This window comes from Rhodamnia argentea, chromosome 4 (assembly GCF_020921035.1).
Source record: "Rhodamnia argentea isolate NSW1041297 chromosome 4, ASM2092103v1, whole genome shotgun sequence".
Taxonomy (NCBI): domain Eukaryota; kingdom Viridiplantae; phylum Streptophyta; class Magnoliopsida; order Myrtales; family Myrtaceae; genus Rhodamnia; species Rhodamnia argentea.
The window spans coordinates 12981087-13050783 of NC_063153.1; the positions used below are offsets into that span (position 1 = coordinate 12981087).

Genomic DNA, 69697 nt, shown 5'->3' on the forward strand with positions numbered 1-69697 from the left:
TAATGTTTTGTAACATAAATGTTCCATTTGTTTCGCGAAAATGAATGATTTGAATAAGTAATTTTTTGAAAATGATCAATTGTATCACTTACAAAAATGAATAACCAGAAAAATATTTCATCGTCCACAAAAATATTCAGAAATAAATTGTTATTGGCAATAAAAATATTTTTCATTAATTGATTATTTCAAGCGATATAAGCTATTATTTTTGTGAATACATACATACCATCTTTTCCACGTGTAAAAAGGTTTTAGTTCACCGGTCGGCTCCATTTCGCCTATGAGTTTGGATATTGTGAAATTGGAAATCTAGTAGCACGTGGAAAAAAAAATGATAATTCATTAGCACTAAGCTTTATCAAGGTTTATTAACACAAAATAAACTGTAATATGTAGATAACAATAAGAGTAGTAGCCGGATCTCTTCGTTCTTATCTCAAAATTATGGAAAATTAAAATAAAACAAAGTGTCATGTCTACTTTTATGTATTTTCATAGGAGATTCTCACAAAAGTTGTGATCCTTACATGTTTGCCTTTATTACATTCATCTGTGCATGATATGAACGATTTTTTTTTTTTCCCTTTTGCATAAGCGAGCATATGGTGTCCAGGTCCGATTCACGCGATTTGACCAGTCCACCTCACCGGCGATCTTAGGAGTGTACTACAATATAACCGTCTAGTGCATTCAAAATTTTACCCCGAAAACACTCCGGGCAAAACTATATTCTCGAAATACTATATGATATCACGGCATTAAACATTTTTGGGCGGAGGTTCATGGTTATATGCCATTTATGCAGCTACTATCTGCTCACACATCTTATGCTTGTCGAAATTGTCTATTCAAAGCTTTTTTTGGACAGATTTCAATAGTCAATTCAAATGGACTAATCTACTGGGGCCATGTCCTGTCGCTCTTAGGGGACATCGTGGGTCCTACGTAGGCACACTTCTCCATCAACGACTAGCAGCTTTATTTTATTTGAATAAAACCCCTAGATTTCTAGCCCCTTTTTTTTTAATAATTAATACCATTATCAACACTCGTCAGTCAAAAGCTGAGCAAGAGTTCTATACTCACATTCAAAATTTTTATAACCTCTCTAGAAGGAACGCGACTCCGTGCAAATGGGCTTGTAATATAATAATGACTACCAGGATTTGACTTAGGACAATATTTAATCCAATAACATTTAAATCTACACCTAATAATTTTTTTGAAATACGGATAATATAATGTTCTAGATGTCTAAATTTGTTTATTTGAATGATTTCACATGCTTGCCGATTGAAAGTCCGAACAATTTAGGCTGAATGTAAGTGGGTGAGCTTGATTTGAATCTCCACAAGACCTGTGCTGTCTTCCCTTCTCCTGGCTCATCACCCCATATGCTTTTTCCTCGAGCTGAGGCTCAAGTTCGAATCTTTACTGCGGAATGAAAGAGCCCACTATCGGTTTTTTCGGTTCTTGCTTCTTTTCGTTGTGTTTTCCTTTCTGGGTTTGTAGGATCAATTAATTTGATAAACCAATTTCGTCTCAAAATCAGAGCTTGATTCGTAAAACCACCCACCCCAGAACAGAACAGTCATCTCTCTCTCTCTCTCTTCCTATCATACGCACACTATCTCTCTCTCTTACGCAGCTTTCACGTGTCGTCTGAGGTACGATCATCGTGCTTTCCGCTTTTTCCTCCTGCACTGAGAAGAAGAAAAAATAAACGCAAACGCAGACGCATTCACATCACATTTCAGAGCGAGGGAGAGAGAGGGGGAGAGAGCGTTCTTCTTGGTTCTTTCCTCACAGTTTCATTTAGTTTCTTTATTTGAAAACAAGAACTGTCAACTCTTCCTCAGAGGAAAGAAAAAAGAGAAAATGGCGCCGTACACACGCTTGGGTTTGCAGGCCTTTTTCACAGCCGTCTTTACTACTACTGATTTACTGCAACTCCTACTTCTTCTTCTCCAGAACCACTGTCATTACCATTATTAAAAGCAAGGGAAGGGTAAAAAAAAAATGGGGGGGAAAAAAGAAAACAGAACCCAGTTTCTCCGGTTGTTTTGTCTACAGAAAGATCCGATCTTTCTCCATTTTTCGGGGGCTAATCGGTTAAAATTGATCGAAAGAACTGTTTGTCAAGAACCCCATTTTGCGTTTTATTAAATTTTGTAGGAGCACAGAGAGAAAGTTGAAAAATTTCACAACGCAATGCAGTGCGAGTGAAGTGATTTGCATTCATTTATTTTTTGGCACTTTGCATTAAAACACTGCCGCTTTCAGCCCCTGCCATGTCCTGCTGCTTCCGCAGAGATCTTTTCGGGCTGCGGGTCGTATTTGTCCCCGTCAGATCCCGCTAATTACCTCCCCTGCCACTGACCTTTTGTATGCCCCCATTGCCATTGCCATTGCACTCATTCAATTTCTCTCACCAAACGTTTATTTCCTCATCTTCTTCTGGTTTGTCACCCTACTGTTCACAGCATTATTGTTCACTTGGTGTTTCGAGTGTTGTCATTGTCATTTCTTTCTTATATTTTTCTTTTCGTTATCGTGGTTGTTGTGATCTTGTGTATTGTTTGAGTGTGTGTTTTTGGGCTTACAGAATCTTCCATCGGTTTGATTTTGATTCAAGTTGAAAGTGCGGACGTTGGATGGCTGCTCGGCCAGGCTGCTCGTCGTCGGTGCCGTCGCTGCCGCCGCCGTGCCCAAAGTCGCCGCCGGAGTATCCGGACTTGTATGGGAGGCGCCGGGAGGCTGCGAAGGTGCAAATGCTGGAGAGAGAGATTGGTTTCCTTGAGGTGGGTCCTCCCCTTTTCAAGTTTTTGGCTTGGTTCTTGTTTTTCGTTTTACTTTACTCTTTCAGTTTTGCTGTTTGGAGTTTCTTATTTGAGCATGGCTTACTTTTTGTGTCATAAAAAAGAACAAAGAAAAGAGGAAACATTTTGTGATTTGGGGAAATGGATTTGTTGCTTGCTGTGATTTGTGTGTACAAGTATAAGAGAGCTGAGACAGATCCTTGGGAAGCAAATTGTGGTGGAGAAGTTTTAATTGTATATTAACCATTGTGCCGGATCATCTTCACTTGTTCTTTCTCTGTTTTTCCCCTATATTTTCAGTAATTTTTCCTGGAAAACTCCATGGTTATGTAATCTTAACAATTGGGTGGAATCTCTGCTTGGAGCAGGAGGAATTAAAGTCACTTGATGGACTTCAACCAGCTTCTAGATGCTGCAAAGAGTATGCCTAATTCGCAATTCCTTGTAGCGTACCTGACATAGACAGTTAATTACAATGTTGATTGGAAAGCTCGCTCCATGTCCATCAGCTTACTCTTTCGTCTGTTTGAATGTGGTGGCCTTGCAGGGTTGCCGATTTCGTTGTGGCAAACTCTGAACCTCTCGTACCGACGTAAGATAGTTGGATTATGGAACCTGTGATAGAATTGAGATGGTATTTTTATCCTTTTTGGTTCAATTTTATGCAGACACCAGAGGGGAAATAAATCCTGCCGCTTTTGGAAGTGGCTCTGGTAGGATTTTCTTTTTTGTATCGTTGTTCTTCAATATCCTTGTCGATGGCCTTGGTGCTTTTTTCTTTTGTGCGTGAATTGCTTATTTTAATCTATACTCAGATGCTTCACAAGAATCAGAGTGCATTTGATTTTCCCATATTCTATTGACATGTTGACGTGATATTAGATTCACAGCATTTGGACAGCTTCGATTGAGTTGAATTTATGTTTCGTAGTGTCATTTGGTTGCAAACAGAAGATACATTTTTTGTACTTGCCATACCGTTCTATACAATTAAAAAATATATAGAAGATTGATCACTGTAGAATGCTGCATAAATTTGCCTGTATATTATGCTAAACTGTTGCGTCGTTTTGGTAGCCTATTCAACCCGTCTCCCTGTAAAAGTGCATAACAATAACCTCTCGAATCTTTCAGTTTTAGTTCTCATAAGTGATCCTTTCGCGAACTGTCTTCATCCAAGGTTGCGTTATCTTCAGATATTACATGCTGAACTCTGTTAGCTGTTTTTGTTATTTCCTATCATTTTATCATGACAACAATCATTTAAAAACTAGGGGAAGAAGCTCATCTGGTCATAAATACTTTTTTACGGAGAATATTATCTGCAGTCGCCTTTTTTGTGAATGTTGGTCCTTAATATACGACCTTGAGGACATAATTCAAATGCTCATTGGGAAGGACAAGACGACTTCTTTTTTCCAATAGAAGTTGAACTGTCAACTTACGATAGTTCCTGACATACTGAGGTTTTGCTCCTCGGCTTTGCAGCGGAATGTCGTGTTTTAGCCTCTCCTGGGTTTGCTGCTGCTGCTGCTGCTGCTATTCTGCGTGCCCGGTTCATTTAGAATTGCCCTGCAGCTGCAATTGCAACTCATGCAGCCCATGTAAATGTTGCTCGTGCCCACGTTGCTCAGTACGCAAGTGTCGGTGTTTCTCGTGTCCCAAATCTGATTGCTGCAGAGGCATCTCTTGCTGTAGTAGGTGCTGTACCTTTTCCTTTCCTTCTTGCCCTAGTTGCTCTTGCTGTTCCTGGCCTAGTTGCTCTTGCTCTTGCTGTTCCTGCTGTTCCTGGCCTAGTTGCTCTTGCTCTTGCTGTTCCTGGCCCAGATCCTCTTGCTGTTCCTGGCCTAGTTCCTCCTGCCTTAAGTGCCCAAAGGTAAGCGGTTGTTTCAGTTGTAACTGTAAAGATATATGTTGTGACCCTTGCTATTTATGTTACTAGCACAGAGTTTTATATGAATATTCTCGGTCTTGTTCCTCCTCAAGCCATATTTGAGTCGTTCCTAAGAGAATGTGGAAAGGTCTGATGAAGATATCAAAATAGTTGAATTGGCAAAGTGTCCATTGGCTAATTTGTGCTATCATGGATGGAGTCCATCCATGATAGCACAGAGCAACCCCGGGTGGCAGATTCATACTGAACTACCTATCTGGTTACTAACATGAATCTGAGAAACAGGGGAGTTAGTTAAGCACCTTCACGGCTTTGAAGGCATAGGCGAAATTCCAACACGTCACTGAGCTGATTTGTGCGCTTGTTTTCATTGGTTAAGGCTTAACCGGTAGCTTGCCTGGTCACAGTTATTGTTTCCCCGAGATTGTCGTGGCGATCGCGAGCTAACAGATTACTCATTCGAGCTGCTTGACCGTGGCATGTTGCTCTGCTTCTTGAGCCTACTCACACTCGAATGGTTATCTGCGATAGCGTATTTAAGTAACGTTTGCAGTTCGGCGCAAATAGAAAAGACGGGACCGAAATTTCCAGACAAACTTTGAGGATTCAAACTAAACAGAGGACAAAGGGCAACTTGGCTTCTCATATGTTGGGATAAGGTCAGGGCCTGGACCGATTTTCAGGTGGGGTACAAGTCTAGTGAAATTATGGTACGACCCAGATGATTATTTTTTTTTTTTTCATATTTTTGGACAATTTCATGCTGATTCGTATCTGAACAAAGAAAAAAACATATATACATTTGAAGTGAGAGTATGTCATTCTGATATAAACGCTCATGAGTCACTTTAGTACTTGCAGGATTGAACTAAGATAATAAAAATAATCAGACAGGTGGTGTCGTTCTCGATACCTAGGAATTTGCACAAAAAAAAAAAAACACGTTCTCATGGTCCTTTCCTTCCCCAGAGCACAAGGCAGAACGGTACATCGTGCCTGGCTTAGAGCCATTGGAACATTTAACGATAGCCTCCAAGCAAATAAGCACACAAGTAAACACAATACTATGAGGTGCTTCCGGAAAAGGAAAACTTCCTTATCGGTCCCAGAGTTTCCTTGTTTTGAGGTTTGTTAAAAAAAACAAAGACCTCAGGTCTCACGCTTCTGTTGCATCAAAGTACAAATTTCACTCTTCCTTCCCCCCTTCAATCCTAGACTACATATGGAATTTGCTAGTTCAATGGCAACACGGCACGGCATGGCGTCGCATTGATTCCGCCCTAGTCGGTTGAGAAAAAAGCTACTTTCAGTCATTAGTAGCAGCAGAGCTCGTAACTGAGCCAGTCGAGGGGAAAGTCGAATCGCCGCTCCGGAAAGCCCTGAAAAACATCTAACTGCACTCAGCTCACCAACTTGGTCCAAGCATAGGCCACCGGACTCCTAACTTGGTTCTGGGCATTGCTCCAAACAATGCTGCCGAACTCCGACCTTGTCATCGGGTTCGTGCCCTTCTTCGAGACGAAGGTGACAGTGTAACTCCTCCTGTCCCCAACGTTCGGGAAGACGAGCTTCATCGGCTTCACCATCACCCCAACCGTCGACGGGCCCGTGACCGACACTTCGTATGTAGACCCTGCGGGCCCCACGTTGGTCAGCTCGCGAGTGTACCTCACGACCCTCTTGTCCTCGAACACCACCGAGAACGACGGGTAGTTGAGCTCGCCAGGGTCGGAGAATTTACGGGAGCAGGTGACGTTGGGGCGCTTGACGATGGCTTTCACATGGTCGATGGTGTAGTCTAGGGAGCAGAGAAAGGCGATGTAGTCTTCCGCTGCAAGGTCGTACACGAGGCCGGGAGAGAGGGCCTTCTGCGGGTCCACATGGCCCGAGCCATGAGCCCAGGGAGTGGAGAACGCGCCCCCGGCGGCGTCCCGGAGAGGAGACCTGGTGTTGTCCAGGACGTAGGCGGAGGTCATGAGAGCCGACTTGATCGCGCTCGGGCTCCAATTCGGATGGGCGGATTTGAGCAGCGCCGCGACTCCGCTTATGTGCGGGCACGACATGGATGTACCTTAAAAAAAAAAAAAAAAAAAAAACGGTGAAGCGTCAATTCGGTTCATCAAATTGGGACCACCCTTCTCCCTTATTTATAGACTTTTGAGAAAGATAAGCCACTATCATCCATTGAAGGTGGTACCTCTTAGCCGGTCTACGTGCAAGCCACAACCTAGCCTTTTTAATGCTCAAGCAGACTCAATACATTAAAGTAAATAAATAGAGTACACCCAACTACAATTTTTCTTCACATGTCGAAGTCACGTTGCGACAGTGGTGTCAAACAAATGAATTGGATCGAGTTTGGGTTAAATCGAATATGGTTTGACTTATATCGACCTATTGAACCCGTTTTGGACCATTTTCATATTATACAAATCTGGCAACCCTTCGACCCAAAAAAATAAAAAATTTCTAATGATCCATATCCGATCCGACTCATATCCGACCCGATGTATATTGTTAAAACACTTCAATATTAAAATCCAGTTTAGTAAAAATTGTTACTTACACATTTTTAAAGGTATATGCAATGCTAATTTTTTTTTTATATAATTTACTTAGCTAATCCATTTATGACATTTTTAAAACACATTTAGAGCCTATTAAGTTTCTAAATAATACATTTATGACTCACTTTTAAAAACTATAGTAATCCATTTACGACCCACCACCGAGAAATTCTAGACCCATTTTGCCAGAAATGTGAGAAACTTCATTAATGAAAGATCTAGCCGTTAGGCTGCCATACCTGACATTATGTTGAACAGGGTCTTCCGCTTATCGGACTCCAGCCCGGTGGGCCCCACCGCCTCCGAGTAAGCGGCTAATATGTTAACCCCGGGCCCAATCACGTCCGGCTTCAGTATCTGCGGTGTCACCACGTTGGGCCCCCGGGAGCTGAATGCTGCCACCACTGGCGACGGCCTGACGTTCACCACCGTCCCTCTGAAGCTGAGCACCGCCGTCGGACTAGCGTCGCTCTTCACGTACTCCCTTATCACATCCCCCATTTTCCTCCCCACTGCGACGGCCGGGATCAGGTGGCTGTCGGCCACCAGTTCCTCCCCGTTCGCAGCCGTGTTCGCAAGTATCATCCCCAACCCGCCCGCTTCCCGCACCACCTCGCCTTTCTCAACTCGGGCATTCACCCCCCGGTCGCACAACACCACCTTCCCACGCGTGAGGGCTGGGTTGAGCGACCCAGGCAAGCACAGGTTGCTCGAGCTATTAGACCCTCTGTTATAAATCACCGCCACGGGATTATGCCCCATCCTAGGCCCTGAATAGAGCGACACTCCGGCATAGCGCTTGCCGTTGCCTAGCAGGGCATATGCCGGAAAATCACGATCAATTGTTCCGGCGCCGACGGTCATGATCCAAGGTGCTGTATTGGCGAGTGAAGCCCTCGCCGGCCCGCTGTTTCCAGCCGAGCAAGAGACAAAAATTCCCCTCTCCATGGCAGTGAACGCGCCGATGGCGATCGTGTCGCGGTAATACGGGGCGGACCCGCCACCGAGGGAGAGCGAGAGGACGTCAACACCATCGAGGATGGCTCGGTCCATCCCCGCGAGGATGTCCGACCCGAAGCAGCCAGAGCTCCAGCAGACCTTGTAGGCGGCCACGCGTGCGCGCGCGGCCATCCCGCGCGCCCTCCCGCTGGCGTACCCGAGGAGGCTGGCGTTGGACACCGGCGACCCAGCCGCGGTGCTCGCCGTGTGGGTCCCGTGCCCGTCCTGGTCTCTCGGCGACTCCACTTCCTTAGGCTTCTTCACGATATTCGCACCTTCAATTTACCAAAACGAAACGAAAAATGATCACCCAGAGACTCAAGAATCGTCCGATTATCATTCAATCAAGCAATTTTCTGAGAGAACCAATTCCATGATCATTTGATTTTCTGCAGATCACCCATTCCAAACACGAACGACATCCTTTCAATTAGAATCCGGTTCGTTCTTACTAAAAATTGAACCGCACTACAGTAATTTCTTACTTACCTCGGCACAAATAAACAAAGAAAAAGAGAAAATTAAAGCCAAAAAAAATGATTAATCGTGAAATTAATGATTAATTACCAGAAGCCATGTGATACCCCCTGGAGAAGAACCGAGCTCCGATTAGCTTCTTGTTACACGACTTCGGGCTAAAGTCCGGGCCCGGTTCACACACGCCCTTCCAACGGGCCGGCACTTCGGGCATGCCGGAATCGTCGAAGCTCTTCGACTCCGGCCAAACCCCCGTGTCCAGGACCCCGACGATGACGTCACCGAAGGCGCGCCGCTTCCCGCTCGGGCCTTCCTGCGGATCCGACAGGCCGAGGTCGTTGGAGATGCCGAGGAACTCCGGCGTCCGGGTGGTGTGGAGGTCGTAGACGGTGTCCTCGTACACGCCGAGGACGGAGGCGGACGCCCGGAGCGAGTCGGCCTCGTCCGGGTCGAGGGAGGCGGCGAAGCCGTGGAATGCGGCGTCGTAGGTGTAGAGGAGGGGGTCGGAGGAGGAGGTGGCGGCTTCGTCGTCAGAGGAGGAGGAGAGGGAGTGAAGGTTGGACGCGTACCAGTCGCGGCGAGTGGCGAAGGAAGGGGGCATCTGGTGGTGGTTCATGTGGACGATGTACGTCTTCTTCGCCGCGACTGAGAACAGGAGCACTGCCAGGCATTGCAGAGAAACAAGCGAGTAGACGCGGAGGTTGGCCATGGACGCCATGGCTGAGAGAGTGAAGACGCAGTGGCTAAGAAGGGGACAACGTCAGAGAAAGAGGAAGATGATGGGAAATTAGGAAGGAAGGAAGGAAAGAGAAAGAAAGAGAAACGCTCGTGTCGGGGTTATATGTCCAGACCGTTGAGAGAAGGGGCTTGGATTTTCATCTTATTACGCATATGCCATTGTAGCCTAAAAGCATGACCCGTCCCATGACCTTATTTACAAGTCCTGACTATGTATGGTACATTTTTAAGTCACGGTAGGTAAAGTTTATATTTACATAAAGCGATCCATTGACATGATGACTAATTTGATGAGGATCTTTCTAGAATGATTTTTCACCCTTCCTAAATTCAGCATTTAGTTTTTTTTTCAGTCGCGAAATTTGATACTTCATTTTGCAATGTCTCGGGGTTTCTATAATTCCCGATAGTGTCTTAGGCTTTTAACCGGGACAGGTTACTTTTATTTTTACTGCGTGATGGTAATTTTTTAAAAATGAATGAATAAATTCATGTCGATGAAGTTTGTTTTTGTAAGATTTTTATAATTAAGGAAAATTATTAAAAAAGTCTTAAACTTATTGCATTTGTGTCAATTCACTTCCAAATCTTTCAATTGTACCAATTTCGTCAAAATCCTTTAGATGATTTGGTAATGTAATTCATTCGGCCAATTTTAACAGAAAATTACTAACGTGGGTGCCGACAATCCTATATGACACAGCCAAGACCGAAGCGGACAAAATTTATTAATATTTAATTAAAATTATTATTATTTTTCTTTTTTTTCCTTTATCTACCGGTTGTTGGCCCTCGCCGAAGGCCAACGACCTCAAGATAGGTCGCCCTCGCCGAGCTCGACGAGGGGGGGACCTCGTGAGCCCTCGCTTGAGGCTAGCAGTTGCCCTTGGCTGGTCACCGGCAATTGCCAAGATTCGGTGACCAGCGAAGGAAGAAAAAAAAAAAAGAAAAGATATATATAAATATAAAAAATTTATTGAATTTTGTCTACATCAACCCTGGTCGTACCATATAGGACTTCCACATTAAGGATCTTCGATCAAAATTGATCGGATCGGATGGAGTACATTGGTAAAATATGAAAATATTTAGTTGGCATAATTATTTTATTTAGGACTGAATTGATACAAGTGAATTTTTTTGGGTAATTAACGCACGAGTAACTTTTTCATCTCAATGACTCTATAGAAAATTTTGACAAAATGAAGGGGCAAAATGGGGAACTGGAGAATGGCACCGTACAGGGCGGAGGAAGGGGCATGATGTTGTCGTGTAGCGCGTGGGGACGAGATCACGGCAATTCAGGGGTTAACGGCTACCTCCTTTCCTTCTTTCTTCTTTTTTTTTGTTGTCTTCTTTCGGCTCCGAGTCAACAGTTTTGACCGGAACGGCCCAATCCAAGTGCGGCTGTACCCGCCCCCCAATCCCTCACAGGCTCAGCTCGTGCATGCCCTGCGCTTGCCACTGTCCACCACGCGCATTTGGCGCGTGATTTTCCCCCACCCGCCCCCCAGGGGGTTACATTATTCTCGCGTGTTCCAAAGCTTGGCTTTTATTACGAGAACTTGTTGACGGTTGTTTCGAGATCACTCTACAGTTTACGAAAATTGTACAGTTTAATGCATTATTAATGTCTCGAGGGTTGCACTATTAGCTCATAAATAACACTTGTATTGTTATTCTATCGTGTCCCGACTTTTTATTCATTATAATCTTCTCTTTCCCCTATTATCTTGAAATTAGTTGCAACATCACTCCGCGCACCAATTTCGACCAATTTCCAACCAAAGACATGCCCGGTGCAACTCAAGCTAAGGTGAATTTACTTAACTTGAGTCGATCTCACATGGAAAAACAGCTCGGGCGAATCCACACTCTCTTGGGTTGTGCGGTCTCGATTGAGGAAGGATTCACCCTTGTCCGGATCGCACGATATCCAAGTCCAACTAAGGCAAACTAGACCTCATCGGGAGAGCTCTCTTTCTCCAAATATACAAACGGAGAAATAGACGTGAGAGCGCCACCATCGAAAACAGTCTTGTTGAACCACATCATGGCGACCTTGCTAGCGGTGGCCCACGGCCATTTGCATAAGTCGATTGCCTTTCCCCGACCTCTAAGTTTCTCCTTCTCAACATATGGACCAAAAAGGCTTCGAAACTTTAGCTAAGGTGGAATTTTGGGAGCGAAATCAAGTTCAACATTCGACTTGGTATGATCATTAGGCGCGTGCTGCTCACTGACCAAGCGAGGTGAGTGGCAGGAAGAGAGAGTCAAAAGAAGGTTGAAGAAAGGAAAAGAAAAGTGAAAAACAAAAACAAAATCGATCATTTCACGTGGGGTGGGGCGGGACGGGAAGGGCGAGTAGAGAAACAATAACCGCGAATGGTGGCGAGGATGGAGGCCATTTTGGCATTTGAGAGGCGCCCCTTTTCTACTTTCACTGACTCCTACTCCCTCCAGCCGACATCCATATTCATTTCAATGAAACATAATAACCACACACACAAAAAAAAAAAAGGTTAAAAAAAAACCAGCAAGGTTGACTTGTAATATAAAATGAAAAATCAAGAAATGCTGTATAATCGCATCGATAAAATGATCGAACGTGACCGACTTATTCAAAACTTTTAATGTGTCCAATGCGATCCATAAATTTTGAATATGTGTCCAGTTTAGTGCCCGGATCAAATAAAAATGTCCAATGCCGTCGACCCATTAATTCAACTTCAATGACAATACCGAGCATTTTCATATGATTCGGGGACTAGGTTGAATATATATAAAAAGTTTAGGGATCGCATAGAACGCGTTAAAAGTTCGGGGGCCAAATCGCATATCGAGCTAAAGCCTAAGGACCACGTGAATAAATCAAAAGTTCATGGACTATATTGCATATTATGACAAAGTTTGGACACCATTTTGCATAAGTACCCCCTTTCTTTATGGTTAAATTTATCCTGTAAAGTGATCAAAGACCTAACTTTTAAAGGGTCTCTATTAAGTTTTCATAACGAGGATGTTCATGTATCGCGATGTGGCGGTGACGAGAGTGTTAGGATTCGGCGCATAATCACGGCAAAGTAAAGCGTAAAACAGCAAGAAAGAAAAATCGAGACACGAGGTTTTATCCCGGTTCACCCTTAAACTAGAGTTATGTCCAACGGAGGATTCCACTATAATTAGCATCTCGCACCTCTCGTTACATCCCTCAATTACAAGAGAAAAAAGAATATATATATTTAGTATCAACTATTCATGAGTTCAAGCACAAACTATTAATGAAAAAATACGGGTTTAAATCGTAAAAACCCTTTGGTGTCCATGGGGCGTTGTCCCCTTGATCTCCGATCCGCTCAACGTGAAACAGGACTCATGTGTTTTTATATCGTTGGTGAGTGTGAATTACACTCCAACAGAGAGAGGCCGCTCGAATACTATTGGATGTCCTCATGAGGAGAGGCCCAACCTCCACCGCCTTCATCCACAACCTAATTTTAACACCACCCCACGCGAGAAAAGCATCACTAATTAACTATCATAAGGGGACCTCGAGTGTGTAAAGGCTACATTGTGTCCGTCCTTCACGGTTCACATGCTATATAGAATATCAATGGTGCATGATCACCAACTACATCACCTACTAGTATTTGGAACATCACGGGATGGTCATTTTATGTCTAACTTGGGATGCGCACTTGGAAAGAGAGGTGGCCCTTGCCAAATCACTTGTAATTGCAAATTAATTATATGGTCCGTCCTAACTTTGGATCGAATTTTACGGCACATAAGACAGATGTATAGTTGGTTGCCATGGTCAGCTCCCCAAAAGGTTCTCATTTACCCTAAAAAAGAGTTGGCGTGGGGAGATATCGTATGGTTATTATTTTTCTTTCCCTTTCCAAAACTACCTCACTAGTTTTTCGATTTTGCCCTATTCATCGGTTTTGCCAATAATAACCCGGACGTGCAAGTCACGTGCAAAATATATGTATGAACAAACTCTTATTCTTAAGTCGTGACATGGATCAAGGATCACTTCGTGAGTTTGAAATAGCGCGTGAGAAGAGAATCAAATAAATTAAGTGATTGATAAGCATGAGAGTACACATCTAAAGTGACGATAATGACAAGAAAAATTACATTAGTATTGCATTTTTGCGCGTGTCGTGTGGACCTAGCGACCACATGGCCCTTGATGGGGCATGGCGCATAAGCAATGATCAAAATTTTAAAGATCGGCGTTCGTTTTCATTTAACGGTCGACGACATTGGTGTGCCAGAAAATTAAATTAAATATATTTAATGTCAGCATGTGTTATCCAATCGTCGCTTTGGCCGAGTGGTTAAGGCGTGTGCCTGCTAAGTACATGGGGTTTCCCCGCGAGAGTTCGAATCTCTCAGGCGACGTCTCTCTCTCTCTTTTTCTCTATTTTCCTTTTGTAGTTTTGTCTCTCACTTCCCCTGTTTTCTGTCCTCAATTCAATCTCGTTTTGTTCAACTTTCTCCATACGACATGTTTGGAGTCGAAGCGGACTTTCAAGTCTAGCATTGGGGACCACATGATAATGCACAGCCTTTGTCAACTCGCAAAGTTTCTCGAGGAACCATCGGTTCCCTCTAGTGATGACCGGTTCGACGGAACCGGCGGTTCCGGTTCCAAAAAAAGGTGGAACCGGAACCAGCCCTTGAAGAGCCGGTTCCGGTTCCGGGTTTGGAACCGCCGGTTCCGGGCCTGTTTCGGTTCCGGTTCGGAACCATCGGTTCCAAAGCCCAAGTGCTCTTTTCACTCAACTTACTTCCTTTTTTTTTTTATTTATAAAACCGGGTTGGAACCGTGGGCCCGGTCAACGGGCCGGTTCCGGCCCACGGGTCCATTTGGCCACCTCTAGTTCCCTCCCTTCCAGGACATAATGGAAGGTTACAAGACTTCAAGCTGTCAACTACGGCACCCGCATTTCCGCAGATTTGTCAGTTCGCTTTCTATGATGACTGGAATTCGATAGTATATACATGACACCGAAGAGCAGCATCAGGAACTCGAGGGTAACAAAGAGAGCACCGATGCTCATTCATGATAGGTTTCATGCCTCAATAGAAGGAGCATAGTGGCTTCATTTGTTTTTCAAGGAAAGACGAACCATTTAAAAAACATTTTCCTAATAATAATCACTTTTATCACTTAAAATAATTAATCACTTAAAAATATTTTCATTATCAATAACAATTTATATCTAAATATTTTTGAATATGATATTTATTTTTTGGGTAAAGATCGAATATGATATTTTTTGTTCATACTTTTTTGAACGAAGAGATAAAAGCGATCATTTTTAGAAATTTTTTTTTTGAATTGTTTTTTTTTAGGGTAAAGAGAATATTTGCTGAATTGTTCATTTTCCACAAAACAAATAAAGCCTAAAAAGCACCAAATCTCAGCCCAACATCTAAAGTAAGATCATGTAACATAAGTAGAACCCCGACAAAGCAGCACGTAGGAGAGAGAGAGAAAGAGCGAGAGAGATATTCACATTAATCGCAAACCATGTTTTCTGATCACTCTCCATCCAAAGAAACTCCAACAGGGGGAGGGGGGAAGGTCACAGGGCTGAGACTAAAATGTTTCGCCAGATCAATATATTGTTCCTTCTGACTTCAGTGCAGAATCTAAATAGCAGCATAACGATGTCGAATGGAAGGCCCTAATGACCATACTTCTGAAATTCCCACTCGCTATTATCTGTAGAATGCAAAGGCACAATGAAAGATCAGACCAGATACCTAAACAATTCAGCAATGTGTAATTGAAGAGAGACGGAGAACCCAGCTTGAAACATACCCAATGGACACACTTGACGAGTCTTGAGCCATCGGCTGATGCAGTGAAAATGAAATGCGTGGTTGCACACTCCTATATCATCAGGTAGAGAGATCTGATGAGCCAAGGAAACGGTACCAGAGATAACTAAAGAATAATGGACCTTTCTTTTGCTCTTCGAAAGAACAATCGATCTTAAATAATTACAATCATCCAACTATCATATGATGGTAGAAACCTAGATAGACTAGAATTGAACAATAGAATCATCTTCATGGTAATCAAGTTTCATAAAACAGGATGAGAAGCTTGTCCATGTAAGTGTGCCTTCGATGATTGAGATTTTACAACTATAACTAAAGAGCAAAAAGGGTACCATCAGATGATCACTCTCAAAAGACAACATACCGTAATGTAGTACTTCCCAGTTAGAATACTAAGCGATTGACCCCCAAGCACCCAGAAGTTTTTTCTCTTTTGTTGGTCAGAGAACCCAGGAGTAATGGTTCATAATAAATGTTGCAAACTAACTCTTACTGATGGTGCAGTACGGGACATCTTAGATAAGGAAATGGATGGTGCCCTCACATGGAAAATTTCAGCAAAGGAAAGTAGCCAATATGCCAATATAAACTACAAACACATGCAGTAATGAAAAAAAAGAACTGATCGCAACGAACTCTTACTCTTCTGAGAGCAAAAAGTGCGCCTTTTATTTCTAATTTCCATTCTGCTTATATCAATCATGGTGAGTGTTATTCTTGTGAGGCGAAGTGGACTGTTGGTAAACATCAATTTAATTGGGTACACACCTTCTTAAAAAGCTAAAATTTCCAAAAGGGGGAATATGAAAAGGAAAATAAGCCCAGAATGATGGGTATCAAAACCTTCAAAGACGTTCATTCTGCCGCGTCGAACCCTATACAGAAGGACGGATCTAATTACTAAGTCTTCCGTTGATAAGGGATTGAAACAAAGACCGAAGCAAATAGACACAGAAATCTTCACAATTAGGAAGGATAGCATTTTCAATCACAGAAATCTTCACACCAGAAACTGCACTTTAGTATAACAACAGACCTTTTATAACTTCCCAATGAAACACGATAATGACTGTGTTCAAATAGGAATCTAGATTACACTCAAAGAACACCAGTATGCTCATATGCTAAACAGTAATTGATATAACCCTCTACATGATTCGATTCGAGAACATCGGTCAAAACGACTACACTTAATTATAATCTCGATGCTCCAACCTTCACTGCTCATCATCATCAATTAAATTCCAAGTTTTGGCATTAGCGCAATCCGCTAATTCCATCGCTAAACAGTAAACATCTAACGACCGCAGCACAAGATCCTGGCGCCCAAACGGACATAGAATTGCGAAATCAACGCTTACCCCAAGCAACCGTGCACTCCTCACTAGTAGCGCTCGCTTGATTGGCTTGGCACTCAATGCCTGATGACAAGGAGCAAAACACAGCCTTAGAAATCACAAACAATCTAAAGAGCTTCAAAAGCACGTCACCGAGGTAGCCGCCAAGAACTCACATAGATCCATGATGTGGTTCCTGCAGATAGCGCAGTTGTCCACGACGATATCTGTGACCATCAGCAGAGGGGGAGAGGGAGAGATAGATTCAATACCCAATGCTCATAAAGCGATAAGAAGCAGAGGGAATAGGGTTAGGGTTTGAGGGAAGTACCCCAGGCCCAGAGCGAGACGGCGTTCCACTTCTTGATCTCGAACCGCTTCGGTTTTCTCGATGACGACGACGACAACGACGACGGAGGAGGAGGGGCGGCGCTGCTCGACGCCTCGCCGACGGGACTCATCGGCTCGTCGGAGTCCAGAGTCGCCATGGTCTTTAACAGATTCAGAATGACGGAGAGTGAGACAGAGTCTTGAGACTTGAGAGATTCGGAGAGTAACGCGGGCCTGGGGCAATTTATAGGAGTTGGCCAATGGCCCCGACCCCGAGGCCTTGTTGGACTTTGTATAAAGATGGAGTCATCCTTACCACATAACCATCCCTCCCACTACTTCATTAGTTCACGATGCAGCCATCATGACAAAGGGATCCCATCTTCCCTTAAATTCCGTTTGTTTCACGAAGGATAAACGCTTTAAAAAATATTTAGGGAAAATTTCAATTAAGGTCCTCAAGTGCCCCGATTTTTTCAAATAGGGGTCCGAAGTTGATTTTGTTACAAATAAGGGCCCGAAGTCCTTTATTTGTATCAAAGAAGGAGCCTGATTTTTGTCTTTTTCTCTTTTTTGCAATTTTGTCTTTCTTTTTCTTCTTTCCTTTGCTTTTCATTTTTTTCTTTCCCTTTTTTTTTCTTTTTCCCCTCCCCTCCCCTCCCCCAGCGGCAACTGTCCACCATTGACGTCTGCTTCTCTCTCTCTCTCTCCCTCTCTCTGCTCGTCCACACACTCTCTCTCTCCAGTCTGATCTCCAGCATAACCGGCATGTGAAGCGGAGCAAGATATTGCAAGAATGCATTTGCATACTCTGCATTGGATTAGTCTTTCTGCTGGGTACACTTAAAATTCTCTCCATTTTTGTTCTTCGTTTCACCGATTTCCTGATTTCTCCTTCTCGGTCATCGAATGTTCAAGGACTTAGTCATCCTTAGGCTTGAGAGTCCCTCTTCTCTCCCACCGACCCGACCCGTCTCCTTCCCTTTGCTCCAGCAACCTCCCGACCTCCCCCTCACCCGCCTGCGCCGCCACCTTCTTCTGCGCCTCCTTCGCCTTGAGCGCCTGCAGCTTCGAGTGGTTGTAGTACGCAACGCGAGCTCGTACTCAAACAGGTTCACCGGCGTCACCGTGTCATTGATCACCGACCACGAGAAGGCGATCAGCAGCTAGTCTTTCACCACGCCCGCCACGTTCATCGTCAGCGCCGAGGTCTTCCCAACGAGTAGGAACACTGCCAGGTTGAGCGCGAACGCGCAGAGCGAGTTGGTCCCGAAGACCAAGAGGTCGGGCCGGAAGCTCAAGGACTTGACAAGCACCAAGTGCTCCATGAAGACCCACGACACGAGCAGGAAGACGAAGCAACACAGCACAACGTAGTATAGCGATGTGATGGGGTTTAACTGAATCCCCTTGGAGGTGAGTAGGATCTGGATCAGGACCAACCTCGTGGCCTCGAAGGCGATGGCGCCGAGCTGGAGGGTCACGCCCCAGGCGTCGAATTGGCTTCGCTGTAGGCGGCTACGCTGAGCGAGATCGACGCCACATTCAGCATGGTCTGGGACTTGAAGGTCTCTCTCTTAAGCAAGACGCCGATGGGGTGGACGGCGACGGGCATGAGGGCCTTGAGCATCTGGATGAAGGAGACGGTCCACCATTGACGTCTGACCTCCGGACGCCACTGAGGTCAAAAACGACAACAACCGCAGTCTCAAGTTTCTGTTTCCTCCAAATATTCTTACTCTCAGCGATGACGTGAACATGATCAGCGTCTGGCTATCGTACTTGCAGTACTGGTTGGTTGTTGCGTCCTCCATCTTCTTCCTGTACACCGACGGGAAGAACTTCTTCAGGAGCGACGGCCGGCGTGTCTGCTTTTTTTTCTCTCTCGCTCTCTCTCTCCTTCTTTGCTGGTTTTCTTTGAATCTCAAACAGGTGAAAATGAAGAGATAGAGACTTGCAAGAGATCAGACTGGAGAGAGAGAGTGTGGACGACTAGAGGGAGAGAGAGAGAAGCATACATCAAGGGTGAACCGTGGCTGGGGACGGGGAGGGGAGGGGAAAAAGAAAAAGAACAAGAAAAAGGGAAAGGAAAAAATGAAAAGGAAAGCAGAAAAAGAAAGATAAAATTGCAAAAAAAAAAAAGAAAAAGACAAAAACCAGGCCCTTCTTTGAAACAAATAAGGCATTTCGAGCCCTTATTTGAAATGACGTGCACTTTGGACCCTTATTCGAAAGAATGAAGGCACTTGAGGCCCTTAATTGGAATTTTCCCAAATATTTATTTAAAAATGATTGATTATATCGTATAAAATAGCAAATTAAAGAAAAATATTTTCATTGCCGATGACGTTTTGGCTCCATCCGTTCTGCGAAAAACGATCACCAGAAAAATGTTTTCTAAATTTTTTGGATGAAAAATACATGATTTAAGGAAAATTTTTCCATTAATGAAAAAAAAAAAAACACCATCAAAAGTGAAGAAAATGATTTCTTATTTTTGAAAACCATTTTCCCTATCTTTCCTTGCTCCGCTTCTTCATCTTCCTTTTCTCTTTAGTTATTTTAATAAAACATTGTTTTTTTCCTTTTCTTTTTAATTTTTTTTATTTCTTTTTTTTCCTTTTTCCTCGGCCTACGAGCCTCGAGCTCGCCGGATCCCGCAGGCTTGGGCTCTCTAGTGACCGTTGCCGGCCGTTGTGGTGGAGGAAGGAAGAAAAAGAAAAGGAAAGTGGAAAGAGAAAAATAAAAAAAAATAATTAAAATTTCTACTTTTTTAAAAAAATAAAAAATAAAATATTAAAATGGGTGCACGAAAGGAAAATCAAATTCAATTTTTCATACTAAATGACGAAAATATTTTCCAGTTAATTTTTAGGATTCAGTCGAACACCGAAGAATATTATCATTTTCTTGGAAAATGACTTCGATTGAGCCCTTCACGAATAAATATTTTCATGAACGATGAAAATGCTCATCATTCGTTTATTTGTTAGAACAGCACAAGCGATCGTCTTTTAAAAAAAATGTATTTTTAAAAATATATATTTTTCGAGTAACGAATGCACTCTCGTATCGTCCGGCTCCTAAATTTTCAAACTCGTCCACCACGGGAGAGCGCCGCGACGCAAAACTACAAGAATTTGGAGGACGAGCTCCCCTTCGTGGCCCAGCTCTTTCACTTGCTCCGGCGTGTTTTCCCCTCTGCCTTGCCAACCCTGATTAAACCTTCGTCTTCCTAAGAAGGCGGTTCGGATGTTGAATGCATCCATCCCCGTAAAACAACTTCACCCCTTTCTTTTGTCGCTTTCACGTTTTTGTCGATTAGGCCCGTCCGGCTAATTTTGGCCTGGAATCGCTGACATGAAGCCGGCCGTCCTTCGCGACAAGGTCGACGCCGACCGGAAAATCTTTAATAATGTTTTAAAATTCTTTCAATTTTTTATATTAATTTATTTTTTTTACATTTTCACTTTTTTATTCTTCCTTTATTCTTTTGCTCTTTTCCTTCCTTTTTTTATATTCTTTACTACGGTCGGCGAGGGTCGCGGCGCTCTCTAATGACAATAAGAAAAAGAAAAATAACTAAATATTTCGTAAAAAATATTTAAAAATTAAAAGATTGTCTACGTCAACGCGGAGCGTGTCACATAGAATGGCCAGCGTCCGTGTCGGCTATACCCGGCCTAAATCAGCCGTATGGACTCAATTGGTAAAAAGTAAAAAAGGTTTAGGATTCAATTGTCACGATTAGAAGGTTGAAGGCAACATTGACAAATGTGTAATAAATTTAAAACGCACGAATATGATGATCCAAAAACTTAGACATTGCTCGTATGCAAAGCTTTATTGTACTTTAATGCATATTCTTATGTAAAAGGACACTATTTGCCTACTTAAGTACATTTTGAACTTAAGAATGTATACGTAAATCGTCAGTGCAATTGGTAATGGGCTTTTGGCAAAAAATGTGAAGGAGGGTACACAATAATGGATGTCATTATTATGTGCGTGCGCTTTCTAGTAGGCCTAAGAGCATCGAATCATTGTGTGGACTATCTCATTACAGATCTTCAGCGGGTCCAGAGGACAATTGGGCTGGACTTGTTCATAATGCTTAATCTTTGCGACTCGAGAAACCAAAAATCATGATTCAAGTGAAGAATCACAATAGTTTATGCTGATTACCTAGTTTTTTTTTTAAATCTGGTCCTATCCTATTCTATTTTAATCCTTCTTCCTCCTCACGTGTTCTCACTCCAACTCCCTCTAAAGGTGGGGATTTGAACCCTCGACCTCCCCCTTCCAAGTGAGAAGAGTGGTTACTGGCGCAAACCCTTAATGATTTGATTAGCTAATTAAACTGTATCTTCACGATGAATATACATCCTTTGGTTATGGCTTCTTTCGCCATCGTTTTTCGTTCTAAGTTTCTAGTAAGAACGAGATAGAATCGTGCTGATTACTCCCCGACCTCTCCCTTCTCAAGTGAGAAAAGTGGCCACGGGGACAAACCACTAGTGGGTTGATTAACTAGTTTAAACTGTATCTTCACGGTGAATATACGTCCCTTGGTTATGGCTTCTTTCACCATCATCTTTCATTTTAAGTTTCTAGTAAGAGAGAGCGAGAGAGAATCAAGCTGGTTTTACCAACGAACATCACTTGCGAAACAGGAACCTCAAAAAAAGTAAGCGGCAATGATCAATGTTTGACATTCTTTTTGAACTGAAAAAAAGGACAAGAAAGCAACTAGTACAAGATAGGATCTAGCTCCATGCACCCCATTATTTTCAACCCTACGAGCACGCCCATATTTGTCAATACGTCCAAGTCCGAGGCCTCTTATAAGATTCTTCTTTGACCCCAGACGGATCAAGTGCGTACCTCGGATGGCGATTGAGACTTGGCGACGATGGGCGGTCCGGGCGTTCGAGGGTGTATGGAGATAGATCCTCTCTCGATCACAATCGATCATCACGGGGTTCGGATCGGGTTATTCGCTGGCAAAGCCTAATAGGTTAAGGAGAAAGTACATGCACAGAGCCATGGCGACCACGAAGAGGAGGAACAAACAAAGACGGACGGCGACCGCGTCTTCTTCCACGTCTTCCTCGAGGTGGCGCCGGCCACGTCGCGGACGTCGCCGCCGCCTTCCGAGCGCTATGTCCACGCGCAAGTCCCCTTGCATCTCTTTCACTTCCTCTAATTCAAACCCTGAAAAACCCAGAAAGGAGAGAAATCAAAAGGACGCCGAAGCATGTTCAAGAAATGGCTTTAAGACAAAATCATGGCGGATTGTTCGAGAATTATTGCTCTTAAATAGAGAAGAAAGTCAGGATCTCTTCTACGGCATGAGGAGAATTGGGTCGCTTGCACACTATTTCTGCGTAACTTCGAGGAAGTAAAAGGGAGAGTGCGATTTGGTTCCGAGCAATCTTAGGATTGAACAAGAGTCTTTACGCGGTGAACGTGTATGAAATTGCCTTGCTACGACGATGAAACAAGACAAAAGAAAAGGTCTTTTGGAGGCATCCTTGGCAAGTATCGAGTGGCATTTTGGTGAAGTAAGCTTGCTTGAATTTCAAGCAAACCCCCATGGCGCATGGTGGTCAAGGTCAAATGCGAGCTCAATAGTATTTAAGGATGGAAGCTGCTAGCCCGACAGATCAGTTAGTTATTACTGACCATACAATCTCTCAATTAATGAGTGTTTTATGCAAAATATGCGGGAATGGTGTGTGAGTTTACAGATTGTACCGTCTTTGACAATCTTGTCAAGGAAGCATTTTCTTTAGGGATTAGCTTATTCTAAAGTTAGCATCTTCCAAAATCCGGGTAGGAGAATTATCAAAAAAGTCTTAAATTTATTAAAATTGTGCAATTCAATCCTAATTTTTTTTTTTTTGCAAATTTAGTTCATTTGAAAATTTTTGACTAACCGGCTGATGTGGAATTTTTTGTATAATATTTTAATAATTATTTGAATTTTTTTTATCGTTTTATCATTTTTTTTTTCTTTAGTTTTTTCCCCTCCACTTAGTGCCAGCAAGGGCGTCTTGGCCCTCGTCGTTAGGGCCAGGGCACACGTCCCCTAGCCCAAACCAGGTGAGGGCCATGACTGCCTCACCAAGTGCTAGTGAGGGCGTCTTGTTCCTTCCCGGCCCTAAGTCCATGAATAAAAAAGAAAAATATTAGAAATTAAAAAAAAAATTCAAAATACTATTAAAGAAGTTATTTATATTAGTGCACTTTGGTGCCAATCGGCCAAAATTTGCTCGATGGATATAATTGGTACAAATGCAAAACGTTCAAGATTGAATTGGCACAATTGCAATACGTTTAAGATTTTTTTTTTTTGTTTGTAATTCTACCGAAAACCCCGCTTTGGCCTCCGAAGAAAGAAGACGACCAAACCCGCAACCACAGCTCGCATGATGTCACCTGCCCCGTCCTCGCCGGTGCGACTCGTTGCCCTTGCCGGTCCCGATCGCACGAGCATGACCCTTTCCCAATCTCCCCTGTTCTGCGATTCTTGGGAGGTCTCGAGTCTTCACGCGGTGGACGTGTATTGAGATTTGTCCTTACCAAATAGTCTTTGCGTGCAGCGACGATGAAAGAGAATCGACCGTGGGGATTTGGAAGCTTTCTTGGCAATTATCAAGTGGCATTCTAGTGAATTAGGCTTGTTTAAGTTTATACGTCTCTTTAAACAAAGTTCCGACGCTGGCCACCATGCGAGGTTGGACGATCTATTTATTTAAGGAAAATTTTCAAATAAGGATCTAGAGTGGAGTTGTTTTCTCGAAGGAGTACCAAAAGTGAATTGTGCCTCGAATAAGGACTTGAAGTGGTTAATCGACTCTCAAAGAAGGATTCAAAGTGGCTAATTAAGTCTCAAAGAGGGATCCAACTCCAAATCTTATTCATAGCTGGCCCAAGGGCATTTTTGTCCAAGGCTATGTTTTCATTATTTTTCTTTTTCTTTCTTCATTTTCAATTCCTTTTTGTTTTGTTCTTATTTTTTTCTTCATCTTCTTCATGCCTCCATCTTTGCACTGCATCATCAGCCTCTCCACCAGCGAGCTCGGGAGCTTCCCGTCGTCAGCAATGGGTTGAAGGAAGAGGGGAAGAATAAAAGTAAAAATAAATAAAAATTGAGTAAATATTATTAGAAATTGCCACATCGGTGCTGACCGACAAAAGTGATCGGATGGACTGAATTGACACAACTGCAAAATGTTTATGACCGAATTGGTAAAAAAAAGAAAAGAATAAGGCTTATAATAGAATTGGACCGATTACAATAAGTTGAGGATTTTTTGGTAATTTTCCCGTATAAAGCAATATTCTAAGCAAGAACCTTTGAATTGTATGAAGTCCCATTTTACATACGACATCTTTTTGATCACGGTGGCCATGGTATTTATCGGGCACATCACATTGGCATCGCCTCGGTGCCGGAAGCCATGAACACCAAGACGACGATCATGACGAACTTGAAGGCAGATTTTTTTCGTAGTCTCCATTAGTTTCCTTACATAGTTAGGTGGTACAGAACTCACGAAATTGATGAAAGAGAAGTTGGTAACTTGATGAATTGCGATTCCCAAAATTGACTAGACTTGTAAATTGCCTCTCGAGTGAAGATATTATTTTGCCTAATCAAGCTCAAATCTGTCCTTATCAGGTACGCTATGTCGATTATAGCAAACTCATAAGTTTGATAAACTCTTTTATTGCAATCGTCTTTGCAGAAATTTAAGCATCGATTATTAGATGGTTGAATGGACCTATTAGAGATATTTAGGATACTTTCTCGATTGATATATTACTTGATGTGTACTCTTTTCTAGAACACTTCGAAATTTACAGAAATTGCACGACGCGGTCTCATATCTTGATATCACAGCTAGACGATCTTGAGGTGCCCCCTGTGCAAGCCAAAGGTGCACCTTTTCATCCTTGTGTCTTTTCTCTTTTTCATGACTCCTAACATCCCTGTCTCAATGCCAATCATCGACGCTGTCCGTCTCGTTCGATAGCCACGTTTTCTATTGTCGTGTAATATGCACAGTAATCGCAACAGCCTCCTGTAATGACTATAGCCTCCTGACCGATTGCAGTTCCCTACCGTCATGGCAAACCTCCTACGCAGAGGCATGCCTCCTGTTGTTAGCTTGCACGACAGCCCGCGGCAACACACAACAGCTACGTCAATGTCGACCCCGTTCTATCTTCAGCACACCAAACTGCTTCGACAATCCATCAAGGTGTTTTATCGGACCTTATCCAAACTCAAGTCGACTTCTTCCGAATCGTCCAGACATTCAGGATATGTCTCTTGAATTTATTTATTTTTTCGTATTTTTTTTATTGTGTATATCCTTGATAATATGTTGTTACCTAGATAGTCGTCTAGCAAATATTACAAATAAGTTAGTGTATTTTTTTTATTAGAATTTATCGAATTATCAGGAATTTAAACAATTTTCTTTGAAAGAAAAAGAAGGCATAGAAAGTGAGTCCTATCATTCCGCGTTTGTTTGCTTTCGAGATTTTTAAATAAAAACATGTTTGGCTAATTCAACCATCATATCTATTCACTCGACCAATTAGTCCTTCTTTGCTAAATTTGCAAATTAATCTTTTTTATCATGTTTGAGATCACTAATTTTTCTGACACGATAAAGAAAATTTAACTTTGAATTTCGTTTTAATGGTAAGAAACCAAAAGCCCTCTGAATTACTAGATTGTGCAAAGAACACACATGGCTGAGATTCCTTGTTGCGAAAAATAAGCAATCGAACAATTAATATATAAGAAAAAGGAAATAGATTGGAAACCGAATATATGTGATTCGGTCAATGGCATCTACTTCACGTGAGCGTAGCGCAGGATTTCACTATAAATCAAGCGATACAATGAAGATTACAATTACAGAATTACTCAAACACTTGGTGTTTCCTAGCCCCTATCACATCCAATAAGTGATGTAGTGTTTAGCCCTCCAAGATCTCGCAAAATAATCTCTCAATCTCATACAGAAATTCACAGACCTTACCACAAGATTTATTGGCTTGGACGCAGAAAGCTCCTCTTGGATGCGATTCACGAAAAAGACTCACTCCTTATTTATAAAAGATTTGCATACAAAGAAACCCGCTTTAAGGAAACCTACTTGGATGGGATTTCATTCACGTGCTCAAACTCAAGACATATTTTCAACAATCTCCGTTTTGACTCGACGTTGGAGTTAAGTCACAATTACATCCTTGGAATCTGATCACCACTACTCTCCCACAAGCCGGCCCTTGTGAGTTCAACCACCGCAAACATTTTTCACGTTTAAAACGCGCTTGAACTTCGCCATAACGGTGGACCTTAGAAAGATACTCAATCTACTTGCATCTTTAATTACTCCACAAGAAATTTCTAACACAACCTCCTCAACCACAAATAAAACAAAACCATCATTGCTTACATATAGGGATAACAACCATTGGCTCTATATACTCCACCTCTCTACAACCACTATCTATGTCGCTCACCACGTAAGAACCTTCTACTCGAGTAGTTTTTGGTTTCAAACCCACCTTAAGTTGAACATCAACTAGATTTGTATAAACACTGCAATAATCACTCCTACCTAGAATTATTGAGGCATCATCAAATGTAACTTTCCTATTAAAACCATGTGAATTTCATTCAATGCAATACATTCAATAGCCTCGCTCTTCTCGCGATGCATTTTCTTACCTTTCCATTGAGCTTATTATTATTACTCGAATATAACATGACCAACAAACTATTATAAGGATAGGAAGAGTCAACAATGTTACGTGACCATAGTCCTTGGGATTCGCACATCCAATCGCTGCCGATGATGATCTATTCATCTGGTAGTTCGTTGTAGCAGGCGCATGCTGCTAGGAATTTCCTAATCATACTAGCATTATATAACACTTTATGAGTCATCTCCAATAGTGTTCAATTCGTCATCTCTTCAACTTGTTGTGGTCACTGGCAATAGTGCGATATCTCATTATGCTTCTTTATTCATAACTCGTTTAACATCTCAGAGTAGAACACTATGTTGTTCCTAAATTTGCATTCTCAACTCAACTACTTAACTCTAACAGCATCATCAAATTTGCGATCCAACATAAACAATTTTTTTTTCCATTCGTGTCTTATAGAAAGCGAGTCCTATTATTCCGCGCTTATCAGGTTTCGAAGAATTGAAATTATAAAAAAAAAAAAAAAACATGTCGGCTACTTCGACCATCACATCTATCCCGTCGACCAATTGGTCTTGCCTTTGGCTAAATTTGCATGATAATCTTCTTATCAAGTTTGAGATGGCTAATTTTACTCCACACAACAAAAAAAAAAAAAAAAAAAATCTTGATCGAGACAGAGAACCAGAAAAGGCCCTTGAATTATTGGTCTATGCATAGGAACACTCATGGGCTAAGATTCCTCGATCGATTCCTCCATGATCGTGAGAGCCTGAGAGGTTTTCAGTTTGACTTTTAGACTGGTTTCTGCAGCATATTCTTTCCTCGTAATCATCCTGCTCCTTACATGATGATCTCAGCATGGACGTGTAGATTCTTAGGGAACAGTACGATGAAGAATCTTTCTTAACATGAAGTAGTCCCACCCCATATCACTTCACACAAAAAAAAAAATTATTTATGTGACCAAGACTGAGATGATAATAATAATATTAATTCAGAAAAGGGGAGGAGGCGGTTTGTCTCTTGTAAAAAAATTCTCACAACACGTGTTCAACTTGCTTAGCTGTTTTTTTTTTTTTTGACAATCTTCAGCGTTTTCAAATTTTTTTAAGGTACATAAAGTCGGTGGTTACCCAACTTTGAACGAGTCTTTTGTTTCATTAAATTAAAGTTAGGTTCAATAATTACATGAAATTCAATTGGCATTATCCGTGGACATATAAGTCAAGTTATATGTTCCCCCTCGCGTACCAAAATCATATTAAAAAAGGGCGGTAAAAAGAAAAAGTGATTCTGAAAAAAATAGCATCTTTTACATTTTCGAAATACAATAGTGTTCCGTAGATACTCGTCAATTGTCCCAAAGACAAAAGGAAAAGACAAAAGCAGGCTCCTTGTCCTAGCTTTCAACGGTTATACCTTGCACTTGAACCCTATAATGTACACTATTTGGCAAATCTATTCCCAACCGCAATGGATTTGTTTTCTTATCTACTTTGAACTTTCAACAGTTTCTCAAGGGGTAATTCAGTCCATTCCTGTGGTTGTGACCGCTATGAGCAGAATCGGAGTGAACTGGAGACTTGTTTGGGGACCTAACATCTTGGTGATGGTGTTTATGGCCATGGCGAAGTTGATGGCTACGGTGACGGTGCCCGTTCCTTCTCTTCCCCTCCTTCTCTTTCCCTTCTTCCTTCTGCAATGGATCGATCTCCATTGGGACTGTGTACACAAATGGCCCAATTGGGATGTCATCAAAGTCCTTGAGTGGCTCCAAGGTCTTGACCACTGTGCTCATGGTTGGCCTCATCTTGGGCCTGTGGCTCAGGCACCGGTAGGCCAGCGCGGCCGCCTTCCGCGCCCCGCTCTCGGAGTACTGCCCCTCGAGCCTTGGGTCCATCACACGGGCAAGCTTCTTGGGGTCGTTCAGCATGGGCCGGGCCCACTCCGCAAGGTTCTGCTCCCGGTGCGGGCGGCTCTTGTCCACGGACTTCCTTCCGGTCAGGAGTTCCAGGAGTACCACACCGAAGCTATAGACATCGCTCAACGCTGTCAAATGGCCTAGAAGGCAAATGGACACAAATTTGACTTTAGTGATAATTTATTTTTTATTTACTTAAAAGAGTGCGAAGGTGATCAAAGCAACTGTCCCTTTTGGATATGATCATAAGGGTCATGTCCCCACTACGGTATGTTTGGTTTAAACCCAACTACTGAGACTACAGGTATATAAACTCGTCATTGTAGCGCTATCAATGTGCCGGAAATCATGAATTCCCTCTATATGAATTAGCAAATGCTCATTATATGGCTCGAAGTTATGACATAATGAAAGATAGTGTGACCCTTTTACGAATGAGCTACCTCGCTCGACAGTAGATTTGACTTTATTTAGTAGATAATAATGTGCTTATAGGCAAAAAGCATTGAACTTTTTTTGGGTGATCTTAGAGAAGGAAAAAAAAAAGGTACCAGTCATGATGTATTCAGGGGCAGCATAGCCTTGTGTCCCCATCACTCTGGTTGAGACGTGAGTGTCATCACCTTCCGGACCATCTTTTGCCAGTCCAAAATCTGAGAGCTTTGCTGTATAATCCTGCGTAAAATTTGGAAAAGTCAATAAGAGAACAAAGCGACAATATCATTCAATTGCAATGAAACACACAAGTTGGGGGATAAGAAGACAAATAGGACATTGAATAGATGCTCACAGAGTCTAACAATATGTTTGATGCCTTGAAATCTCTGTAGATGACCGGATTCTCTGCCTCGTGCAGGAATGCCAAGCCCTTTGCCGCGCCGAGCGCTATTTTCATTCTCGCGGACCACGGTAACGTCGCTGAGTACCCTGATAACCGATACCGGTGCATTAGTTTCCTTATAAAGCCACAAGTGACGGATAATATTGTTTTGACTCTGTGGGTCGATCAAATACGTACTTCTGAATAATTGGCTTTCTAAGCTCCCTCTAGGCATGTATTCATAGACCAGAAGTCTATGTTCATCTTCACAGCAATAACCAATCAGCTTCACCAGATGAGGATGCCTCAATTGGCCAAGAAAGATCACTTCTGCCTGTGAATAAGAAAGAATCAAAATCATTAAAATTCACATCATTTGCAAGGAAAACATCTCCAGTTTTTTGTCAGGATGACAGTATGGTCTTTGGACATACCAACCACTCCCTATGACCCTGCATCCCTTCCAAATCCAAGAGCTTGACCGCCACTGGCTGCGCCTTCAGCCCGGGCCTCAGCTTGTCGTCGATAAACCCCTTGTGCACGGGCCCGAACCCGCCTTCCCCGAGGAAGTTGCTCGACGAGAAACTCTGCGTGATCAGCTTCAGCTCCTGGAGGGTGAACACGCAGAGGTTCGATCCCGCGAGCGATATCGAGAGGTCCTCCGAGAGTGTAGTCGAACTGGGGTTGCTCAAATCCATGAGAGAGAGCCTCTGGAACGAGATCTGCTTCGTCACATCCTTCTTGGGCCTGCACTCCTCAGTTTCTTCCTTTGTTATGCAACAGCTCGTGACAATACACCTCCATGAGATCTTCTTCACTGCCATTTGCAGAAAGAGCTTCTGATTGAACTGATCCAGGAACTTCAGAACTTGCACTCCTTGGATGTAAACACTAGGCAACCATCATAATCTTTCTTGTCAAGAAATGGAAAAACTGACAAAGAATGAGAGGCCAGAGGGTGTTGCAGATCACAAAATGGTTGGTGGGACTTTTTGAAGGCAGAGACAAATTGGGTTGCTAATGATTTTCAAATCATCACCTGCTCTCTGATCCAATTGCAGACATAAAAGTTCAAGAAGAAGAAGAAGAAGAAGAAGAGGAGGGGGAGGTTACAACTTGGCTTTTGGCAAAATGAATGGGTTTTACATTTATAGTCTCAATGTCTGTGCACACAACATGGAATTCTTCCACTGTACTGCATATGTTTATATAGGAGAGTGGTCTTATTTTAATTTGTCCGTACTTTAAAAAAAATGTGTTTTTTTCCAACAAACTAAAAAGAATATGTTTATTGTTGTATGAAAGAGTGATTGGTGAGAAGTCCACATAGTTGGTTCAAGAAGGGAAAAGACAGTGCTGCCCTCCCTTGACTTTATGTGGAGTATCTACCAAAATCTGGATCAAAAGCTTGGTATTGGTAGTTCTTTCTGACCGGCAGCACATTCAAAGACTAGTGCCTAAGAATTGCTGGAGACTAAGTATTAGAACGAGTCAAATTAGTGTGGGGTTTACATAATTTTTTTTGTTGCTTCTAGCTCATCATGTTAGTATGAATAAATCCAACATGTCATTACCATGGATAAATAAGAATGTAGACAAATAGAGGAGGGATCGGTTCTAGCATGAATAGGTTGGTCAATCCCTGTCACGGTTGGTTCGTAATTTCCGAAACCGGTCGACCATCGAACCGAGCCGACTGGTGTTCTAGGTCATCTGAAAGTTGGTCTAGTTTTTTACGTTTTTGACTGCTATATTTGATATATTAATTTTGCAAAAGCTCTCTATTAGGACACTGCAATGGCATGATTATATTGGAACTTACTCTCTCTCTCTCTCTCTCTCAATTAAGAGACTCATAGGAGGGTTTGGTTTTGAACCGTTTTTACCCTAGAATCATCCTTGGAACCAGTTTAAAATTGGTTCCCAATTTTTTTGTCTGGGAAACAATCTCGGTTCAGCTCTTAGATTGAATCGGCCCAATTGTTCATCCGTAGACAAATATACATCACTTGACGACAAGAATTGTGCTGTTGAAGGTTCTCGCTGAATATAATTCAAGCCAGTAAATTCCTAGTTTCTCTCATATCATTGAAATCTAATTAAATTAGGGTTTGTGCACACGGGCCACGGAGACAAAGGTTCTTAACGAAAGGTGATGACCACTGATCACCATGGACATAGACATAATAAAATCATTTGTAAAACCTATCCTTGTCTTTAGTGACGAGACATAATGATTAATTATAGTTTGGATTGACACATTTGTTAATTTTCCTCCGAATTTGGTACGTCCGCCTGCCTGCGGTAATTAGCTTCTAGAAGTTCAATAAAATAATGAAAAAGAGAACAATGTCTTGAATGAGTACTCGGGATCACATTTTACATGTTAGCATAAATAAATCCGACAGTCATTCCCATAAATAAATTAAGGGTTATAAGAGGTAGACAAATATAGGAGAGATTGATTTTAGGGTGGCTAGGTTTCCAGACCCTGTCAAAGCTGGCTCTCGATTTTTGAATTCGATAATTGAACCAATTGATCTTGGAACTAAACCGACTGGTGTTCTGGATCATTTGGGAAATGGTCTACTTTTTTATGTTTCATTTTCGTATTTAATTGCTCTATCTCATATAATTTTTTTTTTTTTTTGTAAATTCTCTATTAGGACACCATAATGACATGCTCATGTTGGAATGCTCAATCTCTTTTTTTTTTTGGGGGTGGGAGGGGGGGGGGGCAAAATTCTCAATTAAGAGACCGGCTTAGTTTTGAACAAGTTTTACCCTAGAATTGGACTCGAAATCGGTTCAAGGCCAAAAATCTCGAACCGAAACGGTTCCTAAATATTTTTGCCTAGGAACCGATCTCGGTTCGAGGGAATCGGCCCAATTGTTCATGCTTAGACACAAATACATCACTTGAAGGTGAGAGTTACGCGGTTCAAGGCTCTCACTGCGGATAATTCAAGTCAATAAATTCCTAAGTTTCCCTCATATCGTTGAAATCCAATTGAATTAGGGTTTGCGCAAAACCAACCACGGAGGCAAAGGTTCTTAACCAAAAGTGACAAACCAACGATCACCATGGGCATGGACATAACCAAAAGTTTTTTTTTTATTTATAAAATCTATCCTTGTCCTTCAAATGACGAGACCCATTGATTCACTATAATTTTGATCGGCACATTTGTTTAATTTCCTTATGAATTTGATATGTACGTCCGCTGTGCTTAGCTTCTAGAAGTTTCATAAAATAATGAGAAATTAAAGAGAGCAATGTCTTGAATGAGTACATGGTATCACATTTTGCATTTTAGCCAAAAAAAAAAGCTGTTGACTAGATCAATCATTCTCGACCGTCCGATGGGTGGAAAATCCCATGCCCGGATACGCATACCGTTGACCGTACGTATAGTGAGCGGGAGCATACGCTGGAGAAGGTTTTAGTAGACGTCGCCGATTGGACTAGAGGGGCGTTTTGGTCCATCCGGGAGTAGGTGAGGCGGGCCAGCTTTCCGGTGAAGTCTGCGTCAACTTTAGGAAGTCAAGGGGTAGTTTCGTCTTTTCATTGGGGAAGATTTAGCCGCGTTCCGACCGTCCCCCACAGTCCTCATGGGCCTCTTCTTTCTTTCTTTTCTTCGTGCTTCTTGAGGTGAAGTGTCGTCTTGTCTCGTCAAAGGGAAAGACCACGAGAAAAGGTTGGGGGGGAGGACAAAAGTTATAGGAGAAGACAGATAACATTTGAGGTAATGAATAGATGATTCGAGAAGGACCAGCAAACTGGAAATTAGATTGCAATAATCCACATACATGGACATGTGTGTGGGGGTTCCCGAGGCCAAACTTTCTCGGCCGAGGACAAGACCGTGCAATGCGTAACGATTCGAAACATCAAGCTAGCCTATCCTTCCTATGGTACGTCAAATCGCATCTCCATCACCGACCGTACCACGCCTAATTTAGCTTTGCTATCCGGTTCCTCGAGTAAATCGTACATATTAGTTCAGTACGGCAACTGGTTTCAGCTTGTTGCCGTGGTCGTTCGTTTCTCGAGAAAAAGCATTAGCTCTCGATTGGTTTGCACGCTGAAGGGCAATTCTGCATTCAAAATTCCCTGAAATGACAATCATTCAAATGATAATCGTCTAGTCCCCGGGTTTCTAACACAAAAGCCCATATGACATTTCCACAAACAAGTTGGATGAACCCTTATGCATCTCTTGCACTGCGCCTAGATGCCACAAAGCTCGACTTTTCAGCCCACATAAATATGGGAGAAATCGGACCTTGATATGTGAATATGTGCTAGCCAGCTAAGTAAGGAACAAGAAAGCCCTTAGAATTGCTTTTGAAAGTATTATCTACTATCGAGATTAGTAGAAAAGATTGATATATCAACCGACATGCGACTCACCACATAAAAAATTTAGACAGGTGGATTGAATTGAATGACTAATAAATATAATCTATAAGTATATCGATTTTGTAATTCAATCTCACCAGACAAAATATTACTCCTTGTGAAGAATATTAGTTTCATTTCACATGCTCATGAAATTACACGTCTATATTACAAGTCTATCTACAGTAGAAAGATTTTCTGCATTTAAACTTGGGTAAAAGATGGGGCAACAAAAACGGTGTGTTTTAGTAGTTGGAGGAATTGTTCAATTAATTAAAAATGATGGGGTTTAGGCCCCCCCAAAAGAAAATTTCCACATCCATATGTAAACTTAAATATGATACCAACCTTAAAATGTCCACGTCCCTTCACAATTTTATGTCACAATTTTTATGGAAGACTTAGATGTCTAGATGCTCAACAGTCGACATGCATCTTTCGAGCTACACTTTTTACTTTCAAATATTAAATAAAGTCAATATTTGTATACGGCGGTCACTTTAGTATTAATTTTTTTTAGATCATTTAAGTGCCAATTTTTAACGATTATTTCGGTGCCAACTCCAGTGAGCTTCGCCGGAAAGCGGACGTGGCATCTACATGACTCGCCGGAGGATTTTAGTTAGAAAAAAGTTTAAAACTAAATAAAAAATCACGTATTATTAAAAAAAAACTAAAAAACAAAAATGCAGTTGCGAGAGCGAGGGCTACCGCCCCACCATCGCGGGTCGGGCCGTGGCCGGCCAAGGCCTCGCTTAGCGACGACTACGCCAAGCCTTCATTGGGCGGCCGGCCTCGCAGAGCTACGGCGAGGCTCGACCTAGCCCAGATTTAGGCGAGGTCGACCTCCCCCCCCTGGGGAGGTCGACCTCACCATGGGGTTTGCGAGGCGCCGGCCAGCCATGGCCAAGCCTCATCGACCCGTTGGTCGACACCTTGCACGGACTTGGCGGGGGTCGCCGGGGCTCGGCACCCCCTTGGGCACTCCCCCACCCATCGCCGGCAAGGTTATGGTGGGGCGGCGATGGCGAGGGCTAGCCCTCGCTACTGTAGCTTCAGCCTTTTTTTTTTCATTTTTTTAAAAATTTTTAGGTAATTTTCTGTGTGTTTTCAATTTTAAAATTTTTTTACTTATTTTTAATTTTAAAAGCGGACGTGGAGTCCACTTGGCTTGATTTAAAAAAAAAAAAATTCACGTGTATTGTTTGGCTAGAATTGGCACTTAAGTGATGGTTTTTTTTTTTTTGATTTGGCGCTTAAGTGATAAAAAAAAAATTAGCACCAAAGTGAGTGCCGTACACAAATATTGAAACTCTAGATGTCCTTTTTTCATTAAATAAAAGAAAAATCTTGTATGGACACGCCTTGTAATATAACTCTGTTTTTTTTAGCCACAGTAATATGAATATGGTTAAAAGCACAGCTTCATCTATAGGTTGTTGCGATCATAACTTGATCAGACCCTTTTAAGACGGGCGCAGTTAATTGGGAGATTATCATTCGAGAACCAAAGATTACCGGTTTGGAACGCACCAACCGTGCAAACTATTATAGGCCAGGGCCACATGCCCATACCCTAGGTCCGAACTTAAATGGTTCACCTTTTATGTAGACGGGTCTCCATACTATTCTTTTGGATTACAAAATAATACAACTCAATCATAGTAGGAAATTTAATGATAATTGAATTTGCAAAATTTATCCTCTTTTTTTTCCGCATCAATCAGGGCGATTTTCTTCTCACCAACTAATTCATTTCCCAAGTTGCCAATTTCCCTAGTTGGAATCTCGTCAAAGATATTTCTTGTTAGGATGTCGTTTCTTGGTTTTTTTTTTTTTTGTTTTTGTTTTTGTCATACATATCGTTCTCTTGCGTGGTCAAATTAGGATTGACAAATCAATCCATCCACAACCACCTTACCTTCTCCATGGAATTTCACCAACCATGACCACGAACAGTAGAAAATAAATGTAGAATGATACATTTCATTTTCTAACTTGACCACCTAAAATCTCGTTTCAAGACATCGGCGTAATTTCGGTAGTTGGTGTCGCTCCGATCGCGTACTTTAGTCTAATTAATCTCACTTCAAATTGCCCTTTTTATAATTAGCGCCGCCGCAGATCGTTGAAGATTTTTCTTTCTGCAAGCGCTTTCATCGTCTAAGTTGCAACATATAAGTCTTATGCGTGTAGAAAAATAAATGTAGAATGATACATTTCATTTTCTAACTTGACCACCTAAAATCTCGTTTCTCGACATCGACGTAATTTCGGTAGTTGGTGTCGCTCCGATCGCGTACTTTAGTCCGATTAATCTCACTTCAAATTGCCCTTTTTATAATTAGCGCCGTCGCAGATCGTTGAAGATTTTTCTTTCTGCAAGCGCTTTCATCATCTAAGTTGCAACATATAAGTCTTATGCGTGAACCCGAACCGAGGGCGGTGTTAATATATCGTGTGAGTTAAAATGCGACTAAATGTCAATTGAAAAGATCGTGCAGTCTTGATTAGAGTCCTCACCTACTTCCATGTTCTGTTTATATCAAAGTGATTAGATGATGAACAGTAATCGGATTATGTGGCCCTTTACATGCTTTTCAATGGGTTATTTATATTTTATTCCAAACGAACTTTTATTTATCTATTTACACTTTTGCCCTTTCTTTGTACCTAACCCCAAAACTACAATTTGCATGCAATATCAAATTTCCAGATAAATGAATGGAATAGAAACCCTGAGTGTTGATGACGTTTTCTGGAGGACTTCTAACGATGTTAATTATCTTCCAAACTCACATTTTAATTTTAATTTTTAGTTTTATAGATTCTTACTTTACGGATGAGCTCAAATTAAAGGAAGTTAAAAAGAGAGAGAGAGAGTATATAGTAACTCGAGAATTTCTTAATTAGATGTTTAGTTTTCTCAAAATCCAACACTTAATTTTTTGTTTCACTTTCACTTCTAAGTTAACCTTAGTTTTCCTTCTAACCTTATGGCAGCACTTAGGAAATGGCATCATAAATAGAGAATTCAACCGATTAAGCGTGCATAACGATCAATTAATGCGAGTGAATTCGAAATGTCGCCATGGTTATTGCAGTTTATTAACCTCAACATCGGCGAAACAAAATCCCATGTCACCCAAGTAGACCATATAGTTTATGTTTATAATGACTTCTGTGTACCTCGTGATGCTCCGTATCATTTTTTTTTTTTTTTTGAATTCTTTTTGTATCTTGCTAGCTGTTTTTTATCCTTTTTCTAGTAAATTTTAATACTAAAGGTACTGACGAGTAAAACTGGATTGGTCCCGTGCCGGCAGGTCTATGTTCCAGCAGTAATTTAATTCATGGCGATTGACAAAGTTAAAAAAAAAAAAAAAAACAAGACTACCTAATCTCTCATTCCGTTTTGCTCATAATCAACGCAACAACTTCTAGTAAGACCACATTACTTCTCATGGGACGTCATCGGGACTGTTTTCAGCTCAACCACCGAAGACAAAACCATGACCGGTTCGATCTCCTACGTGGGTTTCTCACACGTGTAATAGAATCACATTCTTAATTTGCACGAAAGAAAATCGCACTAAATTTTTTTGTTTCCCGCGAATCGTTAGGCAAGTGAGTCTGAAGTACACGCGCGCAGCATCGTAAGGAGCGCCCTCCTAACGCCGGGAAAGAGACGATGCGAAGAAGAAGAAGAAGAAGAGTAGTACAGTGAGGAAATTGCCAGCTAGGGTTCAGACGATTGGGGCAACGGTCAACGTCAATCAATTTGGCTAATTTCGATCTGACAGATTGGAGGTTTGATTGTGTCCGAGAATCTCTGCAAAGCGTGGAGCCGCGTCCGCCCCGTGTCAGCATGTGAGCAGCCCCATTCGCTTTAAAAAGTCCAGTTCCATCTGATTCGATCCTGCTACGATCCGAATTTCGAACCTGTTCAGACACTTGATCCCGGCCGTGCTTGACCTATGACCTTATGCTCGATCGACGATTTTGGCTTTCTATCAATGTCGTCTTTTTAATTGATGTCTAAGGTAATTATAAAGTTCATTTTCCTTTGAGCAAAGCTTAATCGGATCATGCGTTGCGTAACTCACGATTGGAAAGAGATGTTAATATAGCTTTTACATCATTTTCGAAACTCGAATGATTTGGCGTGCATACTTTGTGATCATTGTGAAATGCAATTAACTATCGAAGCATGACACTTGCTGGCTTGATAAACACCGGAAAATCCATCTCACTAACTCGTCTTTGTCCCAAAAAAAAAAAAAAATCGTCTTGAAAGCATTGATAACAAGAGAAGACAACCAAAACTTGATCTTTTAATTTCTCAATCACTTGGATGTCCAAACTTAGTCTCACTACTTCGCATACATCTCCAAGTTAAACTTCTAGTGCTTGTTTGCCTTACACGACGCCAACATAATGTCAATCGAGTTTTTTTTTTTTTTTTTTGGGTCAAAATGTTGATCTAGTTGAAAAATGGCTCTCTTAACACTTATAATTATCGAGATATTCTAACTTCTCAACCTAAATAATCCTTTTCTATTAATGCACAAATACGACTTGAACTTTAGACTCAACCTTTTGACTCGCCTTACAATCATCGGACGGTGGATGGCGGCCGGCAACGGGGATGAGAGAGAGAGGGTGAGGGTGAGGGTGAGGGTGAGGGTGAGGGTGAGGGTGAGTGAGCGATGATAAGGATTCTTATTTTCGCTTCCATTCGATAAATAGAAACAAAATAGAAAAATTTCTACCTCTCATTTATGTTTCAAATCTATTTTCGAGCAAAAAATTTATCCCGAAAATAGAAAAATTATTTTTATTAAATGAATTTCTATTCTGAACCTATTCTCGAGAAGAGAAAAATAGAAAAACGAAATGATTATTATTCGCGCCCATACTAGGGGTGATCGATCCTTGGTCCAATTCCCCTAAAAAATCAAGAACCGAACGGATGGTCCGATTCCCATTTTTCGGAATTGTAGAGTGGACCGGCCACCCTAGGAATTGGGAACCCGACCGATGGTCCGGCTTGGTTCTCGAACAGTTCCAAGGAACTTGTGTTCGTGAAAATTTTTCGCACTTGTAATTATCTTCTCAATCTTGCATCAACTTGACATCTTTCCTCTTCTGTGTTTTGTCGGTGGCCTTCTGCGGGTTAATCTTTGGTACATGCTCGCCATGTGCTCTTGAACTTTTTACAGAGAGGTTGTGCATTGTTCCTTGGCTTTCCATGAAAAACACCGAGTAAGAACAATGGGTGAGGCACAGAGACGATCGGGATCTGCTGCTAGGACTTGCGGGAGAAGTGGAGAGGCAAAAAAAGAAGGGTTGTGAAGTGAAGCAAAGCAAATCCTAAACAAGTAAACATCGGGTTTACTTTTAAAAAAATTTTAAAAAAATTGACCGATCTAGTCCGGGCGATTCGATCGGGTCCTATGTTCCTAGAATCGGGAACTAGACCGTCCGGTCACCTGTTTCAATTTTAGAAATCGGGAACCGGACCGGACCCTTCTAGAACGGGAAACCGGACCATCGGTCCCGGTGCGGTCCGAGCTATCCCGATCTGGGCGATCCGATTTGCTCACCCCTAGCCCTTACTATCTTAGAGATGCAACCGCCTTCATCATGGGGGATGCTCGGATTTCGATGGCATTCGGCCTGCGATTGCAGGATCATGGGCTTAACGAAGGACGATAAATTAAGTTTACGGCCTCCAAACATGAGACGCATCGTTTTCCATTTGGGCCGTTTTCGAAGCTTCAAGCCATGGAAGATGACGAAATGGCAGAAAAAAAATGGGCAAGAGAAAGGTAAAAAACTCTCTCTCTCTCTCTCGCCCTCTCGCGCTCCTGTTGAGTGTCACGCCAGAAGAAAATGATCGCAGTGACTTTCACTTTCGCAGTCCAATCGCGTGAAATTTTCTCGTTAGCTCGAATGACAATTCGCAACTCGTACGGATGATTTTCACTGTACCCGCACTCTTCTTCTTCTTCTTCTGGAAATTCATCGACACGGCCCTCTGCTGAGAACTGGGTAGCGAGGATCTAGTCTACGGGGATGGCCACGGAGAGACACTCCTCGGTGGCGGCAACGTCTCCTGACGACAACGCGCTGTGAGTATCGACGGCGGACTGAAATTTTAAATATTGTCTTTTGGCTTCGATGCGTTGCTTCGGATAACTTCGATTGACTCGGAGACTTGAGGGGCGATTAGCTTGTTTGGCTTGAATTGTTTCGAACGGAACTTCTTTCTGCCGAGAAAACATTTAGCGTTGATGCGCGATTTCGGGTGGTTGTGCGTGATTTGGGTCTTGCAGGTTCTTGGATATACTGCACGAAGCGCCTTTGTTTGGTCACCGGAAGCGCACGCGGATTTACGGCAGCATTGCGTACTGTTTCTTGTTGGCAAGTACATTGCATATGATTAAGCGAGAGTTATGAAATGCGTGGATGTTCATGTGGTTTTGCTACGAATTGGTCGCTGAATGTCTCTTTTTTTTAGGTCGGTTATGCCGTTTTGGCTATTGCGGCTCCGTGGATCTTTGAATCTATAGGACCGCTGATCCCACCTTTGCTTTGCAGTTGTAATGTCGCCTTAATGATCGTCACAGGTAGTCACTTTGAATCTTTCCCTTTTCAGAAGAGAATATTTAATGTGGTTCTGTGGGTTCTGGCACTTATGCTGAATTTCCTGCTATCTTTCCCTCTCTGTCCATGTGATAGAGCAACTAACTTCAGGTATACACACGCGATTTTTTCTGATATATCCTTTTATGTTGATATAGTGATTGCCGATCAGCATTGGGAAAGAGTGATGGGAAGATGGATGGAATTATCCAGGGGAGAGATGGAGTCTAAGTTATCTAGTCTAAGTGGGTCAAAGACGGAATCTAGGGGGTGCAATTCTAGTAAATTAAGATCTTTGAACTGTTAGAATTGAAAAGGAAGTAGCAAAGAGTGGTCAATTTCGGTACAGTGACTTCACTTAACAAAAAGGCTGGAGATTGTATGGATAAACTGTAGAAAGGACATTTGATTCCTTCAGCATGCAGAATGCGACAAAAGTGTAAGAGCAAAATGTGTGCAGCCATACTAATACTGATGATGCCTTTCAAAGACAAGTTTGAGAGTCAAAGTACCAAAATGCATACAAATGACTAGCAGAAATGAGAAACGATGATGTGTTCATATGAAAGATGATAAAACTGGAAATGAATTATGGGAGAGTTGCCCTTTTCTTATGACATGGAAGAAATTTTTTGTGGATTAGTTTGAGCAAGTGACATGAGGGCATTGAAATGCTTTGGTAGGAACTTTGACTCTCAGATAGAAGAGTGGATCAGAAGGGGGAAGACCTGAGAAGTAATGGGTGAAAAATTTTTGGAAGGACCTTGAGTATCTGCAAGATATTAAACGTATGACAAGAAAATGAGAGAGTATATATAGCTAAACCCATCTACTGAGAAATGTTTGATTGCCGTTATTATCATATCAGGCAACATTTGTATTTTAATCAGCTTGTGGGGTCTTTTTCAAAATAAGACTTGATTTAGGCTTTGACAATTTAGCTAGAGTATGATGTATCTCACTTTTCAGTCGTTCTGAAAAATAACTATAGATGTGCTGGCCACAAAGCATTTTTTGCCTACAGCCTAATATTTGGAAGATCATCCTTGCTGAATTTAAGATGATACTATTCATTACAAGTGCTATATATTGATCCTATACTTTCCCTGATTGGCATATCGAAAGTTGTTAGCGGTCAATCTGAAGTTCCTTTCTCCAAAAAACTAGACTCTAAGCCGTGCATGACCAATTAAATTTTACTTATTAATACGTTTTGTATTGGCATTTGTTTCAAAAGAAGAACAAAAAAAATACATGAAGAACTTAAATTAACGGAACTACAAAACATCATGAGATATGGAAAAATCATTTTTACACTTGTGTGATGTATGGTGGTAATTTCTTTCTTGAATGTCGAGATTAATAATTTTCATCCAATCTTAAAATTGCAATAACCATGTCAAGACTTTGATTTCACTTATATTAATCAATAATCATGCACACTTAATCAATTGAATGTTTAGTCATGATGCACTGTTCCAAATACTACCATAAGGTCAGTTAAAAGAATAATGTTAAGTCAAAAGTGAGAATCAAAGTATTCTGTGGATCAACAAAAATGTGAGTTTGGAAGAAAATTAAAATTAGTAGAAGTCCTCAAGAGAGCATCAACCTTTTATTTATCTTCACTATCCATTTATTTATTTGTAATTAAAGATTGCATACGAATAGTTAGGGTTGAGCGGTTCCGGGTCCAACATAGGTTCCATCTAGAACCTAGAACCTATCCACTCATACAAGTTTCTCATTTTTTGGAACCTGGAACTTATTTTGCATATGTTGGAACCTAAAACCTATCCTGTCACGGGTTCCAAGTTCCACATGTATTATTAATTAAACAATTGCGGTGAATAATCACATTTAATGACCAATGTCTTTTGCTAAAATCTACTGACCACAACTCATATTTAGACACAAAAAATATGAAATATTAATCAAGTAAAAGTCTCAATGATAACATAGTTCTGGATTACATATTCATCATCGGACACTATGGAATACCGCAGGATGACGCGAAGGCATATACCAAGAAAATATATAAAAACTTACTCTAGGTTCCGGGTTCCTCCTACCTGGAACCTGGAACCTACCCGTCAGAACGGATTTCCTAATTTTTGAAACCTGAAACCTACCCTCTATATCCTAGAACTTGGAATTGATCGGTTCCCACCGGTCCGGTTCTCCAGGTTCCGGGTTCTATCTCGGAACCATGCTCACTCCTATAAATAGTAGCTTCATGGTTGGGTGAGAATGATATAACTAAATACAGAGGAAAAAAGTTTGTTTGGAGAAATAATGGAAGTCATCGAAAAACTTTTAAAAGGCCACTTCATCTCATTACCGTTCATCACCCAATCACTTTAAGATATAAAATTTCTGCTTATACAGCATAACAGAGTAGATCAAGCGAATGTTCTTTGACTTTGCTACATGAACCTGAAATCTGTTGGATTCAGAGGAGGGGAACATGCTTTGGATGCCATCCTGCGCTAGTTTCGCGCGGATAGATTTGGGTGTAAAGCCTGTAAATTTGATGATGTTGCAGCACCTGTTTGGAAGTCACTTGTTGACTTTTGTGATAAATGTTTCTAAAGTAGGAATACCATTTTGTGTTGCCAAAATCCATGTCCCAAAATCTATTTCTAAATTCTGCATTTGCTTCTTGTGCTTATGTGCCACTTCCCAACCCTCTTTCCCCTCCAAAATTGGCTCTGTTATGCATTTTTGTCTTTGTTGGTGCTATTAGACAACTCACATTTGTTTGCTGTACAAAGATCTTGTAAAATGTTGGTTCTTGTTTCATATAATGTTTCTTTGTTCAGGAATCTTTCTGCAGTATCTGGTCTACCAAGTGCAAAAAATACGTCTGCAGGTAATCGGTGCTCCCATTTTTGCAACAATCTTATGGATTGAAATAGGGAGTTGGCATTGCTATAATCATTTGCTGCCTTCTAATTAGATATGTGTGGTTTTTTTAACTATTTGTTTATTGTAAGTTTTTCTCTTTGGATAGGGTTACTATAGTTTCAGCCAGAAGTTGAAGCATATTGTCCGTCTACCTTTTGCATTTACAGCATATGGTACGTGGTTTCAATTTCTTGATTTTTTCATTTGGACAAATAAGATGATACTTGTTAACATCAGCAGCAACTTTTATGTTTTGCTCTTTTATTATTCAGTTGTTTATGTTGACTACCATACATGATATAAATCACCATGGTCCTAAACATTGAAAGCTTAATAGTTTCTCGTAATTTGAGTCTTTTTAGTGCATGACTTACACAAAGTGAGATATCTGACACACTTAAAGGAATTTCATATCTTTGCCCTTAATCTCCCTGCATATAAGCAATTTCTTATTTTCATTGCGATTCGTATGGTGGAATTAGAGGATTCTCCATCTTTCTGTATGCATATGCGGAAGACGGGAGCAATAGCTACATAGGAAAATATTCTTGCATATGACCCAAAGATAATTCTAACATGGACATGGAGTAGTCTTTGTGGAAACATGCTAGGCCTCCATGACTAGATAACTAGTGTAATCATATAGTGCTGGTTTTGCTTGTTTGATATTGTAGTTGTGTTGCCAGGACTATGGGCAAACTGTTGAGGTTTTCCTTATTTTATGAGTACCTTTTGCTATTTATGCCAGAGGAAATATTGTTAATATGTTATATTATCTTCTCTATCAGAGGCGAAACCGCTGAGGGATTTGCATAAAGAAGTATGTTGTCTATGATGCCACTGCTACTGACTTGAGTTTCTTTTGGATGCAAGGAACCGCTGCTATGCTACTTGTCATTGTCTGGGATCCCTACATTGGTTTTCTCTCCATACCTGTGATGCTGAGGTATGACAACCACCCACATATATCAACGGTTCTTCTTGACGAATGACATTGGCATGTATACAGCATGGAGAAGCTCTAGAATATGACTTTTCTATTACAAATTATGCAAAATGAATAGTTAACCTTAATTTTATCTTTGTTTAATGAAAGCATAAGAGAAACCTATCAAGCAGAATAATGTTTTACGAGAGAACCATGCATGTTATCTGTAATTATTTGATTTTCCTTTTCCTGAGAACTGGTTGCTGAATGTTTGTTTGGGTTTTAGATTCAACAATGAAGTTCTTGAGGAGAGGTCAAACATTTGATGAGTCAAGGAATATCTTTATTAGACTTGCTCTATGTGCTTTTGCACGGAACTTATTTCTGAATGTTGCTTGGGTTTTAGATGACATGATGAAGTTCTTGAGTAGAGGTTTTTAAACACATAATTAGTTGAGGAATTTGTGAATTAGCACACGATCTATTTTCTTTTCCACTTGCTGGTTGCCAACGTCTCAATATCCCTTTGTCATCTTGTATTATTACTGCTGTAGCTGGCTCATTTTCTTTTCTTTATCAGTCTTACAACAGACTTTTTCCTCTTTTGCTTCCTATTCTTTCTGTTTGTTATCTTTTTGCCCCTTAAATGTAGTTTCTCGATTTTGTACCCTCGACGATTGAGCGCGTAAAATTAAATTCTGGTTTTAGTAGTCTCATTTTTGCTGAACTTTTCAAGAATTTTTGCTCAAGTCTAGGTGTAATAAGTTCATTTTTAATATACATGCAGGATTATCATGGTCATAGAAGCAATATGTGCTGGGTCTTTTATGAGTGTATATATTGGTGAGTAAGACATGCATTTTGATAAACGTCAAACTTCTAAGAACCTCTTGATATGCCCTCGTCTTGGATCAATATAATCTGTGGTTGTACTTTAATTTTTCTTCGTTGTGCCATGATCCAGATATGAGCTCATGTGAACACATTTATATTGGGTATTCTTCTCTTGATGTCACAATAGTTAGAAAATTATGTATCATTAGTATATCAGCTTCGGATTGTCTGTCTGTTGGTGCATGCAGGATATGTCCACCGTTACAATTCCTTAAATTCTCATCCTGATGTGTTAAAGTCATTGTACTCTCCACTTCAACAGTCAAGTCCTTTGGAAGGTGTAAGGTTGTGATACTTTCCAAAGCCTCCAATTCGATAGGTCTACTTTTATTTCTTATCACAAGTCATGTAATATACCTTTTCTGGCCTTGCGATTTGGGTCCTTATATTTCGAAGTTTTCGGAGTTTGCAACACTTGGTCTCCTGTTGGAGCAGTTTTGATGTGCTGAAAATATAATTTGAACTAACACAGTATTGCCATGAATAGTAGTTGATGCTTTAACGGATTTCATGATCCGGTGTTGCGATAATACATTCTGCAGATACCATGATGGTGGACGGCTTTCTGATCAGCAAATGGCTTTATTGCAGTATCAACGTGAGAACCTCCATTTTCTAAGTGAGGAGGTAGGGTTCTTTTTTTTTTTCTTTTTTTAGAACTTAATGGGTGTTTATGATTTTGGTTAGCACTTGTTGATCCCTCATAGCAAGATGTCTATGAGCTCTTTCTGTTTCAATTTTTGGCAGATCAAGGATCATATAGTGTTCTATATGCTAGAAATTGCCAGCGCGGTGCTGCAGAACTTAATGAAATTTATTCAATATGATTTTATCTACTCATACCATTGGCAAAACATCTATCAATTTTATTTATACTTGGAATCTAAATCTAGTACAGTATGAGATGTCAAATATTTGTTTTCTGAGGATCAAACAAATTCAATCAACTGTATATGGATTTAACCTTACTGTAATAGACATTAAAGTATGGGTGGCCTTCCCATCCTTCAGCATGAATATTACTTCAATATCACTACTTATTAAATGAACATTATATTCTAACAGAAGAAAAAACATAACCAGAAAAAAAAGTGACATGTATGTTTGGAGTTAGTTTTATAATGAAATTATGTCCACATGCTAACCATCCAATGAATGTGTAATTTTTCTTTTACGTTGTCTGTGGTCTTAATAAAAATCATATTTCTAAATTTAAAAAAGTATTCTTTGAACACAAAAGATAATAAATAATTTTTTTCCTTAAAGATGATAACAAATGCCATTCTTTTGGTTCACCTGTTGAATTGTAACAAGACAGAAAACAAACAAGGAAATGGGAAATATTGAATTAAAAAAATCTCAAGAAAGATAAATAATGAAAAAACGTAGAATGAAAAATCAATCATCAAAACCATCCAAGCAATGCCTTTGCTTGATAAATTATAAGAGACATTGAATGAGTGATTTAAACTTGAACAGTTATCACAAAATTTTGAAAGAATTCCATCGAAAATGTTGACAATATAAAATGAAAATCACAAAACACACATGGGTAGATTAGTCAGGAAATACAAAATAACAGAGTACAATCATATATTCAATGATAGGGTGAAAAACTAGAACAATGTAAATTTGTCTGTAATAACTTTGAAAAAAGCAGACAGACCAAAATAAAGGAGAAAGCAAAATGATGCAAAAGAGACTTTATCATTACTCAGAGCAGTATAAAATTTTTTGTCTTAAATTGAATTGAAAGCACAAAGAAAAAAAGAAAGCGGAAAATCAAAAAAGCAAAGTATTGCTAAAAGTTGGCGTCGTCCGGATTCGATTCGTGGACCTTTGGCCCACACATAATGCCCATGCTTCACTCCACGGGGCTCTCATTCTTCATTTTCTCTTGTTCAACTTTTGTATGTATAATGAAGTAGCGAGCTGAATTACAAATAACCATTTGACACGTGGAGAAACGTGGTAGAACCCCAGGCCATCTCTTGATATGTCACTAGAGTATTGTTAAAGATATCAAGATAACCAAACTGTAGGATTGTGCTGCAGGTTCTTCGACTGCAAGAATCCTTGAGCAAATATGAGCGATCCAATGACGGGATCACTCCACAGGTATTATCTTTTGGCTCTCCTTCAGTTATATGGTTGAAAACAGAGTACGAAGGTTCTTGAGACGGTTTACCAAGTGGAATATAAAGATATAAAGAAAGTAATATATTGATAATGGTGATTCTTTATATAATTCTTGAGCTGTAAGTGTGCTGTGTGCTTGTAGAGGTGAAATGGTTCTATAAAAATTATTCCAATTCAATATCCTACCACTCTCTCTTACATAGCATATTCTGCGGGTGGGCCTACCGATCTCAATGTGATTCATATGAGAGCCGGAGGATCAACCTCTCTTCTTAGATAAGTTAGCCATTGTAGCTGAGGATGAAAACAACTTTTTCTGTATGTTCCCAGATGTGAATGCATTTCAGACAACTGTGTTAGAATGATGATTCAAGTTGTATGAGTACCTACTGGACACTGATATTCCTTTAACCAAATGACTGCTAGTTGGCCATGAGCAGTATAATTCTTAGCAATTGCTTTTCAGGTTGATCTGGCCCACCTATTGGCAGCTCGTGATCAGGAGTTAAGGACGCTTTCAGCTGAGGTAATATTATGTCCTACCATTGGAGAATGATTTCTTTAATGCGAAAGTGCAACTTAATTTATGGTGTGTATGTGCAACCTGCTGCGATTGACAAAATCATTTGCAATACTCTTAATGCTGGCCCCAGTCAAATTCAAGTTAGTGAATGGAACCTGTAAGATGAAAACTTAATTGCTAAAATTAATGTCTTGACGTGATTTATAGTAATGATCATGTGGATGAACCCGTTACAAGTTTCTCCACACAATTGCGTTATCACAAAAAGTTTTAAGTTTGTGGTAATATGGCTATAATCATCTTGTAAAAGAGCTATTACTGTAATAAACAAAGTTTGGTTCATGCATTCAATTTCTTGAAGCTGAGAGCCTATAAACGGGTGAGACATCTAGGGGATACCTTACATATTTGGATATTTGTTTTCTGTTGTACTACTTTTGTCCCCTATATCCATGTCAAAGATTCGCTTGATCAAACTCCTAGTTATTTCCCAATTTAACTCAGTGACACATACCATCGATCAATTTGTACTCTCAAGTCTCAACCTATCATAATGGTTTGGATTCTGATTTTGTGTCAAATGCCTTGGCTTCCTTATGAAATTTCACTAGATTTTCTATGATTGAAGACACTATGGTGGGTCACATCTCCACCTTTATAAGCTTCACAACATCCCTCTTTCGCACTTCCTCACTCTGGCTTTATTGAATTTTTCACTCTTGGCCCTTGACATTATTTGTGCCTCCTTGGTCAGTCGAATCCAAGATCATGATTGGCAATGCTGACATATTATATCTAGTATTCTGTTGAGTAACATTTTCGCATAATGTAGATGGATCAACTGCAGTCAGAGCTTAGGCTTGCTAGGTCTCTGATAGCTGAGAGGGACTCTGAGATCCAGCGTGTTCGCACAACTAACAATCAGGTACGAATATGGACTTATACTTTTATGTTTTAATATCAGAAACAAAGGTGGAAGAAGGATGAATCTTTTTGACCTAATTGAGAAGGATGAGAGAGTTAAAAAAGGTAATAGTAGTTACCCCACAATAAGAAGTTGCCAGTGAAAATTCAGTAAACTTCACGTTCCCTCTCTAGGAGTCAAAGAGAATTCTTCTCCTTTAACACGGATTTCCCTTTATTCTTTGTTTCACATGGTTGAGCTGGGGGTGGGCCTACCTCATCTCATAGGAACTGTAGCCTACATTTTAGCACATATTCCACTAGTTACAGTTTAAATTCTGCTCTGTGAGGCCTTTACGAAGTAGAATATAGACTTGCCTTGTGAACTGAAAATCCTTCTAGGAAAATATAACCTCTTTCAAGTGTTTAATACTTCCAAGGCTGGTTAGGAAAGGAACTGTTGTAGTGGATGGCACCTGAAATTTACTTTGCAAGTCATTACACATTCGTCTTCTAGACTACAGTTGGGTGGTTGTTTTTTTTTTTTTTTTGGGTGCTTGTGATGACATGTCACTACGATTAATTCTTGAACAACAGTATGTTGAAGAGCATGAGAGGCTAAGAGCTATTATAGGAGAGTGGAGTACTCGGGCAGCAAAGGTACTGTTTTGTTTATTTTCTTCACCATGCTGATGGTTATAAGTCAGCGATTGCGTAGTGCATTGCACCTTTTGTATCTGTCATTGACGAATTTTTTCTGCTAAGACAATGATTTGACCTTTTGAAGCTTGAACGAGCCTTGGATGAACAGCAAAAGAGGACAGCAACAAGCAGCCAGTTACATAGTTCAGCAGCTTCAAAAGAGAAACAAGGACCCTGATAAGCTTTGTCAAATTAAGGGCGATTCTTGTACAGTATCTGCTTGGTCATTGCTTAAATAGCTTCTAGTTGTTAGAACATCTTGATTACTGTGTCACGGCCCTGAAGGCCTGAGCATTTTCCAAGCAATAGAGATAGGAAGGACTAACCATATCCATTCGCTTGTTACGAGTGTGGACATACGGAGGATAGGACGGACTGACCATATCAATGTCCATTCACTGATCCTCAGGGGGTTGGGAGTTGGGGCATGTTGGAGGATGTACAGTGTGCACGTTGAATCAAGCTAATGACAAACGCAGCCAAGATCTTGCCACGGTGTTTTATCTGCCTCTTTCTTTAGACTCGCTAGGGTTATTAGGACACTGTAAAAAAAAAAAAAAAAATCTTTTGATACGTAACGAGTTCATTGTTTCAATGACCCTGTATCAGCACTATCCGTAATGGCGAATCCAGACTAGTGTACACAAACGTCCGGAATGACGTTACGTGTCCGAACGTGCTCTCAACACTGCCCTCCTTACGAGTGCAGGAGCTATCTAGGGCAAGAAAATAATACTCCCTAGAATTCCTTGAAGAGGACGGGTAGATCTGTTAAATGGATTGGTCGAATCGAAAACGGTCACCTCAAATACACATTTTTTTTATGCAAACGTAAATCTACTGATCCATACATGACCCGACCCGCACCTAACACGTACCCGATCTGACCCATATCGATAAAAGACTTTTATTTTACTCAATTTAGTACATCTCATATCTAAACTCAGGTGAAAGTATAGAATGAATGAGTGCAAAATATGCATACTTGACCCGATACACATAGCTAAAAGACTTCCACATTTTATTCAATTTATGACAACTCATATTCAAACTAAGGTGAAAGTGTAAAACGAGTGAAAGCACAAGATTGAGCAAGATCAAGTGAGGGAGAAAATAAAGAGAATCATAAAAATGAACTGGATCTAAATAAGTTATAAACCCATTTATAACTTTTTATGATTCATTTAGCACTCATATTATGTTTGAGCTCATTTATAACACATTTGCTAGATATAATTAACCCATACAACAATCCTACTTGTCATATGTGGATTAAAAAATGGATCTATGACCCATTTAGGTTGGTCTAGATCAAGGTGACTAAAAGAGCTGATTGCACATCAGAGGTGAAGATGTTTCGGGTCCGGCGGCTCTTTGATGCTTAAGCCCTCAGAAAAAAAGGCTTAGAGAAGGAAATCGTTAAGGGTTCAATTGAGACATGATCGAAATTGGTGATTCAGGTGCTTTTTTACATGGTCTTCCTAGAAATATGCAGCCGTTCTCGGGGCTGAGGGTATCGTCATCACTGTACATTCACTCAAACTCCATGTCTTCTCATTCAGGCATATTAGCCAATCAGTGGAAGAGAGCTCTAACACCGATTTACAAGTTAGAATGGCGGTACTTATATAACAAAATGAGTGAAATCATGATCCATAGAACTGTAGAAAATATTTCATTGCCCTCTACTTCTTTCATGCCTTACAACTCTCTTCACAGTTGGTTGGGCAAAGGCCCAAGGGACAAATTCTAACGGTGACAGGAAAAGTAACACAACGAGAATACCGTTAGAGATCAAACTATGTGACACCGGTTGTCGTCCCTTGATTTTACGACATGGCTGGCTGAGATAATATCAATTGAAGAAAAGGAAGTGCCTTAACCACCTTGTACAATTCAAACATACAGTAGAAAAGTACGTTCACAATGGACTAACGTGAGTGGTTTCACTTAAGAAAAGACAACCAAAGACATCATTGAAGAAGTCGGAACCTCTCATTTCTTCACCTTTAAAGACAGATACCATATCATACTTGCATGCTCTTGTACAGTCAGGACAGTAGGTCACCTACATAGCATGTGAAATTATCACAGAAGATCAGTGATAATACGGACATTGTATTGCCATGAGTGAACATAAATTGTATTGTCCCTCCTCTCGTCTGTAGCGGATTTCACCATTCACTGCCAACTGCTGGGCGACCGAACAAAAAAGAAAGAAAGAAAAGAGCAGTTCCAAGAAATTTTCAAAAGAAATACTCAATTTAGTTGCATACCTCTAACAACTTGGGTTTGAAAGAGCTATCAAGCATGACATCCACCCCATATATGGCCCTAGACATTGGACTATGCATCTCCGGATGCACAAATGCAGCCGCCTCAAATACCGACCTGATCATCTTTCTTACCCTCTCGTGCACGTCCAACCACTTGACTGCGATCAAGAGAATTCAGTTAAAGTTGAGCACAAGAGAGGAACTTTCTTGTCAGACAATGAAAGCCAAAACTTGACTACCTTTATGTTCCTCTTCAAACTCCCTTACAAAATCAGGCGTGTTTTTGTGATTGATTCTTCCGCGATAATTCTGAACAGGTATAGAAACAATTAGAGAATCAGTAATCCTTTCTAACTCCGCATCCCCAATTCATATTGACTTCCTACGGAAAAGAACCGTCAATAACTCCTTTTTCACGAATGAAAATTTCATAAGACGGAGCATTTCACCTAAATCCTGGGTTGGACCTTCTAAAGTGTTAACAATAGCATACCACTGCCCAAAAAATAGGAAAATCATATGGAGCAAGATGCTGCACGAGACGTACCATTACTGTGAAGTGAGTTTCATACTCAAAAAAGCTGTTCTTCGCCAAAGAGTATGGGTTGTTTGCCAACCTTACCTAAAATGTGAGACAACTTCAGAGAAAAATAGCGAGTAACTGTTCAATGCAGCTAGTATCTAGATGAGACAGGCCTTGAATTAAGAAAGTTTGATTGATGTACATTCTATTGATATATTAGGAAAATGCAACCTTACCCAGAATACATCGGAAAGGAATATCTCCAAGGGGTTCACACTGCGGACAAGTACTATATAGCGGAGATCAAACTTTTTCCCTTGGAACAAAGCAGGATGCTCGATGTACTTCTGACATATTTTTGGACCAGTTTCCACGAGACGGATTATGGCTGATATGTTATCAGTGACAGTAGTGTCAATAGTCCGTGCCATGTTCCAGGGCTTTAAAATCCAAAGATTGTCAAGCCCATCTCTTTTACGTATGTAGTAGTCGCCAATAAGTTGAGACAACTGCACTTCCAAGTTATAAGTTGGCTGTAGCCAGTCAGGAGATCCATATGCCTGACGAATGTAGAAGGGAAAACAAATTCCATAGTTAAATATTCTGGTAGTTAATTTTGGGCTTCAGGAAGAACCCAAAACTTGCAGGATGATGGAGAAAATGAGGAATATTCTAGAAACTCAGCTGCTGCAAACAAGAGAAACCTGAATGCTTCTGACCTTTTGAACTGTCTCAGCCAAATGATGTTTCATCACAACACAAGCCTCATAAGGGAACTGATTAATGATTTGATCATCTGTTATTCCAGTGGCTTTCTTTGCATCCTCATCGACCTGCATACCCGTCCAGATGATATCTGCGTCCTTTGGTTCAGAGGCTGCGTGGCAAAGAAAAATGCAAACGTAATGAGACATTATGGTGAAGAAAGGATCAGCAAATGCTGCTACTTGTAACTCAGATTGAAAATGAGTTAACTAAACACTAAGCAATCAGATGTATTTCAAGAAAATGGAAACTCAGAGACCACAATCACGGGCAATGTTAGCAACATGAAGCCTGCATCAATTAATCAGGAAACAAAAATGTCCTGCCATCTTATTATAAAAGTTCGCCAACCACCACTAATTCAACCTGACATATTGAGTTGATGTGAGCAATTAGTGAGAAATGACAGCTCCTCAAACAATAATAGTCACTACAACACAAGGCAAACTAAAAGAAAGCGAGGAGAAATGATAGGGGCAAGTTTTAAAAGCAGTTTGAGTCCAGTACATACTGAGGATGAACTCAGGCCGTTTAAGAAATTCTTCAACTTGAGGTATGTCAGTGTACACGCGTAAAGGACCTCTGTCACCTTCAAGCAGGCTTTTAGTTGCTGAAGACATCACAGATGGGGGAGTAAAACTTCTGGATTCCAATTCCTTACTGTGTTTCTCGTATTCCTGGAAGACTGAACAACAATTAATAATAATCTACAAGCAGCTACTTAAAATTGTTACTCAATAAATAGTATGCTCGTACTTTAATAAAGTAATTTTCAGGTGTATGAAACCAAGCAGTAAGTCTGGCGGATCGCTGTTTGTCCTCTCCAATCCCATAAAGATAATCGCGGGTGCACTCATCACCTTGCTGAACATTCTGGATTGGCCATAAGAGAGAATAGCTGGAAAAAATAGAGCACACCCATTATAAAGATGATTCTGCCACCGTTTCACTAAAAGTATAGAAAAAATGGACATCTAATTTGACACTATAAAGATTGGATGAGCCCTGGGACAATGATTGATGATTAAAAACACGAGTTTGTTTAGCTAGAGGACAAAAACACGAGTTCCATAACTTGTGAAACTACGGACAGAGTGACAATAATTCAAACTCTACATTCATTGGCCCAATAAAAAGAATCAAACATTGCATTCAGGTATAGAAGACAAGGTAGTCTAGCAGAATGATGCCAAAAAAGACAAAGTTGAAGAGGATATAGTTGTAGCTGACCTCACAGCTGATGCTAGGTTTCCCTCTGGCATGTAGAGAAATGGGGCCACCATGAAATTTGGCTCATCGCTGTGCCTTAAAGCAGAGCCCAATTCATCCATCACATACCTATGCCATCAGAGAGATTGCACTGTCAGTATATTATGACAAAATATATCCTTGATAAAGTACTGCACAGGCGGATCTGCATGCTATCCTATACTCATAGAATAGTAATTGGCAATACATAGAATAATAATGGGGTTCACAGTAATATGTTTGGTCTTGTCTGCTATTGATATCTGCACAAAGTTCTTATAGCGTTTAACGAATAAAAACAAAACTGAAACAGATATGCCTTTCCAGATGGTTAAATGTTCTCAGGGTATTAAATGAACCGCATGGCATTTCAAGTCAATAATCAATGAAAAGTATACATAAAGCGTGAACATTACAAAGATAAACAGGAAAGACATATGCACATGTCTCATTGTGACATACTAGGCATAGGAGGACCTTGATTTCATATATGTGAGCTACTTCATTGTTCAGGTAAAGAGCAGGTCGTCGAAAAAAGCACATGTACCATGCAGGAGTCTCATCGATCTTTTCCTCATTTGCAAGTCTGTAAGTCATTAAATATTGCCACATTGCATTGATGACCCGATCTGTGAGGGGCTCTCCTGGTTTCCATTCCGGAAGACGTGGTTCAAGGATAGAGTCAATCACATGCTTCCCGGCTTCTAGTATTTTGTTTGTAGAAACACCATTAAGGAAGGAAAGATTCGGGAGTGATTCCAGAATCACCATTGCACTTTCACTGAGAGGTCCAGGAATATCCACCTATGTAAAATTATTAACCTCTATTGAAAAATTAAAACTTTCAAACTACATTCAGCTAGGTTCCTTTGTGGTAAGTTCTGACAAGAGTTAATCAAAAAAAGCAAAAGAATCACCTCAAGAGCATTTAATGAAGGAAACTGCTTCAGGACTTCCAACAACTCACTAGCTGAATTCTCTCGAAGTGAATTCCCCCGAAGATTCAAATGCGAAAGAGATGGAATCGCAGCAGGTGAAAATGCCTGCAGAAAGGGTAAAACGTATGGAAAAGAACAACGCAAATAAGTCACCAAGAACAGTAAGCTAATTGAGGAACGAACCTTATTAGCAAGATTGTGAATGCCTCTGTGAGAAATATCAAGAGATGCCACTTCATGCAACTTATGGTCACTTCCACAGTGCTGGCCTGGGTTATCCTTCCCATAGATTTCTGCACAAAATCCCAACGCCCACTCCCCAAAATTACGGGTAAAGGATGAATTAAGGATTTCAAGCCCAGGACAAGCCCGAAGAATTTTATCTGCTAGACAGCCATCACTGAAGGTAAAACCGTTAAACTTTCCCTCTCTAAAAGCCTGCTCTAAGTTACTCGGGCGCAAATGCACATACCACTTCTCTACGACTGGATTATTGTTCAGCCACAGAGCTTTTAGATGCTTGAATTTGGTAACTTCCTGAAAAATGATGTCTGCACTCTCGAGCCTGTTTCCACACAGGCTAAGAGCAAGTAAATCCTAGCGCAAGAAAAAATGAGCATGTAAACTATAAATTCATCACATCACAAAAATCTGAAAGATGGTACCGGAGATAATCTCTAAAGCAAGTATGTTGTGAGGAAATGGTGGATGCTTGTGCATATATTCCACGAAACTTGGTAATGTTAACATTTAGTCTATGATTGACAGATGACAGAGTTTTTCTACCATAGTTATGGAAGATGAGATTGTACAACATACAAATAATCATGCATGAACTGGTAATTCTCAAAGTTTCCAACTAAACTAATATCATTTAATTCAGGATCAATGTAGTTAACACCAACCGGAAATTTAGCAGATAGATCGAGAGATAAGAGCATGTCATCATCAATATCAAGCTCATCGAGCTCCAACCATCTGACAGTGTCCTTGTTCTCTTTTGCTTTACACAGTTCACGTTCCAGTATATCCTCAATGCACATGCTGCCAGTATCCTCTATTGAAGTCCCTCCCTCAGCTTCTTCATCTACATTCAGATTGCCATCGACACACATTAAAGTAGCCATCCTCTGAGCCAACCCCGGAACTTCCTGAAGCTGTAACAAATGCAACTTTATGAAGACTCGTGCAGCCAAAATAAAATCAATCCTGAGGTTTTCTAACTCAAAGTTTCAGAGCAAGAAAACCCAGTAGGATTTGCAGTTGAAATAATCAATAAAAAAAGTTCACGGATTAACTTATTCTGCATATTATAGGCTAAAAGAACATATCACCCTAAAGAATGGTTCTCTATTGTACACGAACACTGTTATTATATAAAAAAGGAATGTCGCCAAATCATACCGACTTCAATTTACAGAAGTCTTACTAACCTACCGCTAAACGCAATTTAAATTCTCCAATCACAATTCAATAGTCAAAACACTAGCTTTACCATTACATACACTTAAAAATCGGATACCCATTTCCACTATTACAGAGAAGCTAAACCGAACATGGGCCAAAACAGAAAATCAAGAACCTGCTTGTATGCATCGGAGAGCCGGAAAGTCCAAGCATGGTCGACAAGGAAGACGTCAGACTCTTTCCCCATGAACCCCGAAGTGAGGACGAGCCTCCTTTGACGCCCATCCTCGCACAGCTCGATTTGGAAGCACGCGCCGCCGTCGAAGGTGTCGGTCGACAGCTTCTTGAAAAGCTGCTCGTGCAGCGGCCGTGGCAACCCGGAAGCTGTCAGCAGCAGGCCATGGACTTTCACGAAGTCTTCGAAGGTCTCAATCCTCGACATTGCAGCGAGCTTCAGTTCAGAACATGCGTGCTAGCCTTAGCGTTTCTTAGGCCGGGGTTGATCATACCGCACGTTGCTACAGTTTGGCGTTCCTCGGTCGTTCAAGGTTTTTCCGAGGTTTAGGGAGATGATTTGGGCCGATGGGCTCCGATCCAAATCTTCAGGAGGTGGGCCTGGAGAAATTATTAAGTGTCCGTAGTTTCATCTTCAAGCCCAATTCAAGATGTCTGAGACTTAGGAGTCCGTCACATAATATTCAAATTCAGTCATAATTACTTCCCACCACTGACAAGTCGAGGAACCGGATCCCCTACCATAAAGGTAGGGGTGACATTGAGGGATCCGGTTCTTCCATTTCAAAATGAACGGCCCGGATTCATCCACATCACCTTTTAAAAAGATGAGAAATTTTTTGACGGGAAATTTCAAAATTTTTAAAAAAGTGATGTGGATCAATCCCGGCGGTTCATTTTTTATTTGGACGGCCCGGATCGATCATGTCACCTTGGCAATGTTAGAGGATCCGGTTCCACAAGTCGAAAGTTCAAGATTGAGGAGCCCGTCATCAAGATGCTAGCATTGAAACGTACTCATGTTCTCGAGAGAAAGTAGGTTATACCTTCATCACAAGGCCACCGGTAATTAAACCTTACTTTGAATGGACTTTATTTATCACTACATCACCTTAGATATTATTTTTTAAAAAGAGCTCAAAGTAAATTATTTAATTTTTCGACCAAAAAAAAAATTATTTAATTATCTCTATACATTGTAAAGAAACTTCCAACAATCTTTTAGCCTCAAATTTTTGCTCAAAATGACTTGCTACTCAACAGTCAACAATGGGAAAAAAATGCATTTTGAAAGGGCAAAGCCAAGTCCAATCCTACTCTACATATCTACGGTACAAGACTAGGAATAAGGAAGGAACCCTGTTTCTCCTCCGAAAAAAACACCGTGGGGGGAAAAAATTTACCAAGACGTGACGAATACGACACGTTATGTTAACCAAGTCGATAGTTATCCGCATGTTCAAAACAATAAAAAGCATTTACTTAGGAGGATCGACACGAACTAAAGCCAACATGATATTCGAGAAAGTTTCTTATAGAGTGATAATATCCCCGTATGCTTATTTTGCTAGGTGAGATAACCTTATCAATTCGTAATAATCTCTTTATAATTAGTATTAAGAATAAAACATTATTAGTAGAAGTAGAAAGAAAATATTTATCAAAGTTGTCCATTGGTCCACAATTGACATTCGACCAAGAGGGAAGTGAGCTTTCTTGCTGTTCTCGCTTGCATTTTGGAGTTGAGAACAATACAACAGGTGATGATAGATAAAAACAATGGCACTTTTCATGCCTATTATTTGTAAAATTAGGAATGGAGCGACTTTCACGGAATCAATCATTACTTGTATATATCACACTTTTCTTAGGAAGCATTTTCTTAGGAGGATCGACATGAATTAAAATCCAACCAGCTATTGGACATGGCATTATGGGCAACTAATCCAAAGCGATGATTAGGTTGACAAATGGTTCGACATGATTATGTAAGCGCATAGGTCATCGACACTATTCTTATTCAGGTAATGGGTGATTTACAGGCTATAAATATGGATGATACCCATCTAATTGTTCATTCACAAAAGTAAAAGAAAAGCTCTATTCAAGCAAAGTGGTTAGAGATGTGCCTCTGTTCGGGCAGTGGTCTACCAGAAAATTTCTTTTGAAAGCATTTTTTGCTTTGCTTATTTTCTGGTAAATCACTGATCCGCTCGGAGTTCATTCCTTTTGTCAACATCGACGTGACAATGTGAAAAGATGTTGTATGATGTACCACAGTAATCCGCAATTCGAGAGAATGCTAACGGAGTATTTATTGATTTCTTGCTGTTTCCCTAGGTTCTTCTATTTCTTATTCAATTTTGTTTCGTTGTAATGAGCGATTTTTTCCTTTTTGCTCCTTCTCTTGTTGCAGGTAGTAGTGTCCAACATGTATGTGGAATAAGGATCGCAAAATTCACAAGATCTGCCTAACATCGGTGTGGATTAATGAGATTATTGTACCAAGTCTTATAGTAGAAGTTTATTTGTCTTCTTCTATGATCGTCTGATGAAGATCGAGAGAAATCGTACTCTAGGAAAGCCCTTTTTTTTGTCATTATCATTGTAATTATCCATTTTACGACATTTTTCTGTTTGTTTGATGTTTGTGCCCACTTTTCATTATGTGATCTTTTTTTTTAATTACAAGGCATGGATGTTATCGACAGTCTCCATTCACAACGTCCATGAAGGACGATGCTCTTGTAGTTCCAATTCCCATGGCCTGGTTGATTTGCTTGCCATATGAAACATTTTCTTCTTGGTCATAAATCTTAGAGAACTTTTCTACCAATTATATTGAATGTCTCAATCTTTTCAATCCACTTGTCCTGTGGTAAAACCATTCGCGGTACAAAACCCATAAAACACTATGTCCAAATACATAACTACCCACTTTATCATTACCAATCAATTCAATAATGAGCAAAATCGCTTCTCGAAATTTTGGTTTAACACGTGTTGCATGTATTTAATTACTCCATTTTCTTTTGTTAGTTTTTTCCTCTTTTTTCCTATTTCTTCCCTCTCTTCTTTAGGCATTGACGTCGCCTATCACCAATATTAATTCTGTCTCTCACTTTCTCTAACCACCATCGCAATAGTTCCATCCCTCTTTAAGGGGCGTCACCTCAAACCTAGCGCGATCGTGACCTCTAAAAGGTTGCAGCTGCCTTAGATCTTAGACAGCGTGGGCGAATCATTATGTAAATTTGACAGCAAGTTAGTAGAGCTAGCATCCTCGTTAGCAACATGCCATGAACTTTTACGAAGTCTTCAAAGGTCTCAAATTTGACGGACTGTGCATAATTGCTTTGCCTTTCTTTCGCCGGCATTGATTTTACGTTGCTTCAGTTGTTGTTCGTCCGGCCATTCGAGGTTTTTTCTGAGGTTTCCGACGATGATTTGGGTCGATGGGCTCCAATCCATGTTTACAAACCGTGGGCCTAGAGAAATTAAGTGGATCTGCGATACTCCTAATATGGTATGATCATATTCATGGCGATTTTTGCATTATTTGTGCGAGTTAGTGAAATGTTTCAATGTGATTATATAGTTTTTTTTTTTTAAACGAGGGATCTTTATCGTGTAATTTCTTAAAAAAGTGGGGTCATAATCATATACTGGCCATGACTACAGTTAAGTGGTATCTCCAAAACTGGAATTAGCTTTTGGTTTCGCACACGACACACTATCTCTCCCCCCATACATGAATTTAGGAGCTGGAAGAGGATAATAAGAACTCACATCCGTTACGTTCGAATTGAGTCATAATTACTTTTCACCACCTAAAACTTGAAGGTCCGAAATTGGTGAGTCTGTCAATGTAACCTCTCCAAAATGCCATCATCGATACGTTTTCATGGTCGTGGAAAAAAAAAAAAGAAACAGGTGATGCCTTTACCACAAGGTCAACTACCATGATAATAATTCAATCTTAATTTGAACCTACTTCATTTGTCACTTCCCTTATATCAATTTTTGCTGCATCACGGCCTTTTAACCTCAAACTTTTGCACAAAATGAATTACTCCCAAAATCACTGCTACATTTTGAATTTTAACGTTCCCCCTAAATAAACAAATCAAGTAAGTTTTTTTTTTTCTTTCCAATTTTTTCACAAGTGTTTGTGCCCTTTTGCTAGTGTTTAAGAAGAATATATTGTTTTGCTTATGGTTGGCTAATATCGATCTAGTGCTCTGACAACGATGTTCTAAATGATACAATAGTAGAAAAGAGGGAATAATAGAGAAACCCTCTTTATCTCCTCCTAGCAAATAGCCGTGGGAGAAAAAATTACCAAGCGTGACAAAATGCACACATTATATTGGCCTTATATTTCATGGCCATTGTGGAATTGAGAACAATAAAATCGATGATGATAGATCAATGGCATGGCCATCTTCATGCCTATGACATGTTAAGATTGGGATGGAGTGAGTTCCTTCGCACTTTCATCACTCATAAATGACAAATATGCGGACCTAACATTAAACGAAATCAATAATTGCTTACTCACATTTAGTAACTTAGAAAGCAATTAATTAGGAGGATCAGCATGAATTTAAACCTAATAAAATATTTGACATTGCACGATTGGCAACTAATCCAACTCATTTTGAGTCATAATTAGGTTGGCATATTATCCAATGTGGTGAAATGTAAGTAGGTCAGCGACACTATTCTTATCCTGGAGACGAGTGATTTACACGCTATAAATATGGATGATTTCCATCAAATTGATCATTCACAAAAGCAAAAGAAAGGCCCTATTCAAGCAAAGTGATTAGAAATGCACTTTTGTTCGGGCAGTGTTCTACCAAAAAATTTCTTTTGACAGCAAACTTTGCTTTGCTTATTTTTTGGTAAATCATTGATCCAATTAGAGTTCATTTCTTTTGTCAATATCAACGTGGCAGTGGCAAAAAGATGTCTTGTGATCTACCTCTGTAATTTGCATTCCGAGGGAAGGTCAATTGAGTATCTATTGATTTTCTTGCTATTTCCTCAAGTTCTTCGGTTTCGTATCCCATTCCCTTTTTATTATTCTATTTCTTCTCTTGTTGGAGGTAGAAGTGTCTAACATGTATGTGGCGTGAGGATCGAAAAATTCACAAGATATGCCAAGCATTGTTGTGGATAAGTGAGACCCTTGCGTTAATTCTTACAGAAGTTAAGTTCATATGCGGCTTCTTGTGTGCATGATTGTATAAGTGCATAGGTCAGCGACACTATTCTTATTCAAGTAACGAGTACATTTACATGCTATAAACATGGATGATTCCCATCTAATTGTTCATTCACAGAAGTAAAAGAAAAGCTCTATTCAAGCAAGTGGTTAGAGATGTACCTCTGTTCGAGCAATGGTCTACTTGAAAATTTCTTTTGATAGCGTTCTTTGCTTTCCTTATTTTCTGGAAAAACACAGATCCCATTAGAGTTCATCCCTTTTGTCAACATCGACGTAGCAGTGTAAAAAGATGTTGTGTGATGTACCTCGGAAATCTGCAACTCCAAAGAACGCTAATCGAGTTTTATTGATTTTCTTGTTGTTTCCCTATGTTCTTATATTTATTCGATTCTGTTTCATTGTAATGATCGATGTTTTCATTTTTGTTCCTTCTCTTGTTGCAGGTAACATTGTCCAACATGTACGTGGCATGATGATCGAAAAATGCGGAGATTTGCCAAACATCATTGTGTATTAAAGAGATTATTGCACCAATTCTTACAGCAGAAGTTCATTTTCTCTTCTTTTATGTACCGTTTGATGAAGATTGAGAGAAATCGTAATCTAGGGAAAACCACCTTTTTATTATTATGATATTTTCTGTTTGTTCGTACCATGTTTATGCCCACTTTTCATTATGTGATCTTTTATTACACAGCATGGATGTTATCGACGGTCTCCATTTGCAATGTCCAAGAAGGACTATACGCTTGTAGTTTCAATTCCAAAGACCCGATTGATTTGCTAAAGATCCCGTTTAAACTTAATGGGTTTTAGTAAGCACCGTAAGAACTACACTAATGTGAATTTTCAGTCCCTTTTGCAATGGAAAAGGAAAGAAAAATTTCGATATCTACTAGCCGAGCCCCATATTTAAGGACATGTGTTTTGCTGTTCGTTTTTAATTTTCTAGCATTTTAAACACTTGCCATGTGAAACGTTTTCTTCTCGGTCATAAACCTTAGAGAACTTTTCTGCCAATTATACAGAATGTTCTCAATCTTAATTGTAATTTGACGATTTGAACTTCCGAAAATTGTAATCATCACGATTGGCCTGCCTATGCAATTCATGATTTAACGAAGAACACACCAAGTTGTGCTCTACAAGAATCTTTTCAATTCACTGGTCCCGTGGTCAAAACCATTCGCGGTACAAAGCCAGAAAGCATTCTGTCCAAATGCATGACTCTCCTTTTTTTTTTTTTTTTTTGTGTCTTCTCTTTATCTATCTCTTCCCTTTCTTCTTTAGGCATTGACGCCGCCTATCCCCACTAACATCGTTGTCGTTCGTCGCCACTACTTTGTCGCTGATCTACGGCCACCACATCGCCATGACCACCGCGATGCCTTGTCTCTCTCTTTCTCTAACCATCATCACAATAGTTCCATCCCTCTCAAGGGGTGTCGCCTCAAACCTAGTGCGATCGTGACCTCTAAAAGGTTGCAACTGTCTTAGATCTTAGATAGTGTGGACAGACCGTCATGTAAATTTGACAGCAAGTTAACAGCACTATCATCCATGTTAGCAACATGCCATGAGTTTTCCTGAAGTCTTCGAAGGTCTCAATTTGACAGATCATTTATAATTGCTTTGCCTTTCTTTGACCGGCATTGATTATACGTTGCTTCAATTGGTGTTCGCCGGCCATTAGAGGTTTTTTCTGAGGTTTATGATGATTATTTGGGTTGATGGGCTTCAATCCATGTTTACAAACTGTGGACCTGGAGAAATTAAGTGGATCTGCAATAATCCTATCGTATGATCATATTCACGACGACTTTTTTACATTAATAGTGTGGGTTAGTGAAATGTTTTAACTTGATAATAAAGTACATATTTTTTTAAATTGGGTATGTCTATCGTGTAAGAGTTTCTCTTTAAAAAAGTGGGGTCATATACCCGCCATGGCTACTATTAGTGGTATCTCCAAGACTGAAATTACTTTTTGCTCTCTCTCTCTCTCTCTCTCATGGATTTAAGAGAAGAAAGAGGATAATGGCCTTGTAAATGTTCTTATAAGATCGCACATCCGTTACGGGATGTTCGAATTGAACATAATTACTTTCTACCACCTAAAACTGGTAGGTCCAATATTGGCGAGTTCGTCAATGTAACCTCTCCAAGATGCCATCATCATTACGTATTCATGCTCATGCAAAAAACAGGCGATGCCTTTACCACAAGGTCAACTACCTTGATAATAATTCAACCTTAATTTGAACTGACTTTATTCGTCACTTCTCTTTTATCGGTTTTTGGTGCATCACATGACCGACCTTTTTAACCTCAAACTTTCGCACGGAATGACTTACTCCCAAAATCACTGTTACATTTGAATTTTAATATTTCCTCTAAGTAAGAAAATCATGCAAGTTTTATTCTTTCCAATCTCACACGTGTTTGTGCCCTTTGGCTAGTGTTTAAGAGAAAATATTTTGCTTATGGTTAGCTAACATAGATCTAGTGCTCCGACAACAACGTACTAAATGATACAAGGATAGAAAAGAGGGAATAATGGAGAAACCTCTTCATCTTGTTGGAAACCTCAAAAGACTTTTCGGGTCTCAAGGAAACTCTTCGTAACCCAAGTTCATTTTGATACTTGGAATCTAGGGAGTTGTTACTTAGAAAATTATGTCTATTTATTGTTGCTAGTCTTTCAAGATAGCTTTGAATGTTATGAATTTAGACGTGTACGTTCGTGTGTCTAGAGTAGACGTAGAGTCATATCTTAAGCTTATAAATAGATGTGTTTTGTAATCTTTTTGAGTATGAGTGAATAAACTTCATTTCCAAATTTCCTTCTTCAAACTTTTGGTATCAGAGTGCTGCGCCTCTGATATCCAACATTTGGTATCAGAGCCGGTTTGGCCGGTTTAGCTTGTTTGGCTAAGTTTTGTGAAATCTACTCTCAAGTGAGATGGCTTACGTGAGTGGTGCCGGGATGGTCCAACCTCAAATCCCAAGGTTCGATGGGAAGAATTTTGAGCATTGGAAGATCCGGATGGAGGTGTTATTCGGGTTTCGGGAGGCGACCGAGATTATAGAAGAAGGATTTGTGGAGCCGGAAGGGCCGGCGGATTTGACAACGGAGGAGCGAGAGGACCCCGAAAAGAAAATCGTAAGAAAGATCGTAAGGCTCTCTTTTACATCTTTCAAGCAATAGATTCGTCAATTTTTGAAAAAGTGGCGAATTCGAAGACGGCAAAAGAAGCTTGGGACACTCTCACCAACATATACAAAGGCGTTGAGAAGGTCCAGAAGGTTCGGCTTCGGACTCTTCGTCGACAATTCGAGCTCCTTCGGATGGAAAAGTCGGAGTCCATTTCCGACTATTTCTCACGGACTTTGGCTCTTGTCAATCAAATGAAGGCCAATGGTGAGACTATTGTTGATCAACGGATTGTTGAAAAGATACTTCGGACTCTAACTTTGCGGTTCGAATATATTGTGACTTCCATCGAAGAGTCACGTGATCTCTCTATTTTGTCCGTCGATGAGTTGGTGGGCTCTCTACAAATGCACGAGCAGCGACTCAAGGAGAAATCCAAGACAGTGGAGGAAGCTTTGCAAAGCCGGTTGGTGTTGCCCGGTGAAAAGAAGAATCTTTCTAATTAGAAAGATCCAAAGAGGCACGAGAAGTATGCCGGACAACGAAAAGATAAGTCCCTTATTCAGTGTTTTAATTGTAAAAAATATGGGCACTATAAATTTGAATGTCGAAGCGGGAAGAACGGTGATCAAAAGTTTCATGCAAACGTAGCAAGATCTGTCGATAGACATGTTGATGGTGATGGTGAGCAAGATAATGCTCTTTTATTCACGTGTAATTCTGCAGTGGAGAACCGGAAGGATGTTTGGTACTTAGACACCGGATGCGGTAATCACATGTGTGGCGAGAAGGAATTGTTCTCGAAATTCGATGACACATTTCGTTCGGAGGTGAGGTTCGGAGATAATACCGGAGTTCCTATCATGGGGAAGGGGACAATTAAAATCAAGGCAAAAGATGGGTCGGTTCAAAGCATTTCCGACGTCCATTATGTTCCCGGTCTTCGAGAAAATCTCCTAAGCATGGGACGGTTGTCCGAGCGAGGCTATCACATGACCATTAAGGATGAACTTTGCACGGTTTATGATGGCAAATGAGGGCTAATTGCAAAGGTAAAAATGGCTCGAAATCTACTTTTTCCTTTGTATATTAATTATGCTACGTCATGCTTTAGTGCCTTAGTGCAAGATTCGACATGGCTTTGGCACAAGCGGTTCGGACATGTGAATTTCGACGACTTGAAGCTGTTGTCTCAAAAGAAGATGGTACGTGGACTACCCGAAATTTTTTCTCCGAAGGAGATATGTGAACCATGTGTTATTGGGAAGAAGTGCAGAGAAAGCTTCCCTTCGGGAAAATCATGGAGAGCTTCAAGGCCGTTGGAGCTAGTGCACTCCGACCTCTGTGGACCGCTCGGTGAGTCGTCGAATCGGGGGTACAGGTATTTTGTTACCTTTATCGATGACTTTAGTCGAAAAACATGGGTTTATTTCTTGAAGCAAAAATCAGATACCATCGATGCTTTTAAGGAGTTCAAAGCCTATGTAGAAAAACAAAGTGGGCACAAAATTCGAATTCTTCGAACCGATCGTGGCACAGAATACTTGGTTGGAGATGGTTTCTTCAAGCGGTGCGGCATTAAGCATCAATTAACAGCACGGTATACTCCTCAACGTAACGGAGTAGCAGAAAGAAAAAATCGTACTATTGTCGATATGGTACGTGCCATGCTTCATTCCAAAAATTTGCCTAAACATTTCTGGGCGGAAGTGGTTGCCTGTGCTATTTATTTGTTGAATCGATGTCCTACTAAAGGTCTTGAGTTCAAGACTCCGGCGGAGGTGTGGAGTGGTCGAATCCCTTCGATTCAGCATCTTCGCGTGTTTGGGTGTATTGCTTATGCCCATGTTCCAAATGAGCTTCGCAAGAAGCTTGATGAGAAGAGTGAGAAGTGCATCTTTCTCGGTTACTGTAATGACACAAAGGGTTGTCGGTTGTATAATCCTGTAACGAAGAAGGTGGTTATCGATCGAGATGTCACTTTCGATGAGGAAGCTGAATTGACGTGGAACACGGAAGAAAAGAGGCAGTTTCACTTTATTCTCGATGAGGAGGAGTCGGTTCAACCCAATTCGGATAGTCAATCCGAACCAGCAATGGGTTTGATGCAACCTAATTCGACAGTAGAGACTCAATCGAATGCTGTCGAAAATTCTGTCGACAATCTTGTCGAAAATATGGTCGAAACATCCTCACGTCCACGGCGAGAACGAGTGTTACCTGCTCGTTTGAGGGAATGTGCTTTGTCGAAAGATGATGATCCCTCCGATGAAGAAATTATCAATTTTGCTCTCTTTGCAGATTGTGATCCGACACACTTCAAGGAGGCTTCCCAAGATGATGGTTGGATTACTGCTATGGATGATGAGATACATGCGATCGAGAAGAATGATACGTGGGAACTCACGTCTCTTCCAGAAGGCATGAAGTCCATTGGCGTGAAATGGGTCTATAAGACCAAGTATAAGCTTAATGGCGATGTTGATCGGTTGAAGGCTCGCCTTGTAGTCAAGGGTTACAAACAGAAACCCGGGATTGACTATTTTGAGGTATTTGCTCCAGTTGCAAGAATGGATACTATTCGCATGATTTTTGCTTTGGCAGCTCAAAGGCGTTGGAAAATCCACCAAATGGATGTCAAGTCCGCATTTCTCAATGGCGTACTAGAAGAAGAGGTGTATGTGGATCAACCGGAGGGCTATGTCAAGAAAGGACAAGAGGGCTTAGTCTATAAATTGAAGAAAGCTCTCTACGGCCTCAAGCAAGCACCACGAGCCCGGTATACGAGAATAGATCCTTATTTCATGCATCATGGTTTTATTCGCTGTCCATATGAGCATACCTTATATGTCAAGGTTGGCTTGAATGGTGAGTTGCTCATTGTTTGCTTATATGTCGATGATCTCATATTTACTGGAGATTGTCAAGAGATGATTTGTAACTCCGGGGAGGCCATGACCCGTGAGTTCGAGATGGCAGACATGGGTCTCATATATTATTTTCTTGGCCTTGAAGTCACACAATCGGAGGATGGTATCTTTGTTTGTTTGTCAACAAAAGTATGCCAAGGATATTCTTGAGCGTTTCAAGATGGCTACTTGTAAACCAATTAGCACTCCAATGGAGGAAAGATTGAAGTTGACAAAAGACGGAAGTGGTTCCGAAGTTGATCCCACTTATTTCAAGAGGTTAGTTGGGAGTCTACGATATTTGACTTCTACTCGGCCGGATCTTGTTTATAGTGTTGGGATGGTAAGCAGATTTATGGAGACTCCTAGACAATCATACTTGCTAGAGGCAAAAAGGATTCTTCGGTACATTAAAGGTACTATGGATGATGGTATATTCTACAATTCTTCTAATGATTTTCAGCTTGTGGGATATACAGACGGTGATTGGGGAGGCGATATTGGAGAAAGGAAAAGTACTTCCGGTTATGTTTTCTCTTTAGGAAATGGAATTTTTTCTTGGTCCTCAAAGAAGCAACAGGTGGTTGCTTTGTCCAGTGCTGAAGCAGAATACATAGCAGCGGGTTATTGTGCAACTCAAGCGATCTAGCTACGTTCGATGCTCGCTGAGCTACGTCATAAGCGGGAGCATTCGACGGTGATTTATTGTGATAATAAGTCAGCCATAGCCCTTGCAAAGAATCCGGTCTTTCATGGAAGAAGCAAGCACATCGATATAAAGTATCACTTTATTCGAGATCTAGTGAAGTCTGAGGAGATTGTGCTACGGTATTGCAAGTCGGAAGACCAAGTGGCCGACATGTTCACAAAGCCGTTGAAGACAGACTCCTTCCTTAAATTCAAGAGGATGATAGGCATGGTCAAGATGAGCTTGATTTAAGGGAGGTTGTTGGAAACCTCAAAAGACTTTTCGGGTCTCAAGGAGACTCTTCGTAACCCAAGTTCATCTTGATACTTGGAATCTAGGGAGTTGTTACTTAGGAAATTATGTCTATTTATTGTTGCTAGTCTTTCAAGATAGCTTTGAATGTTATGAATTTAGACGTGTCTGTTCGTGTGTCTAGAGTAGATGTAGAGTCATATCTTAAGCTTATAAATAGATGTGTTTTGTAATCTTTTTGAGTATGAGTGAATAAACTTCATTTCCAAATTTCCTTCTTCAAACTTTTGGTATCAGAATGCTGCGCCTACGAGATCCAACACATCTCCTCCTAGAAAATACCCGTGGGAGAAAAAATTACCAAGACACGACAAAATGGACACATTATATTAGCCTTAGATTTCGTGGCGATTTTGAAATTGAGAACAATAAAATCGATGATGATAGGTCAAGGGCATGGCCATTTTCATGCCTATTACATGTCAAATTGCTTGCTTATGTTCACTAACTTAGCAAGCATTTAATTAGGAGGATCGACATGAATTAAAATCCAACGTTGGCATTGCATGATTGGCAACTAATCCAACCCATTTTGAGTCATGATTAGGTTGACATATTAGCCAACATGATGAAATGTAAGCGCATATGTCAGCGACACTATTCTTATTCTGGTAACGTGTAATTCATAGGCTATAAATATGAATAATTTCCATCAAATTGATCATTCAGAAAAGC

The 69697-nt window shown here is 40.6% G+C and overlaps 6 protein-coding genes, 1 non-coding gene and 1 pseudogene across 12 annotated transcripts; 3 read left to right on the forward strand and 5 right to left on the reverse strand.

Moving 5' to 3' along the window:
* Positions 1 to 1388: 1388 nt before the first annotated feature.
* Positions 1389 to 4875, forward strand: LOC115746665 (guanine nucleotide-binding protein subunit gamma 3). 4 transcript variants are annotated; one of them, XM_048277467.1, is made up of 7 exons: positions 1389 to 2463; positions 2607 to 2804; positions 3191 to 3243; positions 3370 to 3414; positions 3491 to 3535; positions 4311 to 4580; positions 4620 to 4875. In XM_048277467.1, exons 2-7 carry the CDS (start codon positions 2658 to 2660, stop codon positions 4762 to 4764), a joined length of 705 nt encoding a protein of 234 aa, XP_048133424.1. In that variant the 5' UTR covers positions 1389 to 2463; positions 2607 to 2657; the 3' UTR covers positions 4765 to 4875. The 4 variants fall into 4 exon arrangements, with proteins under 4 accessions (XP_048133424.1, XP_048133425.1, XP_030538389.1 ...); XM_048277468.1 differs by having other exon boundaries at positions 1390 to 2463; positions 4626 to 4875; XM_030682529.2 differs by having other exon boundaries at positions 1395 to 2463; positions 4311 to 4875.
* Positions 4876 to 5726: 851 nt separating this feature from the next.
* Positions 5727 to 9571, reverse strand: LOC115746742 (subtilisin-like protease SBT1.8). Its single transcript, XM_030682642.2, has 3 exons — positions 8850 to 9571; positions 7523 to 8557; positions 5727 to 6787 (listed from the first exon to the last, which is right to left on the reverse strand). Exons 1-3 carry the CDS (start codon positions 9475 to 9477, stop codon positions 6117 to 6119), a joined length of 2334 nt encoding a protein of 777 aa, XP_030538502.1. The 5' UTR covers positions 9478 to 9571; the 3' UTR covers positions 5727 to 6116.
* Positions 9572 to 13825: 4254 nt separating this feature from the next.
* On the forward strand, positions 13826 to 13907 carry TRNAS-GCU. Its single transcript has one exon. It is a non-coding gene; the product is annotated as a tRNA-Ser (tRNA).
* A 1101-nt stretch (positions 13908 to 15008) lies between these two features.
* LOC115746767 (RING-box protein 1a-like) lies at positions 15009 to 17247 on the reverse strand. Of its 2 annotated transcripts, XM_048278211.1 has the most exons (6): positions 17028 to 17247; positions 16873 to 16923; positions 16721 to 16780; positions 15337 to 15408; positions 15172 to 15237; positions 15009 to 15137 (listed from the first exon to the last, which is right to left on the reverse strand). In XM_048278211.1, the coding sequence occupies exons 1-5, from the start codon at positions 17182 to 17184 to the stop codon at positions 15200 to 15202; spliced, it is 378 nt and encodes a 125-aa protein (XP_048134168.1). In that variant the 5' UTR covers positions 17185 to 17247; the 3' UTR covers positions 15009 to 15137; positions 15172 to 15199. The 2 variants fall into 2 exon arrangements, with proteins under 2 accessions (XP_048134168.1, XP_030538540.1); XM_030682680.2 differs by having other exon boundaries at positions 15009 to 15237; positions 17028 to 17246.
* A 567-nt stretch (positions 17248 to 17814) lies between these two features.
* On the reverse strand, positions 17815 to 19143 carry LOC115746709 (annotated as a pseudogene).
* Positions 19144 to 28042: 8899 nt separating this feature from the next.
* Positions 28043 to 30674, reverse strand: LOC115746678 (serine/threonine-protein kinase RIPK-like). Its single transcript, XM_030682555.2, has 5 exons — positions 29943 to 30674; positions 29707 to 29842; positions 29479 to 29615; positions 29240 to 29363; positions 28043 to 28828 (listed from the first exon to the last, which is right to left on the reverse strand). Exons 1-5 carry the CDS (start codon positions 30330 to 30332, stop codon positions 28272 to 28274), a joined length of 1344 nt encoding a protein of 447 aa, XP_030538415.1. The 5' UTR covers positions 30333 to 30674; the 3' UTR covers positions 28043 to 28271.
* A 9092-nt stretch (positions 30675 to 39766) lies between these two features.
* On the forward strand, positions 39767 to 50057 carry LOC115746679 (protein FIP1-like). Its single transcript, XM_030682556.2, has 14 exons — positions 39767 to 40044; positions 40249 to 40336; positions 40434 to 40542; positions 43381 to 43430; positions 43572 to 43638; positions 44339 to 44411; positions 45181 to 45236; positions 45476 to 45572; positions 45830 to 45914; positions 47343 to 47405; positions 47893 to 47952; positions 48782 to 48874; positions 49450 to 49512; positions 49640 to 50057. Exons 1-14 carry the CDS (start codon positions 39989 to 39991, stop codon positions 49730 to 49732), a joined length of 1053 nt encoding a protein of 350 aa, XP_030538416.1. The 5' UTR covers positions 39767 to 39988; the 3' UTR covers positions 49733 to 50057.
* Positions 50058 to 51210: 1153 nt separating this feature from the next.
* Positions 51211 to 57240, reverse strand: LOC115746677 (tubulin--tyrosine ligase-like protein 12). 2 transcript variants are annotated; one of them, XM_030682553.2, is made up of 15 exons: positions 56887 to 57240; positions 56210 to 56461; positions 55777 to 55901; positions 55488 to 55704; positions 55284 to 55409; positions 54914 to 55170; positions 54349 to 54456; positions 53875 to 54016; positions 53630 to 53795; positions 53073 to 53230; positions 52590 to 52913; positions 52378 to 52452; positions 52070 to 52139; positions 51831 to 51988; positions 51211 to 51622 (listed from the first exon to the last, which is right to left on the reverse strand). In XM_030682553.2, exons 1-15 carry the CDS (start codon positions 57151 to 57153, stop codon positions 51476 to 51478), a joined length of 2592 nt encoding a protein of 863 aa, XP_030538413.1. In that variant the 5' UTR covers positions 57154 to 57240; the 3' UTR covers positions 51211 to 51475. The 2 variants fall into 2 exon arrangements, with proteins under 2 accessions (XP_030538413.1, XP_030538414.1); XM_030682554.2 differs by lacking the exon at positions 56887 to 57240 and having other exon boundaries at positions 55777 to 55869; positions 56210 to 56397.
* Positions 57241 to 69697: the final 12457 nt, after the last annotated feature.

Coding starts and splice junctions, on each gene's coding strand:
- LOC115746767 (XM_048278211.1), bottom strand. CDS start 17,184: ATGGCGACTCTGGACTCCGACGAGCCGATGAGTCCCGTCGGCGAGGCG. Junction 15,409..16,720: donor GGAGTGCACGGTTGCTTGGG/GTAAGCGTTGAT, acceptor CTGATGATATAG/GAGTGTGCAACCACGCATTT. Junction 15,238..15,336: donor TCGTCAAGTGTGTCCATTGG/GTATGTTTCAAG, acceptor TGCATTCTACAG/ATAATAGCGAGTGGGAATTT.
- LOC115746665 (XM_030682529.2), top strand. CDS start 2,658: ATGGCTGCTCGGCCAGGCTGCTCGTCGTCGGTGCCGTCGCTGCCGCCG. Junction 3,415..3,490: donor TCTGAACCTCTCGTACCGAC/GTAAGATAGTTG, acceptor AATTTTATGCAG/ACACCAGAGGGGAAATAAAT. Junction 3,536..4,310: donor CGCTTTTGGAAGTGGCTCTG/GTAGGATTTTCT, acceptor TCGGCTTTGCAG/CGGAATGTCGTGTTTTAGCC.
- LOC115746679 (XM_030682556.2), top strand. CDS start 39,989: ATGGCCACGGAGAGACACTCCTCGGTGGCGGCAACGTCTCCTGACGAC. Junction 40,543..43,380: donor CGCCTTAATGATCGTCACAG/GTAGTCACTTTG, acceptor TTCTTTGTTCAG/GAATCTTTCTGCAGTATCTG. Junction 43,431..43,571: donor TGCAAAAAATACGTCTGCAG/GTAATCGGTGCT, acceptor CTCTTTGGATAG/GGTTACTATAGTTTCAGCCA.
- LOC115746742 (XM_030682642.2), bottom strand. CDS start 9,477: ATGGCGTCCATGGCCAACCTCCGCGTCTACTCGCTTGTTTCTCTGCAA. Junction 8,558..8,849: donor GGGGTATCACATGGCTTCTG/GTAATTAATCAT, acceptor GGTAAATTGAAG/GTGCGAATATCGTGAAGAAG. Junction 6,788..7,522: donor CCTGTTCAACATAATGTCAG/GTATGGCAGCCT, acceptor TTTTTTTTTAAG/GTACATCCATGTCGTGCCCG.
- LOC115746677 (XM_030682553.2), bottom strand. CDS start 57,153: ATGTCGAGGATTGAGACCTTCGAAGACTTCGTGAAAGTCCATGGCCTG. Junction 53,231..53,629: donor ACGGCCTGAGTTCATCCTCA/GTATGTACTGGA, acceptor TTTGCCACGCAG/CCTCTGAACCAAAGGACGCA. Junction 52,914..53,072: donor TGGCTGAGACAGTTCAAAAG/GTCAGAAGCATT, acceptor TACATTCGTCAG/GCATATGGATCTCCTGACTG.
- LOC115746678 (XM_030682555.2), bottom strand. CDS start 30,332: ATGGCAGTGAAGAAGATCTCATGGAGGTGTATTGTCACGAGCTGTTGC. Junction 29,616..29,706: donor AGAAAGCCAATTATTCAGAA/GTACGTATTTGA, acceptor ATCGGTTATCAG/GGTACTCAGCGACGTTACCG. Junction 28,829..29,239: donor CCCTGAATACATCATGACTG/GTACCTTTTTTT, acceptor TTTGCCTTCTAG/GCCATTTGACAGCGTTGAGC.